The sequence below is a fragment of the Bemisia tabaci genome, unplaced genomic scaffold (genome assembly GCF_918797505.1).
Source record: "Bemisia tabaci unplaced genomic scaffold, PGI_BMITA_v3".
NCBI lineage: Eukaryota > Metazoa > Arthropoda > Insecta > Hemiptera > Aleyrodidae > Bemisia > Bemisia tabaci.
In genome coordinates, this window is record NW_027311802.1 from 1 (window position 1) to 54691 (window position 54691).

The following is a 54691-nucleotide window of genomic DNA, read 5'->3' on the forward strand; positions in this document are numbered from 1 at the left end:
CATTATGATTTTTTTATTGTCGTAAATATAATTTCGGATAGGATGGGTGTCGGTTAAGGTTATATTAAGAATTGCGTTCAATTACTCAAGTTAAGATAAATTTAAGGGATTATTTTAGAATTTTAATACAACTTAGAAAAGGGCAGCATTTAAAAGGGAGACCTTATCCAAACTTGGAATTTACTAAATAAAAATTTAAGGATTGCGTTAATTTACTGAAAATATTAAACTAAGAAGATTTAAGAATTTACAGTTAAGTTTAAATGCAAATAGCTTCAGCTACCCGGTCCATTACGGGATTTTAGAAAGAATCGATGTATCTTATAATGTAAGACTTCTTCAAATATGTGTATTTTAAGAATTATAAAAGTTCTTAATAAGTATGATAACCAGTTAACAAAAGGTAATTTTGGATTCGGAATGTATTGTCAATGTAGCTTTCACATTTTCAAATCATTCTCGATGAAATTCAGAATTTAACTTGTTGTATTTTAATGTCATGTATTATGTATTTCCATGTAAGCCGAACTTGAACTTTCAATTTAAATTTTATTATGAATAGTCTCTTAACTTTCAACTTAAAATCATTCTCGATGAAAATCAAAATTTAATTTGTTTGTTGTATTTTAACTTGTAACTTTCAATTTAAAATTCATTCTCAATGTGAGCTTCAGAACTTGGAACCTTCAATTTAAACTTATTCCCAATACAATTCAAAATTCAACAGAGTATTCAATTGTCAAAGCTCTAAGCTTCAATATTCCCACTAGAGGAAGCAACCCGCCATCACACTTCTCTTCGGCCTGCGCCGAAAGTTGGGGGGGGAGGGGTGTGGTGATATGGGATAAATGGCAACGTTGCGGCTTGGAGGGCAACAAGGCAGGAGCCACAACACCACCTAGCCTTATTTTCAGCAGAGAAGAGAGATAGCGGCGGCCTGATCGTGCGCGAGGGAGGGAGACATGCAGTCACTGGCGCAAGTCAAACTACCCCTGTCTTCCCTCCCCCACCGACAGGCGCAGCCAGGCAACCCGGCCGAGCTCCACACAAAGGCCGGGGCCTGAATCTCGACCGGTGATTTTTTTTTATGGAGCCATTATCACCGCCCGCTTTACCGAAGGTTCACGCTCCAGAACCACAGGGGGCTTTAGGCTCTCGGCAAAATGCGGGGGCCACAAGAGTCAGCCAAGAGTGTCCAACCAGGAACAGCGCTCTCGCGGGGCCCCCAAATCAGCCAAACTGACCAGGGGCTACCTTGCTTGACCAGCGACAAAGCCGCAACAAGTTGCAACACCCTATCGCAGCATCCCCTTCTCTGACCCAGATCCACCAATGGGCCAACTTTGGGGGTTGGCCGACGAAAAGTGGAAAAGGAACCAAGGATGGGTCCGGGAGCTCCTAGAGGAACGAGAGGAGAGACACTCAGATTTTAGCCTTCGAGAGGCATCGAGCTCTTTTTCCCCATTTTTCCATTTTTGGACTTCATATTTTTTCATCGAGCCACTTTCCGGTTTGTGAGATTTTCGGACATTTTTTTTTGCTCTCCATATATTTTTCTGTTCGTGTTCACTGTTATTGCCATTTTTTTTTTTTTGCCGTCATATATTTTTCTGCTCGTGTTCGCTGTTATTGACATTTTTGCCTTCATATATTTTTCTGTTCGTGGTTGCTGCTATTGACATTTTTTTGCCGTCATATATTTACTGTTCGTGTTTATTGTTATTGACATTTTTTTTCTCGCTCTTACGTTATATTATACATTCCATTCCGAGTCCAGCTCCGATTTTTTTCTTTCTTTCCTCTCATCTCACATACCGGGACTCGCTTTCCACATCAGGTTGTGAAACTTCAATTTTAGAGACTAAAATTTCGAAATTTCGTTACACTATGAGAGCTCTTTTCTGATAACAAACCCTTAAATCAGAAAGGCGCCGAGAGCTTAAGTTGAGGTCCATTCCAAGGGCGGACTGACAAACAAAGAGACTAGAGAAAAAAAAATTTTAATAAGCCATGCTTTCCACCCGGCACGCGATACTGAAAGTACTGCTTGATAAAAAAAAAAAAAGGAGATGTGACTGACAGAAGGTCAGATAGGAAGGACTTTTTCAGATTTAATTTTAAATTTTGATCATTGCTGCAGAGTGATTTAATAAAAATTTGATTTTGCAGCGACGAAGGTACTTTTGCCACCCTATAATAGCAATTACTTACACCGGTTTTCCACAGACATCAATACTCTTACAGCCTGAAAGAGATAAACAATTAAATGGGGGAGGGGTAAAAACACAATTTTTTAACCCCCTTCCCCAACAAAAAAAATGTTAAAAAAAAGAAGTCATTACACTTTTCAGACTTTTAACAACGGTGGTATGAAATTTTCTTACTTAATCTAATTTAAGTTTGTCAACACTGGCAAGAATAATTGATCATTGTATATACAATTTGCGGAAATATATAACATTGTAAACACCTTTAATTTCACCTGATGTTGGATCTTTGACCTGAAAGGCGTTCTCACCTACTGGGTGGCCAAGCACAAATGGACCATCATAAAGTCTGAAAAACTTTTTTATTTCACCATATAAAGCATTAGACAAGTGATGTGATTTGAGGAGTATTTCATCACCTTCTTTGAAACCTAAGTTGGCTGGTTGAGGGCCCCGCTTGCTCTGCCTTTTAAGAGCACTCTTTTTCAAATTCTCTTGAACAAGGACTAATTTGTCAGGGTGACTCAAACTTTCTGTGAAAGGAGGAAATGCTACAAAATTTTGCAAGAAATTTGTGGGCGGTGTGTTTAACATTATTTCTACTGGAGTAAATTTAGTACTGTCGCTTATGCTATTGTTGAGGCATTGTTCCAGAAATGAAACATAGTAAATCCAGCTTTTATGGCTTTGGTGACAATAAATTCGGAAGAAATCGCCCAAGATTCTCATATATCTCTCGACAGGATTACTTTGAGGGTGGTACACTGATGAGTGTCTAGGATTGATGTCAAGGGCTTTTAGAGATGTATCCCAGTATTTTGAGCGGAAGCAGGGTCCTCGATCAGCAACAACCACTTTCGGTTTGCCAATTTTGTTAACATATTTTTGAATGAAATTGCGTGTGACAATAACAGCTGTAGCTTTTTGGATTGGAATGAGTTGAACGAATTTTGAACATACATCTAAAACAACCAGAACATATTGACACGAGCCAAAAGCTCGAGGCAGAGGGCCATACAAATCGACAGAAAGCTGATCTAATGGGGCAGCAGCTAGAACAGGTATTGGATGAGGCTGAAGCTTGACGTTAATGGGCTTACTTTGCTGGCATGCAAGACAAGATCTTATAAAATGATGAACTTTAACTCTCAATTTAGGAAAAATAACAAAATATTTCAAATAATTGTAAACTTTGTTTGTGCCAAGGTGACCTAAAAATTCATGTGCTAAACGTATTACTTCAATTTCAAGTGCTTCTGGGCAACAGAGCAAAACTCTCTTTGATTTTGGAGATCTGAAAAATAGAGCTCCCTCTTCATTTTGGAAGTACAGGCTAGAAATTGTGGGGTCCTTGGACTTTAATTTCTGTAGGATTAGGGCAAGATTTGGATCGTTTGACGTATGCTCCGGAAATTCTTTAAGAATTTTGGACTCTAACTTTGGCTGAAAGGCTTTAGAAATGTAGACATTAATTTCATTGGATTCTGGTCTAAGTTGATGGAGTTCAGGAGGAAAACGAGACAGAGTGTCTGCAGCTATATTGTCAACACCTTTAATATGACTAATATCAAGATCATATTCTTGAAGAAAAAGTGACCAGCGGGTTAGCCGCCCCGAAGTGAGAACTGCCTGTCTGAAGAAGGCCAGTGCCTGATGATCAGTTTGAACATAAACCTTACGACCTAGGATAAATTGTCTAAATTTAGCGCAGCAAACCACAATACTCAAAAGTTCCTGCTCGGTTGTAGTATAATTTCTCTCACTGGGTGAGAGGACACGGCTGTAAAACCATATTGGACGACGATTATTATCAGAATCAAGCTGGTACAGCTCCCCAGAGAGGGCTGTTTGCGAGCAGTCAGTGTTAAGGTAAAACGGTTTGGACTGATCAGGATAGGACAAGACAACAGTTTCTGCAAAAGTTTCCTTAATCAAGGTAAACGCTTTTTCCTCCATGGATGTCCACACCCAAGGAGAATCCTTTTTTAATAAATGTAGTAGAGGTTGCAATAGATTAGAATGTTCAGCATGGAATTTTCGATAAAAATTTACTAAGCCAATGAAAGATTGTAATTGTTTTTTGTTTTTTGGAGCTGGGAAATGTATTATAGCCTTAACTTTCTCTGGATTTTTCTTGATCCCATCTTTAGACAAAATGAAACCGAGGTACTCAACTTCTTCCTGAAGAAAAGAACACTTGCTAAATTTTAGAGTCATTCCAGAACGCTCTAAAGATGATAGTACTACTCTCAGATGACGTAGATGATCTTCCCAGGAAGAACTCACTATTCGGAAGTCATCAACAAATCTACTTAAAAAATCCTCAGTTTCTGGTCCAAAGACAGTATCTGTTGCCTTAATAAACAATTGCATTGATACATTTAGGCCGAAGGGTACTCTAGTAAAACGATAATTTCGACCTTCATATGAAAAACTAGTATAATCTCTACTGGAAGGATGTAATGGAATTTGCATGAAGCTGGCTGTGCAATCTAGAGTTGTTATGTAACGAGGCTTATCAAATCGAGCAAGCAAAGATTCTATGTTCTCAGGTGATTCTGAATCAGATGTTAATTTGGAATTCAGAGTACGCGCATCAAGGCAAAGTCTGACTGAGTTATCTTTTTTCTTGACGGGGACAATAGGATTAGAATACGGAGAGCTGGAACGCTCAATAATACCGAGTTTTAGGAGTCGCTCAATTTCAGCGCGGACCGCTTCACGAGTTGCAAAAGGTATTGGATAGGAACGTTTTACAAAAGGAGTTTTTTCATGGACCCTAAGTTTGGCAACAAAAGAGTTGCAACAGCCTGGTTCATCGGAAAAAACATGCTTGAATTCTAGAAGAAGTTTGGCCATAGACAAACGTTGATCGACTGTCAGCTGAACTGACGAAAGTTTATGTAGTATCTTATCTATTGTTAAATCTTTGTAAACTGGTTCCTTTTGTGTCATACTAAGAGGTTGTGTGGAAGTAAAAAATTCTTCGAAGGATGATTCAGGCTCGACAAGGTTTGAAAAAGAGTCAACAGTAGTTACTTCAGGGCAATACAACTGAAAGCTATAGGAGTCCCGAAAATTAGATTGGCTATCCAACACGTCATTAATTTTAGAAGCTAGAAGATTTACAAATACTTTCTTGCCCTCATAATTCAAATGAAGACCATGCCTGGTGAAATGTCCTCTGTTAAGAGTTCCAATGGATTTCAAAAAATGGATATTGGTATTATGCTTAAGTTTATTGTGAAGATAAAGATTGACCGGCGCACTCAGGGCGCTGTGGTCTCTCACATCATACCTGGGAAAAATATCACAAACTATAATTTCACACTTTGTTTTCTGAAGAGGTGTTAAATTAAGAGCTGCTTTTACCTGTGAAACAAAATTACTACGGGATAGATCATTTGTACCTGCAAGAATTACAATAACTGATTTTTCAGTTGATGAAGCATCCAGCTTTGATTTAGCTTTTTCTACAATCGAATTAAACGATGCACCAGGTGTGGCTGAGATTTCAAGATTGATATTTTTGAGTAGCAATGGTTCTAGCAAAGGGGTTAAATCCTTGCCGTGACTGTCCGCAAATACAAGGACATTAGACTTTTCTCCCACATTACAAAAATTAAGTCCAACTTGCTCCGAATCAAACGACAGCCAAGGCACAATTGTGTTAGTATCAAGAAAAGTTACATTTTTTAAATTACAATCGATGTGAGCTTTGAAACGTTCACAGAAGTCAATGCCCAGAATGAATGGAATATTTACTTCAGGAATCACTAAAATTGGAGATGGAAACCACATACCTCCAATCTCTACATCAATTTTGGTTTGGAATGAGGCCTTCTTGGACCGAACTCCTGTGACACCCTTAACGGTAATATTAGCGGGTAATATTGGAAATTTACGGATGGATTGCCTTTGCAAGATCTCAAATTGATGCAAACTCATGATTGTTACCTCTGAGCCCGTGTCGAGAAGACCCGGTATCTGCTGATTCCCAATTTTACAATTGATGTATGGAGATCTGGCTTTTGAAAACATCCTTGCAGACCCCTCCTCATGTTCATCAAGCAAGAAATGAGGTTTCTCCTGATTGGTTGTCACAGTTTCAGAGTCAAGATGAGTACAAATTGACACAATAGCTTCGCTAAGAATTTGGTCTCTTATTTTCGGTAAAGCTTTATTCAATAACAATTGAAATTCGGAGGTACAGAATGTACCACTAAGATGAGAATGGTGATTGTCTTTACATTTCGCGAGAGTTGACCAGAAAATATTTCTCTTACAGTTTGTGAGTTTCGATGCCAGAAATTCATTTACTTGGTAAAGCACTGAACTGTTCAAATTGAGAATAGCATCCTGGAGAAAACTACAAAAAATTATGGTTTTTTCGTCTGAAAATGAAAGCACTGATTTTTGAAAGATGCTCTGGAAAATATTGTTTAAAACAGTTTTAGATAATGGTTTACCTTCATTATTGATAGTTGTGAGGGGAGTCCGCAGGAGTGAAAAAATCCAGTAAACAGAGGGGTGAATTATCAAAAACTCATAGTCAATATTATCTAAAGATTTAACATGTTCGAGAAGAGCAGATAGAGACGATGCAGAGCACTTAGATACCTTTGAAATAGACACAGAGTCATCAAATCCACACTCAATGACTTTTACACCTTCTGGTAAATCATAGCTGGTAAAAAATAAAATAGAAGAAGTCTTGGCCGGGTTGCTTAACTCAAGTTTAAATTTGTAGATATTAAATGTTTGTAATGTGCCGATATTCTCCCTATCTTTGTATGGTAAACGTTTGATAAAGTTGGACTGAGCTGAGATATCCGTAGACATATCCCAGCTCGCATCTAGTTTAAATCATTTTCCTCCGGTAATTCAAAATTTGGAGGCGGTTGCGAAACATCAACACTAACTTGATTGACTTTAACCTGATTTGGTACAAAATTCTTAGATTGAGCATTTTGAGTATTGTGGTTCGCCGAACTGGGTTGTTGGTTTGTACGTTTTGTATTTGTGAAGCGATTTAAATTAAGTTGATCAAGTTCCGTTAATTTCTCAATGACAGTATCAATAGTAGAAGCATTGCAGTGGGTAATTGCCCACTTGACTTGGTAGCCAAAGTGACTAACGATAGTCCTGATAAGTTCCTTATCAGGAATCGGAGTATCTAAGCAACGAGCCACTCGTAGCTTTTTTAAGAAATAATTTGTCATTGAGCCATGTTCTTGTTTATATTGGTCAGGAATGTTAAGCGATTGCCTGACCGTTGACTGAATCTCTTCACCCCAGAAGTGCCTCAGAAATTTCGTCTTAAAGTCAGAGAAATCAACAAATTGTGTTGCCCAAAACCAGGTTTGAGCTGGACCGGTTAAAAGTTTACGGGTCTGAGCAAGTTTGGTTTTCTCAGATACCCGAAAATCAAGGAAGTAATCATCAAGTGAGCTTATGAACTCTTTAGGATTTAGTTGTTCATTATCTCCATTGTAAGCACTTAAGTCACTAATCTTAGGTCTAAAATCAAAAACCTTGGTTTCTGTTTTCGGAATACTAGAATGGTATATCTCACTAGGGACAGAATTGAGAAGCGAGCCCTGATTAGGGATAGGCATGGACGATTGATTCTGAGCACTTAGGTATGAAGGTGGAATGAAATTTGCATGAGAAGATGCGTTTGCATTTTGGTCAAATAAAGGAAAATAGTGAGAAAAAGGAATCATCGGAGCATTAGAACCTACTTGATCTGAAACCGGTGGCCTACTCGGTTCAGAGTTCAATACTACATTCTGATACGCACTGGCGTTGATATTGTTTGACATTGGCGAGAATTTCTGGCTAGGCCTGAATACAGGTTGGGATACCTGGAATACCTCCGCCCTTACCAAATTGGGCAAATCAGATCTTATTGAAGACAATTCCTGTTGGAATGTAACCCTCAGGTCACTCATACCCTGCAATATATCAGATAATAAGCCACTAGGCAGTTGATCGTTAACCAGAGGAGTGCCAGGAAGTACGTAAGATGGAAATTCACGTTGATCTCCGTTTTGGACAGCAATATGAGGAGTCAAATGTTGAACATTTCTGTGTTCAAACACATTAGGAATTGAATTATCAACATTACGTTCGCCAGGCGAATGAACAGAATGCATGGAAGATGCGGTGTGGATCGAAATCTGATCCATCGTCGGAAAATTTTGAAAACGGGGTGGAACTGAATTGTCTCTAAATCTCGCTGATGAAGTACCTACGGTCACATGACCAACTCCAGGATCAGTGAAATTAGCAGGAGGAACTGATCTACCACGACCCCTGGGACGAGAAGACCTTCCTCTGAAGAGAGGTTCTCGACGGGATCCCTTGTTACGGGTGTTGTAACCTTCGTTACAAGACATGGTCAGATTAGGATGTGAATCGGTAGTAAAATAAAATACAAGTGATGTGAATAGAGATGATTGACGTTTCTTCAAGTATGCTAGAATGATATGAAATAAAATGTACCAGAATGTTTAACAATACCAAGTACTGACAGTTTTGCCGGAACACTGAAGACAGGAGACTGGAACGTTGACAGACGCTGGAACAGAAGAAAGGAAGAATTCCCCAATATTAGAAGATGAGGTCCAGTGATGACAAACAGGATACAATGGTTGAAGTGAAGACTGACGAAGAAGCGTGGCTGGCTCATTGCTCGAACGAATTAGAACTCCTGAAGTTGCACCCACGGTGGAGTACCCAAAGCTCTAAGTTTGAAAGTACCAGTTACGCCTTGTCCACCCTCGGAGGGATGTCAGCGCTAGCCTGCATGACACCACTAGTTGAAGAATTTCCGGTTCTGCAAGATTGCTGCAGGCAGAACACTACAGCTCACACACACGACACCAGCTTTCACGAATCAGGAACACAGCGCCACGACGCAACTGCCATTTCGATCGGCTGACGAACCGGATTGCTATAAGCTGCGACGTTTCTCCGACAACACTAACACTTCGATAAATAATAATACTTAATAGTAGAAAATGTGTTAACCCGAGATAACTCAATGAAGATTGTGAAAAAGATTGGTTGATTGTGAATAAGACTGATTGTGAAAAAGGTTGATTGTGAGAAAGATTAATTGATTCAAAATATTTTAATATAGAACTATGCATGGCAAGAGAGATACTTGCACAGAAAATAAAATAAACAAATTGTCCGCTGAAACGATAAGTCACTGATAACATTTTAAGTATTGATTAGGTGTGTGTATGTTTATGTTGTTTTTGTAGGTTAGAAGAGGAGACGATTGGTTTCCGCCGGAAATGACGACTTTGCATCGGTCACCGGTGACTCAACGAGATGATAGCGATGAGTGATGAGATTCGAGTATCACTTCGAAGCACGTTACCGAAAAGGACGAAATTTGTGAAATTTTCACGAAAACACTCAAAACTTGAACATTGAGTTAACTCGAGGTAGTTAACTACAAAACAGGCACAAAGATGAACATGACACAGGAAATACAATCAAAATGGCGACATCTCGAAGTTAACCTTGATTGCACGCGGGCACCGGTACCACTCACAGAAGCACTTAAAGACCGAGAATCGGTGAATCCTTTGCTTTCCACACGTGGAAAAGCCTTAACGTTGGGCGCCAGTTGAAGGGTTTCGACTCTGAAAGTCGAAAACTCTCTAGGGGAAAGAAGACTCTGGGGTTGAGTCAACGCGATTCAGGGTTGAGTCACGTTGACTCAACCCGGCAGGAAGAAAGATGAAAAAAAAAACTACTGCGATTACTGCTGGCGGAGCGACCCGCCAGCCGACACAGCTCCTCACATCAAAGAAGATAAGACCACCCCCAAAGGGGGTGGTTTTATAGAAAATACACTCACATTTTAAAACAAAGGACGAAGGTACGCACGGACGCGAAGAAGGGATGGCACGAACAACGGTCGGTGGCAGTTCCGATTCCCTCCACCAGGGAACTGGTGGGGGCAATCGGAAGTGCCAACCGAATTTTTAAATTTGTGGCGGGAGCAGGGATGCTGCGGGCAGAACACTACAAGACCATCAGGGCTTGACAGTATAATGGTTCGAAGACAAGAAAACGGGTCCGAGGAAAAAAATATTTGGACGGCCCGTTGAATAGCATTGGTTGATCGGTGTGCTGTACCATGGTACATCCGAGTGATTTCAAAAAGCGAGCCCTACTGGCACGCTTGATAGATAAAATGAAAAAAAAGACGCCGTTAAAATTCATGAATAAAATTTCAAAAACTTAAAGATAGACTCGCCCGTCTTAAGAATCGAACCCGGACGGCGACTCGTCCATTAAGACACAAAAGTATATTTTCTCTTTTTTTTCATTTTATCTATCAAGCGTGCCAGTAGGGCTCGCTTTTTGAAATCACTCGGATGTACCATGGTACAGCACACCGATCAACCAATGCTATTCAACGGGCCGTCCAAATATTTTTTTCCTCGGACCCGTTTTCTTGTCTTCGAACCATTATACTGTCAAGCCCTGATGGTCTCTTACCAAAAAACCGAATGAACTGCTAATTGGGAACCCTTGAGAACATTTTCCTGTCAAAACCGTATTATTTCATTTGACAAAAACCTCATAGAAGCTTTCTTACGCTCGGAGGACTCAACTCTAGAACCTTCTTTCCCGCCAAAACTGTTTAGCCAATGAGCGTCTTGCACTGCAAGTGCAATCTGTGATGAGCCTCGTGACTCTTTATACCATGTACTAACCGTGGCCCCTGCAGAAATCCACTCAAACCACTGCAGTTATCTCCCGATATAGCTTTGGGTGTCAGGTTTCGAGCAAGGCAATAAAAGACGGCGAGGAGAGGGTCGCCTCGTCGAACCTATTATCTTCCACGCCCGATTAACCATTCACCGTGACGCCAGGATCCACCAAATTTTCACAAAAATTGTTTTCCGTCTATTTAGCGAGTTTTTCCTTACTTTCCGTTAAAGTACAAATAAAAAGAGACCTCATTTGTAAAAATCGGCCGAATAGGAGAGAAGTTACAGTTCGAAATCCAAAGAGATTAACTCAACGCGATTTCGATGCACGGCAGTTCGCCCAAATCACGGTCGTGCGAAATGCGGCATATCAGCTTAAAATCAAGATAATTGGACGGAATCTTTAAAATCAATTTACATTCAACGTTCATGAATCAATATTTTCTCCCAAATTTAGCAAAAAGTACCAATTGATGCAAATGACAAAACGTGAAAATAGTAGGTTTGTGTCCAACATTTTAGTTATTCGGCACGCTTTTCCAACATACTTATTCATGTTGGATTTTTCTGCTTGTTTATTATTTGTATTTATTTTTCATTCATTTCTTATTTTCTTAATTTTTATTTATTTAGGAAAACCGTGAAATTACACCCGGGGGGCTGAACGGAGCGGCAACGTCGCAGAGATGAAGGAGTCACGAGGTGGCAACGTCGGGCAGGTTCGGAACTTGTTCCCGGTCGCTCGAAGGAAAAGAGACCCGAACCGGTTCAGACTTGTCCCGGCAGGCTCAGACTCGTTCGGACAGCGTTCGATCCGAGCGCGGCTCTGCGCCTTTGATGCAGGTTTAAACCGGTGGCGTGGCGTGAATGATCGATTGTCGATATCTCGCCATTTGAAGCTATGGTAAAGAATCGATTATTAAGGTGTTCGCTGCGAGCACCCTGATAATCGATCTTTTTTCATAGGTTTAAATGACAGATCAATCGATAAATCGCGAAGCGGGCCACGCCGGTTTAAACTTGGTCGCACCCTGAACGGCGGCCGGAGGAGGAGTTGACAGAGGATCACCTGAATCGGCGCGGGAACATCAAAGTGCGGGTGGGATGACGTCATCCATTTGAGGGGGGTGTAGAGGTTAGACTAGGTAAACGCCGTACTCTCGTAAGGTATGCAACCCGCGTATTAGCGCCTTACTTCCGTAAGGTATGCAACCCGCATGTTAACGCCTTACTCCCGTAAGGTATGCAACCCGCATTTCAGGAGGATCGTAAGGACTGCGATTCACAAATTATCCCTGACCACCGGCGAGGTGCGCGACCAACATGAGAACGCCTCCAGTCCGTAAGGTATGCAACCCGCATTTCATGGGTTCGTGAGGAATGCACATCACAAATTATCGCTGATCGTCGGCGAGGTGCGCGACCAACATAGGACGCTTCCCGTCCGTAAGGTATGCAACCCGCATATCTGCACCTTAGGTCGGCGAGGCACGCAACCCGCGACTGAAATGGACTTAGGTTAGGTTAGGTTAGGTTTGGTTAGGTTAGGTTAGGTTGGGTTGGGTTGGGTTAGGTTAGGTCACACGGCAACGCTGTACTTAGGTTAGGTCACACGGCAACGCTGAACTTAGGTTAGGTTACATTTCGACATCTCAGGTGTTTTAAAGTCGCCATTTCCCCTCTACTGTTTTACCGTACGTCCTGACCAACTTTATTTGCGACGTGCGGTAATACGGTATTTTTTTACGGTCAATAACTCCCTTAAGAGGGGTTTTACGAAAAAAAAAACGAAAATACCTTTTGTTAAGCTATTGATGAGCACTTTACGAAACCACAATCTTTTTCGGTTCCGACAATTAGGACAGCCACTGTGACGTCTTATCTGAACACGTGCGGTATTTTTTTTCAAAAATTGAACTCCCCGAAACTCGAGAACCACGCATCGTAGAGGATTTTGGTACGGGACTTTTCTGCTTGTTTTGAGCCATGGAAAAACCCCTGGAAGTTTGTCGTCACTTAGTTGTTATACCTTGTATACTGCTTAACGATCTAACCTGTTAAGTGACCAGGATGTAAATTATGACTGGGGAGCTGGAGAAAAGGCCGTTTTTTCCAGTTTCTCGAGTTTGAGACCGTTTTTCGTGTGGACAGTCCAAGCTGAGAGAGATTGTCAAGTATCGAATCCAATCGAATTTTTCGCGTTCTCTCTGAATTTGTTATTTTTTTGGTGTATTACAAACAAAAAATGCTCTCCAAGCCCCCCAACAACCCCTAACCCCCCCCCCCCCCCCACAGAAAAACCCCAAAACCCCCCTTAAATCTTGAAAAATTCTTTGAATGGCCCACTTAACATGATTTTTCACCATTTTCACTCGTTCCAATCGAAAGTACGCAAAAAATTACCCGGATACAGGTATCCCATGAATGATTGGCGAATCTTCCCGGAGAGTTAGAGAATTTTCATCTTTTATTCAAGGATGGTTCCATTCAACAAAAGTCCATTTTTAACTATGAGCACAATTTTTCCACACCGTAATTTGTGGCGTGTTTCATGTCCTGGTATGTAACTTTAATCTGTTAAATTTTGGTGATGTGGCAAAATTGTGCTGGGTGTAAATGAAGACTAATAATCGTGGAAAATGCAGTTTTTTCGGTTTTCTCAAGTTTAGAGCTGTTTTTCGTGTTGACAGTTTAAGCTGAGAAAATGTCTAACCAATGATTTCTAACGGATTTTTTACGCTCTTTTTGAATCTGCAATCGTTTTTGTTGTATAATCATCAGTTTTCTAGTTATAGGTGAAAAATTGCCAAAAAACCCCAAAAATCGTTGAAAATGTCTAGAATGACCCCTTAAAAGTGGGTTTAGACAATTTTCGCCTGTTCCACTGAAAAGTACGCAAAAAATTACGAATATGAACCTCCCGTACTCATGAAACAAAGCTTTTTTGGGCTCGTCATAAAATTAAAACCATTTTTCAGCCGAAAAATTGAGTCGGCTGTTTTGGCAGGAAAACGATGCACAATCGCAAAAATATTTTGCGCCAGAATGCACCTACCCTAGGGTACCTACTTAAAATATGGATTCAGATGATTTTTTGAAGTGGGGCCAAAATCGGCCCTTATCGGTACCCCTCCTTTATCACTCTTTGAAACTTCCATACTTTTATAATGACGAATTCCTTGTAGGTACCTAATCTTGTTTCCTTGCAAGTATTTTTCTCACTTGTTGTTCTGGAAGTTATTGTATTCCACTATTTTAAAAATTTCCCAAATTTAAAAATGCAAGGAAAAATGTTAGATCGTTAGTCCTCGTTGGCTCACTAGTTCATAGATGACATCTGTAGGCAGGGGACTCTAGCCCTTGTCAGGTGTACCAGCCTGCCGGGCTACTCTGTTATCGGTTCTCAATATACACCTTTGTCTTCTGTCATGTCTCCGTGAGTCTCTTTCCTCTCACCTTTCTATTTTTCGGCAGCAATACTTGGTTGCAAAAACTGTGAATACCTATTTAACTTACCATCGACGTCGAAGAACATGAAATTGGGCGAGCAGTTGCAGTACTGGAAGGTATAATTTCGAAAGCACTCAGTTTTGCAATTAATACGCATGTAGTACGGAAGGCCCAGAGTAGAGGCGTCTTCCTTGAAGAGACACTTCCGTTGATCAACGTCCATTCCACGCATCCGTTCCGTTGAGTACAGTCTGTCTCCGCCTATCTTAATCTCTGCCAGATTCCCCGCAGACACTTTGATCTCCCGACCGAAAGTGAACCCCTCTGGATGATTTATTATCACCTTCAAAAAATCCAATACAAAGGGTCGTTCAATAAAGACTGTGATTTGCCCTGTCAGACTACCCATAGGTGAGTGATGACATCTTGACCACTGATAAGGCAAGTGATCAGACATCTGATTGTGAATTTTTAATTTACACACCAAAATGCATGGAATGGGGTTGTTGCATGGGTGAGGGATTTGAGAATAAAAATATTTAGTCACAGAACTTTTCGCGATAAAAACGATGGCAACGTTCAAAAAGTCAAAAAATCAAGTCCTTAAGCCCGAAAAAGCCCGTCAAAGTTCCATCAAATTCAAGTTGAAACCCTGGTAAAAATGATCAGTTGACGGTGTATCAGTTCGTCAACGGTGTTTTGGCGCGGAGCATCAGTGGACATCAATCGAGATCGGGTCAGTTGATGGCTTCAACTGATCTAAACTGATAAGTGGTAGCAGTTGGAAGTATCAACAGATCTGAAATGATACTTGGTATCAGTTGGTACCATATATCAACTGATACGACACAAATTAAAAACCCATCATCTGCTTGTGTAAGTTTACATATTTTTTCAGTTTCTCACATTTACCTCACGAATTGACGACCATAGAGCGCTACTGGGAATTACCGTTCTCGTATTTCTGCAGACACGAGGCTTAGCAGGCAGCGCTCATTCCCAAACGGTCTCCCATCTAAGTACTAACTACGCTCGGCGTTGCTTAACTTTGGTGATCGTCCAAGAGACAGAGCCACTACTCCATCCGCGCATGCGATCAACATCGACGTATTTTTGCCATTTCAGGGCCCCCACTAGAATCATTTTGACAGAAAGTGATGATTTTGTGTTGAATTTGAATCTACACTTAATTTTTTCATTTTATTTTTTAATCACTTAAAATTTAAGTGAAGTTTCACATGTTATGTTTCCTTAAAAATGAGACTAATTTTTTCATTTTTTTTTTAATCACTTAAAATGTAAGTGAAGTTTGACATGTTATGTTTCCTTAAAAATGAGACTAAGAAAAACAAAATGCAAAACCAAAAATTATAATTAAAGATGTAAAGAAAAGATACAATGATGAAAAATCAATAATCAACTTATAAGAAATTGAAAATAATCATGAAAAAAATTTGAAAACAAATAATTAAATCTGTATTGCGGGAGGGTTAAAAAATTTCATTTAACATTTCTATGAATTTAAGGTAATTTTATGTGTTTTCGTCACATTCTTTTCATGTATTTTTTAAGTGTAAATTATGGAAAAAAATATTTTCGAGTGGCGAGCGTTGAAGAAATTAATAAGTCTTTATATGAATTTTCAGTTAAGAAAAAAGATGATCGAGATAATTTTTATGTGTTTTTTCCACGTTCTTTTTGCGTAGTGATAAAAATTATGTTAAAAAAAAGTCTCAAGTTGTCGCCGGTAAAAAAATCATTTACTTGAATTCATGTAAATTTTATATGAAAAATGTTTAGTCTCGCGAAATCACGTCTTTTTTCTTTTTAAATTTTTTGATATGAATTTTAAGTGAAATTCATGTGAACACTTGATTTACCAAGATTATTTTTCTTCAGTTTTACGTTATTTTTAATATATTTTTTACGTAAGTAGGTAAATGTTTTTGTAATTTCCAATATTTTTTACGTAATTTTACCAGACGTGAGAAAAATATTGATAAAAAAAGATGTACAATTGATCCCATGGTTAACGCCCTGAGACATTTTTACGTGAAAAAGACAGAAATGTAAGTATACAAATTTACGTTTTTTTAAACGTGAAAGCGTTATCTAAGAGACGTCAACCATGGGATAAATATTACATGTTTTGTATTAATATTTACGACTTTTTAAGTTAAAAAAAAAGGTTAAAATTTATCTTTTTTTTTGTGGGGGAAGAAAATTCTAACTAGGGATGGTATCAACCAAATATCGACGGTGAAACTACCAAACCACGTATCTCGGTTTGCGACGTCGCAGACTTCCTGTCATACTTTATTTTTTAAATGAAAAACTACTTAACGTCCACTCTTGAAAATGTCTGTGATTTTCCTCTTCGTGCGGAGAAAATTCTGTGAAAATTTCAAGGAATGATATTGATTTGGTCTACTTCAAAAAAATAAAATGTGAGCGTAGATTTTTAAACACCGCAAACGAGATACGTGGTTTGGTAGTTTCACCGTCGATATGGTATCTAGTAATATGAAATCACTACTAATCCTTTGTTTCTTTATCGGGAACTACGTGATTGACACTTACTTTCTTTTTCGCCCGATGAATTTAAATTCATCGGGCGAAAAAGAAAGTAAGTGTCAATCAGAATATGAAATCAGTTACGATGGGAGCCGCCCAAAAATTACACATTATGCCCCCTTCCACATGTGGGATTCTCTTAATCAAAATCACAACAAATTGAAGTAGGTAGGCATCGCATAGAATTTTTGTTATAAAATCCATGCTCCCGTGCCGACAAACCCATGAAACTGGTGTGGAGGACCGATTTTTGTGTAATAGCAAGCAGCGCTGGGTACCCACCTACGTATTGCACTGTCCTGAAACTCCTCCTTTCTTTAGCAAGTGACATAATCTTTGAACGGCCGTAGAATTTCAAATTACCAGCATTATTCGAGATTTTAAAACCATAAAATATTCCATTCACCTACTGTAGAAAAAAATTGAATGGAAAAGGGATTAAAATAATACGAGGGTCATCCAAAACGTAAGGTTCCCTACTTTGTATCTTCCGAGCGAAACAAGATAAATCAAGTCGGTAAAAAAGCACATATCAGGCATACTCTAAGCTTTAAAACAAGCTCAAGTTTTTGAAAATCGGTCAAAGGATTAGCGAGTAAACTTAATTTTACAGAGACAACCTCCTGTCGCCGAGTGCCCACCTCCGGGGTCAGGATGCGCGGAGAGTCGATTATTGAAGACTCGGGTTATCGCCTCTAAACATCACATCAACAAGGCATTTTAAAGTTTTCATTGAGTAGGCCTTACCTTACTTTTGACGTTGTCTCCACATCTTTTTTCGACATTTATGGTATCATTACAGCAGCTTCTTGATGCCCTCCGCGTATAGAAGCTTTCGCCTTGACTCTGAAACCAGTCATTGACAGCTATCTGTACCTCTGAATCGATTGAAAATTGCTTCCATCGTGGAAGTTTTTCCGCTCGGGAACAAATGAAAGTCACATGAAGCTAAAGTAAGAGAGTTTGAAGGATTGTGGGAAAATTTCCCTACGCAAAGCAACTGATTTGGAAGTGCAGATCGTTGTCAATGACTGGTTTTGGAGTCGAGGCGAAAGCTTCTACGCGGAAGGCATCAAGAAGCTGCTGTAATGATACCGGAAATGTCAAAAAAGATAAGGAGACTACTTCAAAAAGTAAGGTAAGGCCTACTCAATGAAAACTTTAAAATTCCTTGTTGATGTGATGTATAGAAGCGATAACCCGAGTCTTCAATAATCGACTCTCCGTGCATCCTGACCCCGGAGGTGGGCACGCGGCGACAGCCCTAGTAGCAGCGTTATATAAAAATTATTTAAAAAAAAAAAAAAAAAAAAAAAATTCGTCATTAAGTAAGTTGTAAATAACCTGTAAATAAAAATTAAATGATGTTCACATAAAATTTAAGGCCTAGTTTTCATTTTTATCTGCTTGATTAAATCCTCTTTACGTAAAAAATAGGTAATAATTAAGTAAAAAGGAAGAGAACAGGAGGAGTGAATGTCATAATTTCGTTATGATAGATAAATAAAATTTTTGTAAAAAGTACATGAAAATTACTTAAATATTAAGTAAACCGTACCTAATTTTTTTTTTTTTTTTTTTTTTTTTTTTTTTTTTTTTTTTTTTTTACTACTTCAAATAGCCCTCAAGGGATAATCCTACGCTTTAAGTCCCATCCCCCCTCCGTCCCTATGGAACCAGTCCCAGGCAACAATTGTTTGAGACCATCAAACTCGGGTCGCCTGGCCGGGAATCGAACCCGGGACCTCCCGATCATAGAGCAAGCGCTACAACCACTACACCATAGGAGGCCGACGAAATGGTAAGTATTATTTTGATAATATTTTAGGCCTAGTTTCCATTTTCATCTTCTTCATAATTTCTTGTGTAGGTAAAAAATTTGTAATGAATAAATAAAAAGGAAAAGAATAGGAAGAGTTAATGTCATAAATTATTTTTTTCATGTTTTATTCACCTAAAAGTTATTCGGAAAAGACGTAATTTTTTGCTAACATTTCAATTGACATCCATCTAAAAAATATATGAACATAAAAAAATTCTTAAACTTTATATCTTTTCACCCGGATAAATTTGTTTCATTTTTTCAGGTCATATTTACATGAAATTTATTTGGAAATTGCGTAATTTTTACGCTAAAATTTCAATTAATATTGATTTAAAATGTGTATGAATATTACGTAAATTTTTTTAAAAATTTAAAAGTAATTCCTTACATAAATTTCTTTTTTTCCCTATTTTCATTATCTAAAAATTATATGCAAATTAAGTAATCCTTATGCTAATGTTTCAATTAATATTGATTTAAAAATATTATGAATATTATATAAAAAAACTTTAAAATTTATATCTTTTTGCTTACATAAATTATTCCTTTTTTGTATGTTTTTTTTAAATAACATTTACGGTTTTTTTAGTGTCAATAATTCTTCAACAAATTCTTATATAAATATTATGTTTTTTTTATATAATTAACCACTTTATACATTCTTTACATTAACTTTATGTAATTTTTATATAACGCTGCTACTAGGGAGGAGGTCGTCTCAGTAAAATTAAGTTTACTCACGAATCCTTTAATCGATTTTCAAAAACTTGAGCTTGTTTTAAAGCTTAAAGTATGCCTGATATGTGCTTTTTTACCGATTTGATTTATCTCTTTTTGCTTGGAAGATACAAGGTAGGGAACCTTACTTTTTGGATGACCCTCGTATAAATATCTCTATTGATGTAGTGGCCATGCCTTGATGAAGTGGCCTAGTGGGCCTTGTCAACCATGCCAACCAGATCGTCCTGTTGAAATGCATACGTAGGCTCATTGGACTAAGTTTAAACTCGTAAATGACGTCTATTGCATTTCTGTTTGGATCAGTTGATGTTCAACAGATGTCAGCTCATGTTGGACCGATATCAATTGAACCTCAAGAGATACGTAGCAAATTTCAACTGTTACCTATTGAGGCTCAACATATATCTATCTATTGAGTATAATCTGGTATCAGTGACGGATATTAGGCAATGTTGTGAACACCATGTCACAAATGGTCAGTTTAGGTTAACAAATGTAGCTGGATGTGATAAATGAAAACTACTTTAAATTGTGATTGCAGCGGTGGTTTTCATTGAAAACCGGCAACACCGCCGCTACTTGAATTTCTAAAAATCATGTGAAAGTTTCAAAAAAGCACAAAACATGACTGACTTTTCGAATTTTGTTTGGTCTAGGCGTTTTGCTTTAACACGGAGTCGCGAAACGTACCTAAACCAGCGTCAATATCGGGCGTCGGGCGTGTTGCCGAATTTTCAAATCGCTACAACTCGTGTTCCCTAAGTCTCTCAGAAAAGTATAACATATCAATGGATGCGGAATCGACCAAACAATAATTCCGACAGGTTTTTATTCAATCCCTACCAACCGCAAACACTTTTTTAGGCGGTAACGTAATTTTAAATAATTACAAAAATTTAAAAAATGGCCAAAACGTGGCAACAACGGAGTCAAATTAAAATTTCTCTTGCGTGAGTCGATAGAGCGTAATTTTCTGCGTTTTTGGATATAAATACGAGCTCTGTAACTGCATTTTTGCGAATGTTATGGACGCTTGAAGGTTATGACTTTAAAAAATGGCAACGCTGTTTCCCTGGGGTTCCTGCAAAAACGGATCTAGGGATAAGTCTCTCTCAACTAGTCCTATTAGCCCACAAAGTTTCGTACATTCCGGGCTGGATACATTTTTCGCCTGTATGAATAACCCTCTTTTTTGTATAAATATGAAGAAGCAACATTCTTATAACACTGTTATCGCGCTGGTTCCTTTTTGCTAAATGCGATCCACACATGAGAGGGCTCAGAAGTGGGTGCAGTAGGGTAATACCTACTGGACATGAGGCACATTTTTCTTGTCAAATTGTGCATGCAAATGTAAGTACAATACAGTAGGGGAAGGAGAGAGGATAAAAGTTCAAAACGCAGTTCGGTTCAATTCAACCTCTGAAAACATTGATTTTCGGATGAAGATGATGTTTGGTGGAAAATCATAACAGTCGACAAAAGGTGGCTTCATCGCCATGACATTGCTTTCATAAAAACCAAAACCTGACGATAAAACGCAGTTGGTGACACCAAGAAAATTTTGAGTAAAAAACATTACGCACATACAGCCCTGTCAGAGTTGAGAGGTACTTTTCTACATGGATGAAGTGATCCCAACCTCGACTCTTCAGGGTCAACCGTTTAAAATATACTTAGCCATCTCTAAACGACTTCTTCTCTACCCTGTATTCGTCCATTTATTTGAGTATTCTGCGTACTTTTACCCCTGGCTTTGCATCAGGGAGACCGGGCGGCATTTCACTTTGCAAAGGAGTGTTGACTGTAACATGGAGTCCGCTGAATTTTCCGTAAGTAGAGGTCCTTCTTGGCCTTAAGCTGTCTGTTCTTTCGTCAATCCAGAATTTGTCACTGACATTTTTAACCCTTGAACGCCTAAGAATGGAAACAAGATGATTTTTAGGCGGCAACCCAAAAACATTCGACAAAATATCTTGACAAAAAAGAGACAAACAAAAAACAAGTCAGTGGAGCCAACAAAAGGTGTTGACAATGCATGTTTTGACGAACGGGGAAGTGGCCTACGTCATACGACAGCATGGTGATTACCTAGGTACTTTGTATCGCTTGATTTCATTGATCATGATTATATTTATCACGATTCTCTGCTAAAAAGATGGAGTATTGTTAATTGGATAAAGTTAAATGGAAAAGGATCCCTGGTAAAAATGATCAGTTGAGATGTTATCAGTTGACCGTCAACTGTGTTTTGGTGCGAAAAAATCAGTTGACATCAGTAGGTATCTGATCAGTTGATGTCAGTAGAAATTGTCAGTTGACGTCAGTTGACATCAGTAGATATCTGATCAGTTGATCAATTTAAAAATAATCAATGTTCTGAAAATATTGCACAAATATTGCATCTAGAGAGCGCGCACTCTAGGTGATGTATTTGGTACTAACGTTCGTTCGATGGTGCACATGTGTCATTTCAAATTGATCGATCGTAGAGTTGGGACTAACTTTACAATCCGCGCCGCCCTAGTCGGGAATAGAACCCACGCCTCGGGATGAAGTTGCAATCCGTAGTCCAGTAACTTACCGCTAGACCAGCCAGGCTTGATACGGAGGGGCCCCGAAATTCAATCTCTTAACTATCGCAGGCCTCTGAGTCCGTAATATGTTTGTTTATTGACGGATTCTTTTAATATTTTACCATAATTTATTATTTATTATTTTTTATTTCATCGTGTAATTTATGTTTCAAATTTTTTATTAATTGCACTCAAGATATTCATATTCATGTATTTCAAATTTTCATTTTCATTTATTTATTTATTTTTTTTTTTTTATTTTTTTTTATTTTTAACTCTCTTTCATTTTTTTTAACTTTCTCGTTTTTTTGACTCTCTCATTTTTTTTTATTTTTTTTAAAAACCAAATTCCTGTTTTTTTATAATTGCGTCTTTTTCCAGTTTTAATTATTCGGACCTTTTTCTAGTTTGAATTTATGTCGATGCATTTATGTTATTTATTATTATGTTCTCGTATCTCGATTCACAGCTCGAGACCGGTAGATATTTAGTCCTCCCCCGGCAATTCAATGCAAAGGAGAGTCCTTAAATTTAAAATTGAAGTAAAAATTTTAAATTGGGATTAAAACTTTAAAATTGGAGTGAAAAATTTAAAATTGGGATTAAAACTTTAACATTGGAGTAAAAAAAAACTTAAAATTGAGGTTAAAACTTTAAAATTGGAGTTAAAAATTTAAAATTGGAGTAGAAATTTAAAATTGAAGTTTAAAATGCAGGTTAATTTTTCGGTTGGTGGTAACTATCCATCACCCAGAACTCGCCTTACAATCCTGCAGCTCCCTGGCAAAACTGCTTTCTGTAATTGTTGAAATAGCCTCTCTCTAAGGTTGATCTTCCTAAGACCATCAAACAACTTCACAGGAATCTCCCCCGTTGCTCCAATAATAATTGGCACAATTATTACTTTGTCCAATTTCCAGAGGCACTTGATTTCGTCCGCCAAAGGCATGTACTTACTTATCTTCTCAGCGTAAGTGCTCTGGATATTAACTATCATTTTATTGGATTATCGTATTATGGATATATTATTATTATTATTATTATTATTTTTCATATTCACTGCTGTCACCAGCTTTGCTGGGTTGCTTTAAGCCCTCACACAGGGGCAAACAATGCTCCTAGGTATGAGGGCTGTTTGTGGTTTGGGTGGCCGGGTGGTGGTTTTTTCACTCCCCCTTGGGGGGTGGCTCGTCACGGACTAGGATACCTGTTTTAGGAACCGAGGCAGGGTAGGTGTCTGGAGGACGCCTGCCTAAAGGTTTCTTTCCTGAGGTGGTAGGCGGTAGGGGTGTTTTTGGTGTGTGGGAACGTTCTAGGTGTATTCGCGCTGCTCCACCTAGCTTAAGACCTTCCGGAGGATTCTGGCAGTGCCTAACACAGCAGACTTCTGGGCCAATACTAGCGAATGTTTCCCAGGGATTTCGTTCTTCAGTTTAGTCCAGTCTTTAGAGACTGCTCCGGTAGCTCCTATCACAAAGGGTATGACTCGGGTTTTGGTCTTCCACATCCTGCTGATTTCGATCTCTAGGTCTTTATACTTTAGTTTCTTCTCAGCTTCCTTTTTTGTGATGTTCCTGTCTGCTGGGATAGAGACGTCAATCAGCAGACACGTTTGGCCTTTCCTACGTAGGATGATGTCCGGTCTGTTTGCCTCAACAGTTCTATCGGTTCTGATAGGGAAGTTCCACAGGATCGTTGTCTCTCCATCTCTGGTTGTTGCAGTGTTTTTCGGTTTGTGTTCATACCATTTATCTGCGTCGACTTCGATTCCATATTCTTTGCAGAGGCTGTAGTGAAGTTGGGTGCATACTCTGTCGTGTCTCTCGATATAGTCCTTTTGGGCTAGAATTGGGCAACCTGATGTTATGTGCTCAATGGTTTCTTCGAACTGGTGACAGATTCTGCATTTGCTATTCACATGTTTCTTGTGGATTTTCCTCTCTCGGTACCTTGTGTTTAAGGCTTGATCCTGTGCCGCTACAATTAGGCTCTCTGTTTCTGCTTTTAGTACACCTTTACTGAGCCAGATGGTAGAGAGATTACTCTCGATAGAGTCATTTTCTAGCATCAGTGGATACTGCCCGTGCATGATCTTTCCTTTCCATTTGGTTCTGATGCTTTCTGAGATTTTCTTTTTGATTTTTTGCTTCCTGCTGTTTATGGGGGCCACTTCAAAGTTTTCTCCGAGCTCGGCTTCAAACTTGTTTGCTTCTTTCGCAATGTGGTCTTTGTCTAGAGCAAGGTTGACGGCATATACGGCTTTGAGAAAAGGGTCTTCGTTTTTTTTTTCCTGGAGGTAGTACTTCGCATTGATGATGGAAGATTTGTATGTTGATTCTATTTGCCTAAGTCCTCGTCCTCCTAGTTTTCTGCTCACGTATAGCCTGTCAACGTTTGCGGATGGGTGGTGCATTTTATGCATTGTCAGACATTTTCTTGTTTTATTATTATTATTATTATTATTATTATTATTATTATTATTATTATTTTGTGTGTTTTCTTTTTTTCCCCTTTCTTTTTTCTTTTATTATCAGTTGAATTTAATTTTATGTCTGATCCGGCAGATTAATTGGGCATCACAATTTGCTGGGCAGATTAATATTGTTCTTTATTTATGTTTTACTTTTTGAATAAAATATCTTATCTTATCAGAAAAGAACATACGTGCCAAAAACAGCTCCTAGAGCGCGCGCATATTCTATAATATTTTATTAATAATTTTAAAATTATATTTTGTAGTATTTTTACAACTAAAAATGTAAATATTTAGTAATTGCTTTAAAATTATTTTTCCAAAACATTTTCATTTAAATATCGCAAAAATATAATAATTAATTTTAATATTTTAAAAATTTGATTTAAAAGATATTGTAAAACTATTTTTACAGTATTTTCGTGGAATTATTTTCTTGAAAATATTTTCCAAACAACGGCAGTATTTCTAAAATATTTTCAAAATATTTTGTTCTAACTGGGGTATCTCCAATATTAATTCAAAAATTCTAATTGACAGAGTCATTTTCTGCGGTAAAATTTGCAATCACCTTAAGTACAATGTTGGTTCAGTTTCTCTTTTTTTTGCCATCCTTTATCAAATTAATTTTAAAGTGGGGCTCCTTTACATACAAATGTGAAGAACCTGCGATTCAACCTAAAATTGACATTCATTACCATTTTTTGTACCATATCTATTGCAATTTTTTTCCAACGAATTGATTTTAGCCCCTTCAAAAAGGAGGATAGGCAATTTGCACTTAGCCATTCATCTATACGGAAACTTTATATATATATATATATATAAAAAGTTTCTTTTTTAAGAGATTTCAAAATGGAGACCACTGGTTTCCGCTGCAGGGCCCATTACGTCCACAAATTACGCAAGGCAGTGGGGGAGGGTGTCAAGGGCTGCCTTAGGGGTATTGTTGAAGTAAGGTGGCCGAGGGGCAGAAAATTCCTTTCGAGAGGGAGGGGGTCTTAAAACTGGAAAAAGTGCCTTACGTAATTTATAGGACGGCCCCATAGCGGAAAATAGCAAAAAAAGGCATAATCCAGCTGTACTCTGATTGGATGCTTGAATCTAAACCTATTCCCGCAACTGATGCCGAATCGATCCACTATTGAAACAGTTTCGATTTCAACCGACACGAGTCTGGCCTCAACTGACATAACTTGGATCTCAACCGACACGAGTCCCGTAGGGTGTGCCTTATTTTTAAGTTTTGCGAAAATCAAGTTGGTCAACCCCTAAAAAGTTTCTATGTAGTCTCTAAATGAACCCCCTAAAAGGAAAAAATTTTAAAAAAATTTTAACCCGTGCCTCAAAGGGCCTAAAGGGCCTAAACCCAAAATTCAAAAATTTTGGCAAGCGACACATCAATTCTGAAGGAAAATGGCAAGTTACGGCCCTTTTAGGGCAGAAATTTCGTCCGTTTTGCCGTATCTTGAAGCGTAAGGTCACAAACGGCCCAATGACGACGTGAGGCTATGGGCTGGCGGGGCGCGCCGCGGCCGGCCCGCCGCTGAGCGTGCGCGCGCGGCAGGGTTGCGTATCGCCGCTTTACAACGGCGTAGAGGAACGAACGGTGGGGTGGGAGGGGGATATCCAGTGGAAAAGCATCCACATTTTCTATCCATATTGAAAATGCATTATACTTTTTCAATATAGATGAGGAAATATGAGCCATACAAGGAAGTGATGAAAAGAGTGACAAATACATATATTAGTTTGTACGGTTAGGAGTGTAAGTGGGGAAAATTTGCCATAACTACAGAACAGCCCTGAAAATCTCCGGGAAATAAAAGCTGCTATTGATGAGAGGTTTGCATGAGAGGTTTAATTAAGGACTAATTAAAAAGATAGGTGCGATGTTGTCGAATCGTAAGCCCTTTACGCGATCAAAAGCGATTAGTGTAAATTTAATTGGAAAAGTTTAAGAAAAATTTGATGAAAGAAAATTGCCCCAAATTCTGGAAGTGCTTAAAGTGTTTTTCTATTATGTGAAGTTTTCGCACATTAATGTCAATGGCGGTGCGTCAAAAACCTCTGATCTTGTAATTCCAATATGGAATGAAAAATGTAGAATCCCTGTGATACATAGTGTCCATGTTTTTAAAAATGTTTACATTTTTATGAGGAGTGGAGGCGCGTATCAAAAAATGCTAGCCGTCGATCGCTGGTTCAAGAGAATTTGGAGACTGATTTTACGGCAAAAATCGACGTGTTATTCGACATTGCTTTATGCAATACTCTAGATATCATGGAAAATGAAGAGGATAAAGCATGTTTAATTCTTCAACGAAAACCTGGATGAGAATGCATAATATCCACAGTGAAGGATACTATCCTTGCAGCAGAGGTGAGGAGAGCAGACAAGAAGAAAGCTCGCGCCCAGGAGAGAGTTTCTCGACAGGAAAAATTCACGCTCGCTAATGAGTCCCGCCAAACGGAAGAAAATAGGTTTTTTCATTTCATATGAAATTACTGAAGGTTTGATACATCAATAAGACTTTGTTTACCCTCCTTTTCATTGGTGTATTTGACGCGGCATCAATTAGAAAGTTTTATTCAATCGGTTCAATCTGGCTTCGCCAACTTACAGCTGATGTTGATTGCCTGGCCTCACCCACGGGGCTAAATGACACATTAGCCTCATTTACTCAAATCTTCCCCAGTAGCCGAGTGGTCAAGGGCATTGCCCACGGTTATAAAGAGTGGGGTTCAAACCCCAAATTAAATCATATTTTTTCGAGAAACTAATATTACATTTTTGATTATAGCAAGTAACTGTGGCGGGGGGGGGGGGGGGGGGTTCAGTACCAGAAAATGTAAGTGGGTAAGCCATATTGAACCTCTCGAATTAAACTTTCTAATTGATGTCACGTTAAATGCACTAATGAAAAGGTGGGTGGATGAAACATAGACACTATGTATCACAGGGATTCTACATTTTTCATTCCATATTGGAATTACAAGATCAGAGGTTTTTGACGCACCGCCATTGACATTAATGTGCGAAAACTTCACATAATAGAAAAACACTTTAAGCACTTCCAGAATTTGGGGCAATTTTCTTTCATCAAATTTTTCTTAAACTTTTCCAATTAAATTTACACTAATCGCTTTTGATCGCGTAAAGGGCTTACGATTCGACAACATCGCACCTATCTTTTTAATTAGTCCTTAATTAAACCTCTCATGCAAACCTCTCATCAATAGCAGCTTTTATTTCCCGGAGATGTTCAGGGCTGTTCTGTAGTTATGGCAAATTTTCCCCACTTACACTCCTAACCGTACAAACTACATATCTATATTATACAGCTACAAGCAAAATCTTGGAAGCACTATTTCTGACGAACTACCGGACCGATAAGGATGATCTTTACATGTATGTCATCTGTAATAGCTGTAGATGTGCAAAAAATTATGAAACCCCGAACTTTTAATGTTTTAGAGCTTTTAAAGCTCATGTTACTTATGTCCAATGTTAATAGCGTGAGAGATATGTCGTTTCCGCTAGAAACGTCGAGGTGTGGGATTCTACCTGAGTGACTCGAATAAACTATAGAACAATAGAAAAGCTCTTGTAGGACTCCTCATTACGAGAGTTGAGGGACGGTGCATCGCTCAGGGTTCAAAGTTCAAGGTCCAAAGTATAAGTTTTTTACTCATTTTTTCCTCATTCTACAAAAACGCACCAAGTCGCATTTTCCAAAAAATTGAGTTAAGAGTAGTTTTCAGCTCAACTAACTCTTCACTTTTCCCTTTTCTCGAGTTCATCTACATGCGACTTGATGCGTGTCTATTCAACGCAGCGCAAATAAAATCCCTTTCCTTTCTCAAAGGAAAATAAGAAAAGAAAAGTTAAATTCAACGTGCGGATGTGAATGTCAAAAAATACATTTTTTGAAATTTCAGCTCACATTTTCTGTCAAAGTATAAAAATGCATGAGGACTGGATTCGCCGAAAAATATATGCCGAATTCAACAATTTCAGCGATATATTGCATATAAGAGCTCTTTTTGCATAACGATGGCTAAAGTCGAAAACCACGTACCTTGCTCACGGTTTTCGAGATTTCCGCATCTAATTTAAGATTTCAAAGAGAAATGAGCGAATTTTATCGCTTTAAATTTTCACAGAATATTCTTCGAGCAGAAGTGAAATCACAGTCGTTTTCAAAACATTCAGTACGTTGATTGGTTTTCCGATAAATTAAAAAAATGTAAAAAAAAGTATGACGAGAAGTATAGGACGTCGCAAAATGAGATACACGTTTCCCGAGTTTAGCCGTCAATATACTGCCTCCATTAATACCAAATTATGTACATCCACCTGTTCCTCATCATTTACAAATCTGAGTGTTACGTTAAAAATTTTGAAATCGATGCAGCTCAAACACAAAATTGTGTATTAAAGTGGAAGAACATTTTTGCCTATACATATGCGTAAAGGGCCTGCGAAGCAAGCCTGAGTGCGCGAAGCGCCCTCCAGGGGGTTGGGCCGCGTAGCGGGCAGGGGGCAGGGCCCCCTAGTATATATATGTATTTGTCACTCTTTTCATCACTTCCTTGTATGGCTCATATTTCCTCATCTATATTGAAAAAGTATAATGCATTTTCAATATGGATAGAAAATGTGGATGCTTTTCCACTGGATATCCCCCTCCCACCACACCGTTCGTTCCTCTACGCCGTTGTAAAGCGGCGATACGCAACCCTGCCGCGCGCGCACGCTCAGCGGCGGGCCGGCCGCGGCGCGCCCCGCCAGCCCATAGCCTCACGTCGTCATTGGGCCGTTTGTGACCTTACGCTTCAAGATACGGCAAAACGGACGAAATTTCTGCCCTAAAAGGGCCGTAACTTGCCATTTTCCTTCAGAATTGATGTGTCGCTTGCCAAAATTTTTGAATTTTGGGTTTAGGCCCTTTAGGCCCTTTGAGGCACGGGTTAAAATTTTTTTAAAATTTTTTCCTTTTAGGGGGTTCATTTAGAGACTACATAGAAACTTTTTAGGGGTTGACCAACTTGATTTTCGCAAAACTCAAAAATAAGGCACACCCTAGAGTCCCGCCTTATGTACCACGGATCTCAACCGACACGAGTCCGGCCTCAACTGGTACAAGTCGGATGTCAACTGACTCTGGTCCAGCCTCAACTGGTACCAGCTGGATGTCAACTGACTCGAGTCCGGCCTCAACTAATACCAGTTGGATCTCAACTGACTCGAGTCCGGCCTCAACTGGTACCAATTGGATCTCAACTGACTCGAGTCCGGGCTCAGTTGAGCATCTACTGGTATCAGTTGAAGTTCAACTGATATCAGTAGAAGCTCTACTGATATCAGTTGAAATCAACTGATATCGGTTGATGCTCAACTGATATCAACCGATATCAGTTCAAATTTTAACTGATCATTTTTACCGGGGATAACGCTAAAAATTGGAATGGAAGATTCTAGGAAGTGAATTTTAAGTTTTCTTTCACTACCAATAACGTAACCAATATGGAAAATCGCAATGCATCTCACCGAACATTAAGTTTTTGACACTTCAGGACGATTTTTCTCGAAATTTTGGGAAAGTAGGGGAAAACTACAAAGCACATTATGCATGTTCTTTTGTACAATCTTTCCGAAAATGTACACGGTTTTTAGATTAAATTAAAATTAACGCCTGTAAACTTGAAAAAATTCCTAAAAATTGGTAAAATTTGGCAACAAATGGACCGTTAGGCCTTTAAAAATTCACGGGATGCCATTTTTATGGACCGAAATGAAAAGTACGTAGAGAAATAAATATCGTACACGCCTATAGAGGGTGACTAAGGTTAAAAAACATTCAAAAGAGCAACCTTCAAGTAAAAAAGGCCCCTAAACACGACATCCCGGTCAATTTTCACACGTGGGAATCCAGGTATAACCATACTCTTTTGATATGTTGTACCTATATATGTTGTGTATATGTTGTTGTAAGAGCTGTTCCGTACGTCTATTTAAAAGTTGTTCCCCACTTTCTTGAATCTTGGACGTAGCAATTTATCAACTTTTGGCCATTTCTGGCTCTTTGAAACGATTTTTCTCGAAAATTTGGCAACGTAGCCCTGCTAAAAAATGGCGAGTACTTAAATGAGTAGAAAATTAAAGTCTTATGAATATCATTTGAGTAGAATTTCAACTTAGATGAATAGAATTTAACTCATATGAGCAGAATTTCTCTATCCAGTTTTCGCTAACTTCTATGACTAGAGATTCCAACTCACATGACGCTAAGCAACGTCGAGCATAGTTAGTACTTAAATAGAAGACCGCTTGGGAATGACCACGTTGCGGAGATGTACATAATGGCTAAGAATTCCTTTTATGTCTGAAACATGCCACGGCAATAGTACAAATTGATTTTCGTGTTTAATCCTTACCTAATCTTTTTCTTCTATGGCTCTGCTAGTAGAGACGACATTTTGGGCACAGATTAGGGAGCTTCCCATGAGAGAAACTTCCCATGGGAGCCACTTTCCAGAGGAGCCACTTTCCACGGGAGCCACTTTCCAGGGGAGCCACTTCCCATGGGAGCTATTTCCCATGGGAGCATCTTCTCAGAGGAATTATTCCAATGCCCAAAACAGCCTGAGTGAAATTCCCACGAGAAATTTTTAGTAGGGATGCATTGTGAGAGGTCCCGGTATTCCCGAAAAAACAAGACAGTTTTGAAATGTCTGTCATTTTTTAGTTTGAAATCGTATTTTACATGCTCAAGAAATCTCTACCTCGCATTCTTTATCCTCAGATGGTTTTTGCGTGGAGGGGGGGGGGGGGGTGTAATAAGTTACTTACGTTTTACTCCATTCAGACACATCCGAGTTGAACGAATAGCAGAATCCAAACTCGGTCTTTTGTAGCTCAAAAATGTTACAGCATTCGATTTTTTTCTTCTTCCAAAAGCATGGTCCTCGGAACACGTCTTCACAAGGCCGCTGAACCTATTTTCAATAAACTATTCGTTATAAACTTAAACTTGTCTCAGTGGCACATACTCATACAGCAAAAAATAAAGGTTGACCCAACTTTGACGTAAATAATTTTTTCTTCCATTAACCTCTCCTCAAATGCCTCCACCCCTCTCCTCCTCACAATCATAGCCTCCCAAATTTCTGAAGATCCGATCACTTTATCCCCTTTTACAGCATAAATTTTACCATACGTGAAACCTTCCGACGATCATCTTTTTTCATTGTAGTTCCCATTTTTGGGTTTAAAGTTGGGTAGTTTCTTAACGTTTGCAAAGGGATATAAAACTTAAATACCTACTTTTTAAAATCGATTTTACTCTACTTTTTGGGCTTTGTGCGGATCCAAATTTATTTTGGGCTCCATGTAATCTATAAAAACGAACTACATTCGAATGATTAAAAAAATTGAGTGCGTTTTGATAAAAATAAAGAAATAAATGAAAGTGCGATAAAGAAATTAAGTGATGCCGCCTTGTCTCCTGTGCCGTTCCTGCTGTACATTTATCACGCAGTCGTCGTAACCTGTTCCATCGTGCACACCGCCAAACGTCAAATTAAGGTGAATTCTCAGATTTTCCTCATTAAATTTGTTCATCACTAGTGGTTTGCAAATTGCCTAGGCGGTTTGCACATTGCCTAGGCGATTTGCCGGCTTACATTTTGTCTAGGCCATTCGCGAGACAATCGCGAATTGCCGGAGATTGTAAATTGCCTGCGATATTATGTGTAGTTGGTTTTGGATTGGCATTCTGGCCATCATCTAGTACCCAAACTAAAGAATGATCAGTATACGTTGCTTTGAGGGTGTTGTGCCTTGTGTATAAACGTTTCAGTGAGCACTAGTTTACTTATGCATTAAAACTTTTGCCTATACATCACTAATTAATAGAATTTGATACAGTTAACGCTAACAATTACCAAATTTTTCTCAGAAATCGAATGAAAAATCGATATACCTATATTAAATACAACGATACATCGTTTTGAAAATCAGAAATGTGCTGGATGATGAAATTGCGTGTTTGAGGGCACCTCCACTGACCCGAATAAGAAAAAAAACCTGATTTTTTAGACATTTTAACGATGCAAATATTCGTAGTGCTTGAGCGCCATGTTCCCGTTGGAACTATACGGCTGCGGACAATTTTTCCCGTAATCTACATGCAATTTGGCAACCTTTTTTTCCCTATTCGGTTGTATAGCGCTCAAGTCGGGAATTTCGATCACACCTTACGTATATATGTATGTATGTATGTATGTATGTATGTATGGAGGTATGTATGTATGTAGTATGTATGTATGTATGTATGTATGTATGTATGCACGTATGTATGTATGTGTACATGTGTTTCGCCATTCGGACCGTAAGTCATGCAATGCGTCTTACAGATAATTGAATCTGGTAATAACGTTATACCTTCAGAAGAAGATCAGTGATGTTGAGAGAGCGCAGAGACTGGGCAAAGTTGGAGTATTCCTTCACTCTCTCAAGCTCGTCGAAGTCTCCAAATGAAATGATTGCTAGGCCTTTGAGTAGAGCTTGAACAGTCTTCATTGGTCCCGGCTCATACTCCACCAAATCGCTTTAAATTGGTGTGTTTATTGAGAGGAATATTTTGGACTTACTTATACTCAAAACCGAAATAGGTATATATACAAATCGAAAGTGAGCAGGTAAAGTGAAGCACTAGAAATGAAATAACTATACAGGGATCAGTTTGCAATGGAGAAGAAGGTCAAAATATTTGCATTATAACCAGGTCCTACGTAGAGAAGTATTGTAGGTACAGCTTGCTAATGTATCTGACTCTCTGCTGTAAAGTTCACTATGACTGTGAGTCCTCTTGGAGCCTTCTATCCTAGTAGCACATCTTGTAATATAATTAGTAATAGAAAAATTAAAACTGGTAAATTTTACGAGTAAGAAATATGTACGTAAAAGAACTCATAAAAAATCAGAGTCGGAGAACGTAACGTAAAAAAATTGGGGGATTGAACCGAATTCTTTCCAGAAAAAAAACTCAGAGACAAAATTTTAGGTATACGTAAAAAATCGTAGGTAGTTTTAGTACGTAAAAAAAAGGTCAGAAAGAAATTCAAAGGAGACGGATTTTTTCGTTATAAAACTGCGATTTTCTACGTACAAAACTGTCGTCACTGAATTTTTGTCTGACTTTTTCACGTAAAAAATCACTGTTTTTCTTGTTTCACTTTTCGATCATCTATTTTTTATGTAAAATTTTTGGTTACGAAAACCTAAAAATTGGGGGAGAATGTCTATACCAAGAATTCGCTAAATTGACCGAACAGGAAATACCTTTGTAGTTTTTGCTACAAAAAAATTACGCAAAAAATTCTAATTTCACCCAAAGATTTTTTGTAAAAAAAGTATAACCCAAAAACTGGATACAAAAAACACATTTTTTCGAACGAAGAAACCAGAGATTTTAAAAGTTTGAGAAGATTTTAATAACGTATCTTTAGTGAAATGGTTCAAAACATTCTTATAGGTAAAAAATGTATGCATGTTATAATAAAATTTAAGAAAAGGAAAAGAAAAAGAGGGGAACGAATTATTAAAATGTAGAATTTTTTTTTTTTTACATATTCATGAACAACAAAGGAACTTTTGAAAGTAGGTGTACCATCTTTAAAATATCCATGATGAATATTTTTATTTTTTTGCCCTTATATCCAGCTTTTCCAAGTTCAAAAAATATTCAGCAATTTGCTCTCACGCATATTCAACAATAAAAATATTCACTCGCATAGCGCAAATTCGCCCCTCTCATACAGAGGCCTCGTTGGCTCGGCAGGTAGTGCATTCGATTTTTGATAGACAGGTCCCAGGTTCAATACCCGACAGAAAGCCTAAAAATAGCCTAGTAAACGAAGGCATATAGCCCTTTCCGGCCGAAACGAACATACGGCTGAAATTAGGCCCAATCGATACTACATACGTATGAAAAGGTGTTTTTAGCCAAAAGTCCTCAAATGTTCCCTTGGGGGATTCCGCACAGGGGTCTGATCAGGGTTCAAAACTCACCTTTGAGTTTTAGGAGCCAGGGGGCGCATCAAGTCCGATTTTTAGGCGCCATTGAAGATTTTTTAGGGGCCAAATTGAATTTTTGCCTATATAGGATGATCCAAAAGTCCCTTCCACCCCCTCTAACTTTTTACCTAATTGAGGTAGAGATTTGAAACTTGGGGGATATTCCTAGGTCAAAGGGAGCTACTTTTTGGCCCCCTAAAATTTTCAGGGGGCCGCCCTTTGGGGGGGCAACGGCCCCCAACTTTTAATTTTCAAATGGGAAGATCCCCTTTGTGATAGCTCGTTCGAAAGAGCATAAAAAAAGAAAACTTTTCGCGCAAACTCGATGTCAATATCTCAAACTGTTCAAAATGGCGGCCGGTTAAAGTTCAAAATGGCCGAAAATTCACACCGGTTATTTGTCGATGGATTTGCGCGAAAATCGGTAAGTAGGGGTATTTTGACACGAGACAAACGAATTGGATGTTAGATTTTCAAAAAAACCAAAATTTCCAAAATGGCCGCCGGTTAAAGTTTAAAATGACCGAAAATTGTCACCTCGGTTTTTTTCCTGATGGATTTGCCTAAAACTTGGAATTTGAGAGTATTTTGGCATAAGATCAACAAATTTGAACTTAGATTTCTACAAAAATCAATTTTTGGTCATTTTGACCTTTAACCGGCGGCCATTTTGGAAATTTCGGTTTTTTTGAAAATCTAACGTCAAATTCGTTTTCCTCGTGTCAAAATACCCCTGCATACCGATTTTCGCACAAATCCATCGATAAATAACCGGTGTGAATTTTCGGCTATTTTGAACTTTAACCGGCCGCCATTTTGAAACGGTTTGAGATATTGACCTCGGGTTTGCGCGAAAAGTTTTCTTTTTTTATGCCCTTTCGCACGAGTTATCACAAAGGGGGTCTTCCCATTTGAAAATTAAAAGTTGGGGGCCGTTGCCCCCTCCCCAAAAGGAGCCCCCCTGAAAATTTTAGGGGCGTCAAAAAGTAGCTCCCTTTGACCTAGGATTATCCCCCAAGTGTCAAATCTCTACCTCGATTAGGTAAAAAGTTAGAAGGGGTGGAAGGTACTTTTGGATCACCCTGTATATTATGGCGCATTTAGTGTAAATTTAGACGCAAGATAATTTCGTAACAGGACTAGTAAGTAGCTGTAACTTGGGGAAGACAAATGCAAAAATGAAGAAATCGTGGAGAATAGAAAAAGCTTTCACTTGTGGTGCGGAAAAATTCGAATAACCACCTCATATGAAAATTCAGATTTTTAGGAGGCAATTTTTAGGGGCCACATTGGCGCAGAGCCTTCATTTATTAAGCGGCATGACCGATTTTTAGGCGCATTTGGCGCGTTGGCGCCTGTGAGTTTCGAACACTGGGCCCGATGAAGTTGAAAATTGGACATATTTTCCAAAATTCAATGCGGGACGAGAAATAAACTTGGATGGGTCAATTTTTTTTCCAAAAATGTAGGTAATTGAGTCTACTTTTCGAATAAGCTATAGTTTTAAGTTTTCAAGTAAGTTATATGTGAGTAAAGATGGAAAAAATTGAAAATTGAGAATATTTGATAAGCATTTTCTATGTTTTCGTTCGTATAAAGGCCCGGATCGAAAAACACCCTTTTATAAAAGTTGTAGATCGTTCTTCTAGCGTTGATTTGGTATATTAAATTATCTGGGTATCTTCAAAATTGAAGGAACAAGAGGGCAAAAAAGAAACGGGTCGGCGCGCGGCCTGCTCCCGTGTTTCGAATCGCGAAATGGCGATTTTGAGTAGCGGGTCATAGCAATAATGGTCTTCCCAGCTGTGCTCGTCTACTGAAGACCCAAATGAATAATTTCCATCATTAAAGCTCTTTTCTAATGCGCCAGGGTTGCCAGTTTTCACTCCATTTTCTACTATTTACTAATTTGATTTGGCGGCCATTCAAGAAATACGTCAAGCTTTTTGTACGACTTCTTCAGCCTCCAACCCTTGTACAGCACCCGTGCAACAACGAATCAACCCCATTTTGAATCAAGTAACTGCCCTGATCTCCCTTCCCGCCCGCACCCCCAAATTTTCGGAAAATAACAGAGAGAGAGTTCGAAAAGTGGCAGATTTTTTTTCTATTAAGAATTATTATTTTTTTTTAGAGGAGAGGGGGGGGGGATGGCTCACGTAAGACCTAGCTTGACTCCCCTCCTACGTCGGTAACCACGTGAGCCAAACTTAGACCCCTTTCCCCTCCCCCTAAAGTAGCTTACACATTTTTTTTTAATAGTCGTCGTATATTGCGTCCTTCAGTATGTATAAAACATAACTTTTTTTTATCTCATGTTTTTTTCTAGAAAGTAGCACAACTCACCAAGCGCGGGCCCGGTGGTAGGTCAAAATGTCCAAAAGAAAATGTCCAAAAGTCAAAATGTCCAAACCCTGAATGCCCAAAAATCTAAAAAGGCCAAATATCAGAAATGTCCAGCAGACAAATAAATCGAAAAGTAGACAAATGTCCAAATGTGAGATTAGGCATTGGTTGAGTTGTTATTGGATTTTTGGGTGCAGGTTTGCAAGCTATTTATGAATGCAGCCACAGAAACAGATGCGTCGGATAATGGAGAGATGCAGGTTAAGAAAAAAAGATGATAACATTTTTCATGAGAGCAGGCAAATTCTTACTATTAAAAATGCATCTATATATTTAATATCCTAAGGCCTTTTTTGGCCTCCAACAGTTTGTGCTAATTCGATCTCGGAAACTACTGGACCGATTTTCCTCGGATTTGTTTTAAATGAAAGCTCTTACGCTGTAGACGTGCCAACATCCCTTGGTTTTTCGATTTGCGCGACCGACGTTGCAAAATTTACCTCGATTTGATAACGACATATTTGCATTTTTGACGCTGGACAGTTTGTGCTAATTCGATCTCGGAAACTACTGGACCGATTTTCCTCGGATTTGTTTTAAATGAAAGCTCTTACGCTGTAGACGTGCCAACATCCATTGGTTTTTCGATTTGCGCGACCGACGTTGCAAAATTTACCTCGATTTGATAACGACATATTTGCGTTTTTGACGCTGGACAGTTTGTGCTAATTCGATCTCGGAAACTACTGGACCGATTTTCCTCGGATTTGTTTTAAATGAAAGCTCTTACGCTGTAGACGTGCCAACATCCATTGGTTTTTCGATTTGCGCGACCGAAGTTACAAAATTTACCTCGATTTTATAACGACATATTTGCGTTTTTGACGCTGGACGAGTCATATGGTTGGGGGACCTCCCACCCTCTGATTTTCCGTTTCCCTCTCCACGTAAACCCATCCCTACCTGCTCACAACACGTATCACCCTTCTACCCTAGCATGGGTCCTACGGCAGTTTCACTCATGTCGGGGGTCGGCTCATGTCTTCTTCCAAGAGAATTGGTGATTTATCTTCACCCTTTCGCACCGTTACATTTTCAAAAAGTCTTCTGATTTTCTTTTCCAGGAGTGTTATTTATTTTTCAAGGTTGTTTCTTTTTCTAAAAGTAGGTAATTTTTAGTTTCCTATTCTTTATTTTTGAATTTATCATTTTGCCTCCAGGAAGTCCTCTAAGCACTGGTAGTAGCAAAATTTGGCTCGCGAAGCGAGCCAACAGTTACTCGCGGAGCGAGTAACTGGGGGTCCAGGGGGCTTGCCCCTGGCTAGCGGCGCAAGCGAGCGTAGCGAGCTGAAGCAGCTAGTTAGTGATTTATTTTCCAAATTTTAAGTGATATTGACAAACATAACAAACATGGCTAATATTACCCCATTTGTCATGAAAAGCCCAGAAAAAAAAAAAAAAAAAAAAAAAAAAAAAAAAAAAACCCGCCTGAAAACAGTTAGTATATAATTACTCTTTCCATTAATTTGGACATTCGCCTACTCTTGGACTTATTTGTCTGCTGGACATTACTGATATTTGGCCTTTTTAAATTTTTGGGCATTCAGGGTTTGGACATTTTGACTTTTGGACATTTGTTTTTGGACATTTTGACCTATTACCGCGGGCCCGCCCACATGATTTTTTGAAAATAGGTCAAATTATGACCCTTGACCTATCATAACTCGGTCAAAAATTAAAATATTGATTTGCACTTTGCGCCAAAATTCTTGGTTTTTTATGCTCTTTCTAAAGAGGTATCACGAGATAGGGGTTACCATTTGAAGAAAAAAAGTTGGGGCCCGCGCCCCCCCCCCCCCCGAGACGGGGAAAAAAATTTGACCCCCCTAGAAGATGGTCCCCTGTAAGATAGAAACATTCCCAAAGTTCCTTTTTCCTATCTCTAACCGTTCAAAAGTTATGAGGGGGGGGGGGGTACGGACTTTTGGGACGACACCCTGTTTATGGACAGTAAGTTTGAAATGTATAAGCAACGTATGTTACAATGCAGATAACTGAAAGTCTTAGTACAAGGGAATCAGCTCACCCGATCACAATTTTCCCTCAAATAGATACACTGTTCAGGGAAACACTAGTTACGACGTAATAACTAGAGTTGCACTAAACAGAGTGTATCTCTTGGAGGGAAAATTGTGCTCGGATGGGCTATTTCCCTCTGTCATATTGAGATTTTAAGTTTTTTGAATTGTAACGCACGTTGGCTACATTTTTTTTTAGTGACTTGGCAAGTATGCAAAAATTGGACCTTAAGAGTCTGGAGAATCTTTTCATGGTAGATGGAGAGCATGCAAAATTCATTTCATCAGTGGATATTTTTGTCGTTCCTAGGAGAGTCTGGGAGGGTTGGAAAATACGTTCTTTGTCAACTTTTCGGCGATTTTCGCTTGTATACAGGAAGATCTAGACCACCCGTCCACCATCTTATTCTCGAAGACGGCAGAAAATTGAGCTTCGGGACAAAAACGGCCAAATTATTCAAATTTCAAAATCTAAAAATCTCCTGAGAGGAAAGGTACTTTTTTATTGATGTGATTTCATATGATCCCTGTTGCTCCAATATTTTGAGGACCACGACCCCCCCCCCCCCCCAAAAAAAAAAAAAAATTGGGGCTTGGGAAGGCCTTGAGTCGAAAATTTCAAATGAAATGGGTATGTTTTGACTTCAGATCTGGATTTTACTGGAAAAGTTACGTAGAATTGATATAACCCAAGTAGCATTGTCATCTACTTTCTAGGTGGCGCTCATCAAGAAAATGTCTACTTTCTAGATAGAACAATTTTCTTGAAAGAAAATAGGTATAAAGTAGATCTAGAAAATAGACACAAGAAAATAGAGAGAAAATACATTTTTTCCTAGCATTTTCTGAAAAGAAAACATTAAGAAATTGGCTAGAAAATAGTTCTATTTTCAATAAATTTTCTATCTTTTCTCCAAATGGAAAGTTGACAGAAAGTAGACCTATGAAATAGATCTATTTTCTTTGATCAGACTTTTGACTCGCAATGTTTTTTCTTTCTATTTTCTAGATAACTCTCATTTTCTTGGTATTTTCTAGAAGTTTTCTTGATATTTTTTTTCATGGAAAAATTCTATTTTGCTACCTAGGGAACGCACGGCATGATTCCTCCAAATTACTGAAGAACCCCATTTCCCCATAAGAAGCCGTGTATTTTTGGAGAAAACAAGGGGTAAAAAAAATTTGAAGCAAATAGACCATGCGCCGTATCAGTTCTACGTAACTTTTCGCGCAGATTCCATATCTGAATTCAAAACATATACCCTTGCCATTTGAAATTTTCTACTTACGTACGGCTCTCCAAAGCCCCAAAATGTTGGAGCAACAGGAGTCATATGGCACATCAATAAAAAAGTACCTTTCCTGTCGGGAGAATTTTAGATTTCGAATTTTGAATAATTTGGCCACTTACAGCATCGAATTGAAAATTGCCCCAAAAATGCCCCATAACTACAAAAAATGAGGGTTCAGGGAAAAAGTGCATAGAGTAAAATCTTCTTATTTTTTGTCGTAGATTCCGAATCCACAGTCAAAACATATCCTTCCTATTTGAAAATCGCGAGAAACGGAGGGGGGGGCACCCCCCCTGAACGCCCCCAAGGGATCATTTTGGGGGCTGAAAATATTTTCATTCGATTCTTTGGGGGTCGGTAACCCATGAAAGATTTTGTCCCGAAGCTCAATTTTTCGCCGTTTCCGAGAAAAAGATAGTGGACGGGTGGTCTGGATCACCCTGTAGGTATATATTTTGCATATGAATGAAAAATTGGGCCTCCAATTTTCGGACACTTTATTTGTAGTAGATTAAGGTGGTATAACATTGTTTTATTGAGATCGTGTTTTGATAAGCTACGTCAGAGGCAGGAGCAAGAGGCAAGAGAAAATCGCTGAAAATTCAATAATATATTAATTATAATATATGCTTACACATACCAAGAGCTAAAAAACCGCAAATCTAAAAGACCATTAATTCCTCTTGATGTATAATAAGTATGTCCCCGAAATCCGGAAGCAGATTATAAGCGTGTCAGCAAATTCACTTATAGAAACCTATAAATCTTGGAAATGGCAATGGAAATTCTGTATCCCGCATTTTTAGGGGCATGTGAAGGACACAAAAAGTAGTTTTAACCAAAATTTAACAAGTACGCTTCAAAATAAAACTAATTGCAAGTTTCAACTACAAAAATGAGAGCATAAGTTGATTTGTCCATGCGATTGAATCTACAGCAGTGGCGTATATGTAAAGCCCGCAATGAGGGTGGACCCACGCTCCTAAGGAGCCCAACCCAGTCGCCTGCTGGAATTTTTTAAGAGAATCCCTTCATCCAGCCTGGAAGGGGGGGGGTATTGAGGTGGGCCAAGAAATACAGTCTGTGGGCGGGCCCGCGCTTGGTGAGTTGTGCTACTTTCTAGAAAAAAACATGAGATAAAAAAAAGTTATGTTTTATACATACTGAAGGACGCAATATACGACGACTATTAAAAAAAAATGTGTAAGCTACTTTAGGGGGAGGGGAAAGGGGTCTAAGTTTGGCTCACGTGGTTACCGACGTAGGAGGGGAGTCAAGCTAGGTCTTACGTGAGCCATCCCCCCCCCTCTCCTCTAAAAAAAAATAATAATTCTTAATAGAAAAAAAATCTGCCACTTTTCGAACTCTCTCTCTGTTATTTTCCGAAAATTTAGGGGTGCGGGCGGGAAGGGAGATCAGGGCAGTTACTTGATTCAAAATGGGGTTGATTCGTTGTTGCACGGGTGCTGTACAAGGGTTGGAGGCTGAAGAAGTCGTACAAAAAGCTTGACGTATTTCTTGAATGGCCGCCAAATCAAATTAGTAAATAGTAGAAAATGGAGTGAAAACTGGCAACCCTGGCGCATTAGAAAAGAGCTTTAATGATGGAAATTATTCATTTGGGTCTTCAGTAGACGAGCACAGCTGGGAAGACCATTATTGCTATGACCCGCTACTCAAAATCGCCATTTCGCGATTCGAAACACGGGAGCAGGCCGCGCGCCGACCCGTTTCTTTTTTGCCCTCTTGTTCCTTCAATTTTGAAGATACCCAGATAATTTAATATACCAAATCAACGCTAGAAGAACGATCTACAACTTTTATAAAAGGGTATTTTTCGATCCGGGCCTTTAAACGAACGAAAACATAGAAAATGCTTATCAAATATTCTCAATTTTCAATTTTTTCCATCTTTACTCACATATAACTTACTTGAAAACTTAAAACTATAGCTTATTCGAAAAGTAGACTCAATTACCTACATTTTTGGAAAAAAAATTGACCCATCCAAGTTTATTTCCTCGTCCCGCAGTGAATTTTGGAAAATATGTCCAATTTTCAACTTCATCGAACCTCTGTGCGGAATCCCGCAAGGGGATATTTGGGGACCTCTGGCTAAAAACACCTTTTCATACCTGGGTGAATTCAAATAAGGGTCAAATTCCAGGTTCAATTTCCTCCCAAAATTTTTTTGTGAATTTTTGGGCAAACCAAACTTTATTTTGACTCTCATTAGGTGTAGACTTAGGAAATATAGCTCGTCGAGCTTAATAGTTATGTTTAAACCCGAATTTCCACCGTCACGTTATCACTTCCCAAAATTTGCTCTGATTTTGCCTGATTTCCCAAATTTTCATCTCAGAGGTGACATTTACTTTTAATTGAAAATTGAACGCAATCGTCATAAAAGCATCGTCGAGCACTAAATTAAAGCATAATTGAAAACATGTAACCCTTTCAATTCTTACAGAACCAAAAAAATTCATCTGTCATGAAAGATATCTGGAGCTTATTGTGCTTATCTTTTAGACAGTTCCGTCTGTTTATCAAAATGCCTCCTGTTTTCCTTTAACACGAGAAGAAGCTTTTATTAATTGATCAAAAACATCGAATTTTAAAACATCAAGTGGGCGTGTACCCGCTGAAGTGGAGGTAAAGCCCGGAAAAGTTTGAGGAATTGCATTAACATATCAATTACACTGGTCAACTTTTTTTTTTTGATTTTCCGAAGATTTGCCAACGGTTTCGGAGTAGATTTTTGGCACTGATTCCGAAGATCACCTCCATTTACCTGTATTAGTGCGACTTATCCCGGGAAAGTTCGGAATTTTTCCGGAGAAATCGGAATTTTCCTTAATAATCTAGCTTTTCCAGCAGAGTCAATCTTCCGGGAGAATCTGTGCACGATGGAAAAAACCTAGGAATTTTTCGATTTCGTAGCCTAAGATACATAAGAAACCATGTATTGCACCCCTATTAAAATTGCCCTTCTTTTCCCAATGCCAAGGTTTTCCGGTCCAGTTTCATTAAAACCAATTAATTAGTTACCGAGATATAGACCGTGGGCCAGCAAGGGGTACCCCTCCCCCCCCCCCCCCGTGGGAATTTTGAAGATGGTGATTTTCTTGAAGCTCTCAACTAGTAGAATAAGATTTTCCTTGTTTACGCGAATTTTATCGTGGTGGGGGGGGGGGGAGTAGGCCGCCCCTAAACCCCCCAAAATTGCTCAGAATTCCGACTTTTCCCACTCTTTACCCGAAAAGGCTTGATTTTAGGGCAAAACTCCACATAACCATTCTGAAAGCTCGTGAAATTCTGGTCTAGGAAAGTCTTAAGTGACTTTGACCAGGACCCGCGGGCTCCCAAAATGGGGGGGCTTAAAATGTCAAAATATCTCAATTTTCCGCGAAAATGACCGTTTCGCCGCGATTTCTCGCCAATAATGCGAAGAAGGTTGGTATTATCGTAAAATCGTTTACCCCTATAATAACAGAGCATTAATTTTTCATTCTAAGGGCGGCCTAACCCCTCGTGGGGGGAGGGGGCCCCCCAGCAGTACCCACCCTATAAAAACCGTCAAGATTGGCCGCTTCCTTGAAGTAGCGTTATGCGCAAAAATAGGCGGCAAAATGAAAACAAGTAGCGTTTGTTCTGAGAGAACATCAATGTGGATTCTAGTGGGGGGTGACAGGGGGGAGGGAGGTGCATCCTCCTCCCTCCCCCCAAAAAATAATCACGAAAAAGTTAATTAATCGCGGAAATTCCACTTTATAGACGACTTCAGGGCTTGTCATTGACACGCTTACACTAATATAATTTAACGAGGGGGGGGGGGAGGGGAGAGGGGTTTACCCTCCCCCCTCCTCTCCCACCCCCTCCCCCTCCCCCAAATGAATAATCACCAAAAAATTTAATTAAACGCGAAAATTTCATACTCTGAAAGGCGACTTTCAGGGCGTGTCATTGTCACGCTCACACTAATATAATTTAATGAAGGGAGGGGGGGTGTTAGACATCTTAGCCTCCCCAGCCAACATTAAAAAAGGGTGGGGGAGGGGTAATTTTTAAACGTTACTTAGGAGGGACGGGGAAACCTAGCTGCAGTAGGAGAATTTTAAGATTTGAAGGGATACGTAATTAAAATCAGGTAACGTAGAGATACTATTTTATTTTTTGGAAATGACTGAAACTGAGGGGAGTTTATTCATAATTGACGGAAATGTACATACTTAAGCTTATGTCAACATTTTTGAAACGTTTGGAGAAAAGGCTTAAAGTGTATTGGATCGTTTGCCAAAGTATTCAATCATTCATTTGGTCACAGACAGAAACTGCAGTGATAAATTCATCAAAAACATTAAGCGATTATGGGGGGGGGGGATTAAGGTATACTTTTTTAAGAATGGACCCCCAACCAAAATACCCCGTAGTTTGAAAAGTAATTTAGGCAAGTGTAAAAACAAGAGCCAACTTATCGATCTATTCTTAACTGAATGGAACCGAAAGAAATACACCCAATATACTCACTGGGAAAAGTATATTTAAGGCATGGAGATGGGTCTAGCCAGTTTACCTCCGCTGACGGTGTGAAAGTTGACTTCATCTTGCAAACTCAATAAAAATCAAACCAATAAGAAGCAAACATTCAAATAATTTTGCTTTTTTCCGAGACGAACTATCTTGATAACTATTCGTCAATCAGAGTTCACTGCAGTATCTGTCTGTGATCAAATGAATGATTGAATACTTTGGCAAACGATCCAATACACTTTGAGCCTTTTCTCCAAACGTTTCAAAAATGTTGACATAAGCTTAAGTATGTACATTTCCGTCAATTATGAATAAACTCCCCTCAGTTTCAGTCATTTCCAAAAAATAAAATAGTATCTCTACGTTCCCTGATTTTAATTACGTATCCCTTCAAATCTTAAAATTCTCCTACTGCAGCTACCCCGGTAAAACTGATCAGTTAAAATTTGAACTGATATCGGTTGATATCAGTTGAGCATCAACCGATATCAGTTGATTTCAACTGATATCAGTAGAGCTTCTACTGATATCAGTTGAACTTCAACTGATACCAGTAGATGCTCAACTGAGCCCGGACTCGAGTCAGTTGAGATCCAATTGGTACCAGTTGAGGCCGGACTCGAGTCAGTTGAGATCCAACTGGTATTAGTTGAGGCCGGACTCGAGTCAGTTGACATCCAGCTGGTACCAGTTGAGGCTGGACCAGAGTCAGTTGACATCCGACTTGTACCAGTTGAGGCCGGACTCGTGTCGGTTGAGATCCGTGGTACATAAGGCGGGACTCGTGTCGGTTGAGATCCAAGTTATGTCAGTTGAGGCCAGACTCGTGTCGGTTGAAATCGAAACTGTTTCAATAGTGGATCGATTCGGCATCAGTTGCGGGAATAGGTTTAGATTCAAGCATCCAATCAGAGTACAGCTGGATTATGCCTTTTTTTGCTATTTTCCGCTATGGGGCCGTCCTATAAATTACGTAAGGCACTTTTTCCAGTTTTAAGACCCCCTCCCTCTCGAAAGGAATTTTCTGCCCCTCGGCCACCTTACTTCAACAATACCCCTAAGGCAGCCCTTGACACCCTCCCCCACTGCCTTGCGTAATTTGTGGACGTAATGGGCCCTGCAGCGGAAACCAGTGGTCTCCATTTTGAAATCTCTTAAAAAAGAAACTTTTTATATATATATATATAAAGTTTCCGTATAGATGAATGGCTAAGTGCAAATTGCCTATCCTCCTTTTTGAAGGGGCTAAAATCAATTCGTTGGAAAAAAATTGCAATAGATATGGTACAAAAAATGGTAATGAATGTCAATTTTAGGTTGAATCGCAGGTTCTTCACATTTGTATGTAAAGGAGCCCCACTTTAAAATTAATTTGATAAAGGATGGCAAAAAAAAGAGAAACTGAACCAACATTGTACTTAAGGTGATTGCAAATTTTACCGCAGAAAATGACTCTGTCAATTAGAATTTTTGAATTAATATTGGAGATACCCCAGTTAGAACAAAATATTTTGAAAATATTTTAGAAATACTGCCGTTGTTTGGAAAATATTTTCAAGAAAATAATTCCACGAAAATACTGTAAAAATAGTTTTACAATATCTTTTAAATCAAATTTTTAAAATATTAAAATTAATTATTATATTTTTGCGATATTTAAATGAAAATGTTTTGGAAAAATAATTTTAAAGCAATTACTAAATATTTACATTTTTAGTTGTAAAAATACTACAAAATATAATTTTAAAATTATTAATAAAATATTATAGAATATGCGCGCGCTCTAGGAGCTGTTTTTGGCACGTATGTTCTTTTCTGATAAGATAAGATATTTTATTCAAAAAGTAAAACATAAATAAAGAACAATATTAATCTGCCCAGCAAATTGTGATGCCCAATTAATCTGCCGGATCAGACATAAAATTAAATTCAACTGATAATAAAAGAAAAAAGAAAGGGGAAAAAAAGAAAACCTAGGAGCATTGTTTGCCCCTGTGTGAGGGCTTAAAGCAACCCAGCAAAGCTGGTGACAGCAGTGAATATGAAAAATAATAATAATAATAATAATAATAATAATTCTGCAGGGAGGACTGCCTATGGTCTGGGGTATTGACGCACCTCCTTTCCCGAGTTACTCTGGACGCACACTCTATGTGCCAAGGAGTACTTAATGAAAAGCCCAACCCGGGGTGTTATGCGAACCGTGCCCATCGGGTCCCTTGGCACCAGGGCGCTTATGTTGGTGTCGACCTACGGAGCCCTGGGATACCAGGCGCCCTCCCAGAGTTAATATAGCCTTACCCGGAAAGAGGTTACGGGTGGACCCTCTTAAAGCCTCATCTTACTCGTGGGAACAAATATGGAAACGCGCAACTCTAAAGCAAGAAAAACCCAAAACTACAAAGGAAAAACCGACCGAACCGATGATAATGCAGAAGAATTGACTCAGGTCTCTGGGACAACACGGAAAAGAACGCAGAAACAGCAGAATCAGCTGAATCAAACACCACAGGCCCAAAGCCCACCACCAACTAGCCCGGCCGGTAAGAACACAAACGCACAGCGTAGGCAAGCAACAGAGCGAGTGAAGTGGACCACAGAAGAGTATAAAGAAATAATATGGTGCTACTGGTACATCAAAGAGAGCACTCAAAGCTGCAATATAAACGCCAACTATGACCTCTGGAGAAAAAGGAATCCGAACACCCGCCCGCATATCGATGCAAACAAGCTCGCCACACAAAGACGATTCATTGCGAAAAACCAAAAACTAAGTGAGGCACAAATTGAAGAAATCAAAGCTGATGTAGCCGCAAACCTAGCAACACAATGTGAACCGGGTGTCACCAGAAAAACCCAAAATACCAATAACAACCAAAACTCCCCTACCACAATGAATAATGCAGCCAACCACACCCAGAGAGTACAATGGACCGAAGAGGAATACAAAGAAGTCATATGGTGCCATTGGTTTGTTAAGGAAAACACGGGCATCCACAACATAAAGGCCACCTACGAGCTATGGAGGCAACGAAACCCTAATGCCCGCCTGCATCTCAACGCTAATAAGCTAGCCACGCAACGAAGATACATCGAGAACAAGAAAAAACTAACCGAACAACAGCTTCAAGAAATTAAAGACGATGTTCACTCCACCATAGAAGCATCCACTGACCAACACACAACTGAAAGCTCATCAGGTGATGCCACAAACGACGAGAACCGCCCGTCGAGACGGAATGATCCAACTGACACCAGGGAATCAGAGTCAACGCCAAACATACCTCAAACCAACGAAACTCCCAGAAGAAGTAAGCAGCTAAGAATACCATCTCCAGAACCAGAACACGAAACAACTCCCCAAGAGCAGAACACGGCGAGCACACTAGAAACAACGACCTCTACATCAAAGCTAAAAAGCGTGTATCAAGAAGTTCTCGAGATGAATCTGGAAGAAAGAGAGCCGATAAGGAAAATAAAGGGGGCGAAAAAAGACCAAGAAATCATCATGCGAACTAACAATGAAGTACAAAATATGCTTGAGAGCGAAGAAAATCTCGACCTGTGGAAAATCAACTGCTTGCTCTACGCTGCAGCCCTCACAATCAGTGACGAGTCGAACGGCCCAAAAGGAACTAAAATGAACAAGAAAGAAAGTAAGCCCCTATGGCAAAAAAGAATTGAGTTCAGAATCCAAGATCTGAGGAGGAACCTTTCAGTACTAGCTAACTTCAAAATAACGAGCAAGGAAAAAGGACAACAGACAACCCACAAAGTCCAGTCAATCCTGGATAAATACACCGCGGAAGGAGAAGAAAGCAGTATAGACAATGTAATGGAGCAACTGAGGCAACGTATTGCTGTCTTTAGCCAAAGAATAAGAAGATACCAGAAAAGATCAAATCAATTCTCTCACAACAGAAGCTTCGAAACCAACTGCAAAAGCTTCTACAGGAACATCAAAGGTGACTCCTCCGACATCGGTGAAACCCCAGAGAAAGAAAAGGTGGAAGAGTTCTGGAAAGGAATCTACGAAGTCCCTACTCAGCACAACTCGGAGGCTGGGTGGATCAAAGACTCAGAGGTCACGAACAACAAAATGGAATGGACAGATCTCGGTGATGATGAACTGATAACTACCATAAAAAACCTTGCAAACTGGAAAGCACCCGGCCCAGATAAGATACAAAGCTTCTGGTTCAAAAAAATCCCTAGCATCCATAAGTACCTAACAGCCGAGTACAATAAATTACTGAACGGGAAAGAATTCCCACCATGGCTGGCCAAAGGGACTACATATCTGATAGCAAAGAATAGAGAAACGGCAAACCCCAAAAACTATAGGCCCATAACCTGCCTCAACATAGCGTACAAGATCTTCACGGCACTCTTGGCCGGAAAAACGTACAAATACCTAGAAAGTGCCAAACTACTCCCTATAGAGCAGAAAGGGTGCCGCAAAGGAGCTAAAGGGTGCCTTGACCAACTCTTAATATCCAAAACCATCATTGAGGACTGCAGGAAGAGCAAGAAGAACCTATCGATCGCATGGCTGGACTACCAAAAAGCCTTCGACAGCATGCCTCACAGCTGGATCATCCGTGCACTGGAACTCATGGGAGTGCACCCGAATATAGTAAACGCCTGTAAGAACATGATGGAGCACTGGTCAACATGCATCCAACTAAGAGGAAAAACAGATACAATTATCACCTCTGAAATTAAAATAAGACGAGGAATCTACCAAGGGGACGCGTTCTCCCCCCTTCTGTTCTGCGTTGGATTAATACCCCTCTCTACACGACTAAACAACATGAACAATGGATATAACATCAAGGCAGGCCATAAACAACTGACGCACCTCCTGTATATGGATGATCTGAAACTGTTCAGCAGCAGCGACGAGAAACTGCAAAATCAACTCGAGACGGTGAAAGAATTCAGTGACGACATAGGTATGAAATTTGGCCTAGATAAGTGTGCCAAGGTAACCTTCAAGAAAGGTAAATACATCCACGGAGAAAACATGGATATAGACGTCGACACCAGCATCCGACAGTTAGACCCAGGTGAAACATACAAATACCTCGGAATGGAAGAAAGTATAGGTATCCAACATAAGACAATAAAAGAAAAGGTAAAGAGAGAATACATACGTCGAGTAAGAGCAGTACTAAAGACAGAGCTAACGGCAAAAAACAAGATAACTGCAATCGGAGCGCTAGCCGTACCCGTTCTACAGTACGGATTTGCAATTCTGAATTGGAAAATAAAAGAAATAAAAGCGCTAGACATAAAAACAAGAAAATGTCTGACAATGCATAAAATGCACCACCCATCCGCAGACGTTGACAGGCTATACGTGAGCAGAAAACTAGGAGGACGAGGACTTAGGCAAATTGAATCAACATACAAATCTTCCATCATCAATGCGAAGTACTACCTCCAGGAAAAAAAAAACGAAGACCCTTTTCTCAAAGCCGTATATGCCGTCAACCTTGCTCTAGACAAAGACCACATTGCGAAAGAAGCAAACAAGTTTGAAGCCGAGCTCGGAGAAAACTTTGAAGTGGCCCCCATAAACAGCAGGAAGCAAAAAATCAAAAAGAAAATCTCAGAAAGCATCAGAACCAAATGGAAAGGAAAGATCATGCACGGGCAGTATCCACTGATGCTAGAAAATGACTCTATCGAGAGTAATCTCTCTACCATCTGGCTCAGTAAAGGTGTACTAAAAGCAGAAACAGAGAGCCTAATTGTAGCGGCACAGGATCAAGCCTTAAACACAAGGTACCGAGAGAGGAAAATCCACAAGAAACATGTGAATAGCAAATGCAGAATCTGTCACCAGTTCGAAGAAACCATTGAGCACATAACATCAGGTTGCCCAATTCTAGCCCAAAAGGACTATATCGAGAGACACGACAGAGTATGCACCCAACTTCACTACAGCCTCTGCAAAGAATATGGAATCGAAGTCGACGCAGATAAATGGTATGAACACAAACCGAAAAACACTGCAACAACCAGAGATGGAGAGACAACGATCCTGTGGAACTTCCCTATCAGAACCGATAGAACTGTTGAGGCAAACAGACCGGACATCATCCTACGTAGGAAAGGCCAAACGTGTCTGCTGATTGACGTCTCTATCCCAGCAGACAGGAACATCACAAAAAAGGAAGCTGAGAAGAAACTAAAGTATAAAGACCTAGAGATCGAAATCAGCAGGATGTGGAAGACCAAAACCCGAGTCATACCCTTTGTGATAGGAGCTACCGGAGCAGTCTCTAAAGACTGGACTAAACTGAAGAACGAAATCCCTGGGAAACATTCGCTAGTATTGGCCCAGAAGTCTGCTGTGTTAGGCACTGCCAGAATCCTCCGGAAGGTCTTAAGCTAGGTGGAGCAGCGCGAATACACCTAGAACGTTCCCACACACCAAAAACACCCCTACCGCCTACCACCTCAGGAAAGAAACCTTTAGGCAGGCGTCCTCCAGACACCTACCCTGCCTCGGTTCCTAAAACAGGTATCCTAGTCCGTGACGAGCCACCCCCCAAGGGGGAGTGAAAAAACCACCACCCGGCCACCCAAACCACAAACAGCCCTCATACCTAGGAGCATTGTTTGCCCCTGTGTGAGGGCTTAAAGCAACCCAGCAAAGCTGGTGACAGCAGTGAATATGAAAAGTAATAATAATAATAATAATAATATATCCATAATACGATAATCCAATAAAATGATAGTTAATATCCAGAGCACTTACGCTGAGAAGATAAGTAAGTACATGCCTTTGGCGGACGAAATCAAGTGCCTCTGGAAATTGGACAAAGTAATAATTGTGCCAATTATTATTGGAGCAACGGGGGAGATTCCTGTGAAGTTGTTTGATGGTCTTAGGAAGATCAACCTTAGAGAGAGGCTATTTCAACAATTACAGAAAGCAGTTTTGCCAGGGAGCTGCAGGATTGTAAGGCGAGTTCTGGGTGATGGATAGTTACCACCAACCGAAAAATTAACCTGCATTTTAAACTTCAATTTTAAATTTCTACTCCAATTTTAAATTTTTAACTCCAATTTTAAAGTTTTAACCTCAATTTTAAGTTTTTTTTTACTCCAATGTTAAAGTTTTAATCCCAATTTTAAATTTTTCACTCCAATTTTAAAGTTTTAATCCCAATTTAAAATTTTTACTTCAATTTTAAATTTAAGGACTCTCCTTTGCATTGAATTGCCGGGGGAGGACTAAATATCTACCGGTCTCGAGCTGTGAATCGAGATACGAGAACATAATAATAAATAACATAAATGCATCGACATAAATTCAAACTAGAAAAAGGTCCGAATAATTAAAACTGGAAAAAGACGCAATTATAAAAAAACAGGAATTTGGTTTTTAAAAAAAATAAAAAAAAAATGAGAGAGTCAAAAAAACGAGAAAGTTAAAAAAAATGAAAGAGAGTTAAAAATAAAAAAAAAATAAAAAAAAAAATAAATAAATAAATGAAAATGAAAATTTGAAATACATGAATATGAATATCTTGAGTGCAATTAATAAAAAATTTGAAACATAAATTACACGATGAAATAAAAAATAATAAATAATAAATTATGGTAAAATATTAAAAGAATCCGTCAATAAACAAACATATTACGGACTCAGAGGCCTGCGATAGTTAAGAGATTGAATTTCGGGGCCCCTCCGTATCAAGCCTGGCTGGTCTAGCGGTAAGTTACTGGACTACGGATTGCAACTTCATCCCGAGGCGTGGGTTCTATTCCCGACTAGGGCGGCGCGGATTGTAAGGTTAGTCCCAACTCTACGATCGATCAATTTGAAATGACACATGTGCACCATCGAACGAACGTTAGTACCAAATACATCACCTAGAGTGCGCGCTCTCTAGATGCAATATTTGTGCAACATTTTCAGAACATTGATTATTTTTAAATTGATCAACTGATCAGATATCTACTGATGTCAACTGACGTCAACTGACAATTTCTACTGACGTCAACTGACAATTTCTACTGACATCAACTGATCAGATACCTACTGATGTCAACTGATTTTTTCGCACCAAAACACAGTTGACGGTCAACTGATCATTTTTACCAGGGTAGGTTTCCCCGTCCCTCCTAAGTAACGTTTAAAAATTACCCCTCCCCCACCCTTTTTTAATGTTGGCTGGGGAGGCTATGATGTCTAACACCCCCCCTCCCTTCATTAAATTATATTAGTGTGAGCGTGACAATGACACGCCCTGAAAGTCGCCTTTCAGAGTATGAAATTTTCGCGTTTAATTAAATTTTTTGGTGATTATTCATTTGGGGGAGGGGGAGGGGGTGGGAGAGGAGGGGGGAGGGTAAACCCCTCTCCCCTCCCCCCCCCCCTCGTTAAATTATATTAGTGTAAGCGTGTCAATGACAAGCCCTGAAGTCGTCTATAAAGTGGAATTTCCGCGATTAATTAACTTTTTCGTGATTATTTTTTGGGGGGAGGGAGGAGGATGCACCTCCCTCCCCCCTGTCACCCCCCACTAGAATCCACATTGATGTTCTCTCAGAACAAACGCTACTTGTTTTCATTTTGCCGCCTATTTTTGCGCATAACGCTACTTCAAGGAAGCGGCCAATCTTGACGGTTTTTATAGGGTGGGTACTGCTGGGGGGCCCCCTCCCCCCACGAGGGGTTAGGCCGCCCTTAGAATGAAAAATTAATGCTCTGTTATTATAGGGGTAAACGATTTTACGATAATACCAACCTTCTTCGCATTATTGGCGAGAAATCGCGGCGAAACGGTCATTTTCGCGGAAAATTGAGATATTTTGACATTTTAAGCCCCCCCCATTTTGGGAGCCCGCGGGTCCTGGTCAAAGTCACTTAAGACTTTCCTAGACCAGAATTTCACGAGCTTTCAGAATGGTTATGTGGAGTTTTGCCCTAAAATCAAGCCTTTTCGGGTAAAAGTGGGAAAAGTCGGAATTCTGAGCAATTTTGGGGGGTTTAGGGGCGGCCTACTCCCCCCCCCCCACCACGATAAAATTCGCGTAAACAAGGAAAATCTTATTCTACTAGTTGAGAGCTTCAAGAAAATCACCATCTTCAAAATTCCCACGGGGGGGGGGGGGGAGGGGTACCCCTTGCTGGCCCACGGTCTATATCTCGGTAACTAATTAATTGGTTTTAATGAAACTGGACCGGAAAACCTTGGCATTGGGAAAAGAAGGGCAATTTTAATAGGGGTGCAATACATGGTTTCTTATGTATCTTAGGCTGTATCTTAGGGGGGGGGGGAGGGTTACTCCTTGGTGGCCCACGGTCTAATAGTGTTTTAAGCCACGGCCACCACCTTAGATTTTCGAATCTTGGAAATTTTACTAAAATTCAAGTTCCTCGTTCAAAAATACTCGCGGGTACCAAGTTTCGCGTAAATCGATTGATTAGGCGCTGAGATAGCATTTTAGGCAACGTCCGCCATCTTGGATTTTCGAATTTTGAAAATTCGACTAAAAATTCAAGTTTCCCATTGAAATATACCCCCGGGTACCAAGTTTCACTTTAATCGACTGATTAGGTGCTGAGATAGCATTTTAGGCAACGTCCGCCATCTTGGATTTTCGAATTTTGAAAATTCGACTATCAATTCGAGTTTCCCATTCAAAAATACCCCCGCGTACCAAGTTTCGCGTATATCGATTGATTAGGCGCTGAGATAGCATTTTAGGTCATGTCCGCCATCTTGGATTTTCGAATTTCGAAAATTCGAC

General features: G+C 39.4%; 1 protein-coding gene across 1 annotated transcript; it reads right to left on the reverse strand.

Moving 5' to 3' along the window:
- Positions 1-13293: 13293 nt before the first annotated feature.
- LOC140225948 (uncharacterized) lies at positions 13294-31708 on the reverse strand. The gene is made up of 3 exons (XM_072305994.1): positions 31444-31708; positions 21281-21455; positions 13294-14741 (listed from the first exon to the last, which is right to left on the reverse strand). The coding sequence occupies exons 2-3, from the start codon at positions 21317-21319 to the stop codon at positions 14409-14411; spliced, it is 372 nt and encodes a 123-aa protein (XP_072162095.1). The 5' UTR covers positions 21320-21455; positions 31444-31708; the 3' UTR covers positions 13294-14408.
- Positions 31709-54691: the final 22983 nt, after the last annotated feature.

Excerpts from the sequence above, each read along its gene's own strand:
- LOC140225948 (XM_072305994.1), bottom strand. The coding sequence starts at position 21,319 with ATGCCGCCCGGTCTCCCTGATGCAAAGCCAGGGGTAAAA. Across the intron at positions 14,742-21,280 it reads ATGCAAAGCCAGGGGTAAAA|GTGATAATAAATCATCCAGA; the intron begins GTACGCAGAATA and ends GATTTTTTGAAG.